Raw genomic sequence first — 71,074 nt, 5'->3', positions numbered from 1 at the left:
TAAGAGACCACGATGAACAGAAATCTCTGAAAAATTGGAGTAAATACTGGAACTATATTGGAATAAATGCTTAATGTGATTGGCGGGGTCAGAATAAATACTACCAGCGTGTGAATTTAGGTCTATAGATTAAAAATCAAATACGTAATGGAAGCAGATATTCGATACTTACCAAAAGGATGGAAGGAAGTCCAGGAGGCGGTTTCTGTGGGTGTTTTTTTTTTTTTATCTTTTACTGTTTTGTGAAATAGCCAGATTAATCTATCTTTGTATAGTTAGAGAGAGGAAAAAGTTGGCTTGTATATCTTGACTCTTTTTTTTGTTACAATTTTTTCTCTTGTATTTGGTTGTATGTTTGTTATGTGCATAACTTTAATAAAAATGTATTTGGGGAAAAAAAAAAAGAAAGAGTCTTTCTGTAAAAAAATGATTTAGATCAAATCTTACCAACTAGTGATTTAAATCAAGTCTTACTGACTAGTGATTTAAATCGATATGATTTACCGTATTTTTTGCTCTATAAGACTCACTTTTTCCCTCCTAAAAAGTAAAGGGAAATGTGTGTGCGTCTTATGGAGCGAATGCAGGCCACGCAGCTATCCCAGAAGCCAGAACAGCAAGAGGGATTGCTGCTTTCACTGCGCAGCGATCCCTCTTGCTGTTCTGGCTTCTGGGATTCAGAATATTTTTTTTCTTGTTTTCCTCGTCCAAAAACTAGGTGCGTCTTGTGGTCTGGTGTATCTTATAGAGCGAAAAATATGGTAAATAAAATCCACCCTGATCCTAACCCTATTTTCTTGGAAGGAGAACAAGTTTGGCTTTATCCCTTCCTTCTTTCCAGGCCAGTGGCTACTGGACGAGAGCGGCCACCTTCCGCCAGTGCGTCCGGCGGCAGAACGGCTTCATCGGATCCCGGAAATTCCTGAAAGCACCCCTTCTTTGGCCAAACAGTAAGGAACTCCCCCTGTCTGTTGCTAATTTTCTTGGGGAATTAGCAGGTGCACAGAAAGTTTTTTTTGTCGCTGGGGCAATGCCAAATGCGGCCCTTTGGGCCTCTCTCGGACTTTCCCTTTGCACCCTTCCTTGAGGTTTTTTTGTTCGGCTGGAAACGGGTCCTTAAATTTTGGGCCTGCCTCCTACCTGCCCGGATGGAGGACAGGGAGAGGAGAGTGCGTGAGTCTCTGTGGAAACTAGCATGCCGTGGAAAATTAAAAATTGGCATTTTCTGCTCTACCTGCTTTTGCCGCTCGTCCAAGCAACCGTGGGCAGGAAATGGGACCCCCTCCCCAAAATTAATTGATATTGTTATTATTTGGCTATTATTAGGGGACTTTTGGGGGGGGACTTGTTTGCACATTATTAATAATCAATATTGTCATAATTTGGCTGTTATTGGGGGGATTTGGGGAAAATAAAAGCTTATTTGTAAAATCATCATGATGATAATTGATATTGTTAGAGTTTGACTATTGGGGGAATTTTGGAAAAATAATAGAAACTTATTTGCAATATAATAATTGATATTGCTATAAGTTGGCCATTATTGGGGGAATTTTAGAAAAAAAATAAAAACTTATTTGCAAAAAAAAAAAAGGGAAATGTGACCCCCTGGGAGTATTGACATGTAGCACAGTTCGGCGCAGATCAGAGGGAGAGAGACAGGGCTACACCAGCTAGCTTTCAGTTAGTAGTTTTATTAAGGAGCCAGAACAGGAAACAGTTCACCAGGCGAACTTCCACAGACGGGGAGCCACTGCAGAGAAGGCCCCGTTCTCGTGTTGCCACCCTCCGAACCTCTCAAGGAGGCACACGAAGGAGGGCCTAAGAGGATGATCTCAGGGTTCAGGTAAATTCATATGGGAAGAGGCAGTACCTTGAGGTATTGTGGTCCTGAGCCGTTTAAGGCTTTATAGCTCAAAACCAGCACTTTGAATTTATGTCAGCAGTGGGCAGGGCATCCTCGCTCCCCGCCCCTCTGTTTCCGCCACCCTTTCACCGGCTGAACCCGGCTCATCCATTGTGCGTTAACCTGGTTTCTCCTCTTTTAAGGGCGCAGGCGGATGAGCGACGAGACCCCTCATCCAGGCTTAGCCATCCGTTCCAAGCTGACTTGCAGCTCTTTCCGCGTCTGGCTGACGCTCTACAGATGCCAGAGCAGAAACCTGGGGCCACAGCAAGCCGCCATGCATCAGGAGGCAGTAGGACAAGGCAGCAGACACGGGTGGAACCAGGAGACGAGGCCCGAAACGACCCCATCCGCGGTGGGCAGGAGGTGGCTTGGGTAAGGCTGTGAGCCGTCAAGTCTGTAATGTGCAAACAGGCAGTAGAGAGAGCCCCTCAGCTGGGTCGATGTAGCCTCGCATTTGAAATCTTGTCTGGTCGCCAGAGGCGATCAGGAATTTCTGTGCAGGCGAGTAAGGAGGCAGGGGGGGAGGAAGGGATTTTGCCGCTCCTCCCCCACCAGCTCCTTTGGTTTCCATCTGATCTGAAGAAGAATAATAATAATAATAATAATAATAATAATAATAATAATATTTATACCCTGCCCGTCTGGCTGGGTTTCCCCAGCCACTCTGGGCGGCTTCCAACAAAATAATAAAAATACAATAAAACATCAAACATTAAAAACTTCCCTAAATAGGGCTGCCTTCAGATGTCTTCTAAAAGTCAGGTAGGTGTTTATTTCCTTGACATCTGACGGGAGGGCGTTCCACAAGGTGGGTGCCACCACCGAGAAGGCCCTCTGCCTGGTTCCCTGTAACCTCACTTCTCGCAGGGAGGGAACCACCAGAAGGCCCTCAGAGCTGGACCTCAGTGAAGGATAGGGGTGGAAACGTACCTTCAGGTATACTGGGCCAAGGCCATTTTTGGGCTTTAAAGGTCAGCACCGATACTTTGAATTGTGCTCAGAAACGTACTGGGAGCCAATGTAGGTCTTTCAGGACTGGTGTTATGTGGTCTCGGCGGCCGCTCCCAGTCACCAGTCTAGCTGTAGTTACCTTCAAGGGTAGCCCCACGTAGAGCACTAGAAAGTGTGTCTGTTCCTCCACAGAAATGCTGGTGGGGAACAGAATGTCTCACCATGCCTCTGTCGCTACTTGGTAGAAGTCTAGTGGGGAAACATGCCTTCTACGAGGGTAATAGCTTTCGTTTCTGTGCTGGCCTCTGTCGAAAAAGAACTCTAGCAAAGCGGAAAATCACCTGCCTTTCATACCAAAGGTCACAGGTTTGATCGCTGGCATCTCCCAATCTGAAATTCTTAAGAGCTGCTGCCAATTGGTGTACACAATACTGGGCCAGATGGACCGGCCCTTGGTTCAGAACCATGAAGACTAGGATCATGGAAAGGCAGGCTGCTAGCCTCCCGCTGGTGAGAGGCTGAAGGAAATGGACATTTAAATCTGCAAGGCTGGGTTGATATATGAATTCTGGCACCCTGAAATTCATAGCATGTTGTACGCTGAAAGAAAATTATATGAAAATGATGTACCGGTGGTGTTTGACTCCTAGTAAGTTAGCAAAAATGTTTAGAAAAGGTACAAATACCTGCTGGAAATGTAAAGGAAAAGAAGGTACCTTTTAGCATATGTGGTGGACGTGTAAGGTAATAAAAGCTTTCTGGGAGATGATATATAATGAAATGAAAGCTTTCTGGGAGATGATATATAATGAAATGGGGGGGGGCATTTAAAATTACCTTTGTTAAAAAACCAGAAGCCTTTTTATTAGGAATTATAGGTCCCGACATCCCGCTTGGATGCTACTAGCCGAGAGATGGAAAGACAATAAAGTCCCTACCAGAGAGGAATGGCAAACTAAGAGGATGGACTACGGTGAGATGGCAAAACTGACTGGAAAACTCAGGAACCAAGAGGACAAAAACTTTTTAAAAAGAATGGGAAAAATGTATAAGTTATTTAGGAGACCCCTGCAAGCAGATGGAAACATTTGCAGGATTTTAATCTCACTTGTAATGTAACCATGGATAATACAGATTGATAGAAAATATAGGTTATGGAATAATATGCAGTTGTAAATGTTGAGAATAAGCTGTTTCCCTCTCTGCTGCAGGAGGAAGTATTTGACACGGTGGAGACACCACGTCCTCCTGCGCCGATTCCAGCACAGAAAGGAGAAGAAGTGCCTGGCGAGGGCATGGGTGGTTTGGAAGGATAGCTGCCAAACAGAGCTGGCAGTGCAAGCTTTGGTGAGTGTGTATGAGAAACTCGAGGCGGGATGAAGTGAATAACCTTGTCGCTTTTGTTCAACCTCCACTCTGTTCCTGGGAAGCGATCTGCAGTAAAAGCAACCTCAGTGGTGTGGTTTGTTTGTTTTTTTAAAAAACCCACTGTTTTAAAGTTTCTAGTCCATAAGGGATATAAGAAGCTTGATAAATCATGGGTGGTGCAGCTGTCAGGATAATGAGCTGGCGTGCTGTCTCCCAATCCAAATCTCTGCCCCCCCCCCCCGCCTTTCTCCAGGTTTCCATCTGTAGAATGGGCACAGGTAATACTGGTTTGCCTTTGTTGTCGTCAATGGGACGACGTTGCTGGGACGGTGCAGGTGAGGTGTTTATAAGCACCTGCAGCCTCTTTCTTACGGTGGAAAAGTAATTAGGACTATTATTTTTTTTTAGGCCCAGGGTTGTGTTCAGATGGGCTGATTATTCTTTTCGTGGGAAGGTCTGCTGTCTGCTGAGCAGTCATCGCAGCTTATGTTGTTAGGGAACTGCCATCGGCTCAGGGGCGAGAGGGGAAAAGCCAGATGGATTACAGAGAGCCCCCAAAGATCGTGGGAAGCAGCTCCTCCTCAGCGGAGGAGAGTAACCACACCTCCAGCGGAGAGGAGCTTCAGGGCTCGGAGGAGGCGAGGCAGTGCCAGGAGACCTTGCCTGGGCAAAGCGGGGAGGAGAGAGGTCCACTGTTACCCGCGCCCTCCCTGCGCAGTAGACTTCCGCGCAGAGAGGGGAAGCGCAGACTGGGCGTCAAGAAACTACTCTGCTGGGGAAGGTTTAAGGAATGCCCACTCTCAGATTCTGCCAGTGAATGAGCGAGCCATGGAATAGTGGCGCTCTGCATGATGGGTTTTTTTTTTTTGTTTTGTTTTTTTGCACCAATAACGAGGCTTTACAGCCGACCAGGAAGGCATTTGCCTGATTGCTCTCAAGTAACCCCCTGATATCCTAACATATGTGCTCGGAGTCTGCAACAGTGTTAGAAACTCAGATATATAAGCTAGGTGGGAAATGGCTCCTTGAACCAGCATTAGTCGCCAAAACCGAATGCCTAGTTGCCTTTTTTGAGCAGGCAGCTCAAAAGTTGTGTTTTTCAATACTTTTTGTTTGTTTGTTTGTTCCTGAAATTTGTTCGGATAAAATATCACAGATAGAATTCTACAGGATGTGTTGCTGGTGTGTGAAAACAGGCAAGATTCAGGGACCCCTGGGCATGCACCTCCAGATGGTGGCGACATCAGGCGCTATCCTGGCACTTGGGCACCTTCTCTCGATTGCAAAATGCCCCTGGCAAATCTCGATCACTGTTTACAGCCAGATTTAATATGTTTCCCTCGATGATAGTAAGAGGAAGATATTTAGCTCTCCCAGAATCAGAGCGTCTCTGCAAATGTAGTAAACAGGAACCTGATACTTTGGAGCAACTTTTCTTGTGATTTTGGTATTTATGCCAGAAGATAATTATTAGAGGCCTTACAACTCAACAGGCTCAATTCTATGCCACCAACGGTTCAGGACCTGCTCTCAGACAGGAATGATCAAATTACTTTAATAGTGGCTGAATTTTTGAGTGCTGTCCATGTAGAAAGACTGGGCCATTATAAAGAGATTTAGCGGACCAGATTATGGTTGGAATTTGGTCTCTGAAGAGTTGTATTTAATACGTAGTAAATTTCCAAATATTCCCCTGATTGTAATGGGAGACACCAATGCTTGAATTGGATCAGACAATACAGCTCTCTCTCTCTATATTTTTTTTAAAATAAATTTTTATTAAGTTTTCTAGCACATCACAACAAAAACAAAACAAACAGAACACAAAACAAAAACATATAAAACATGACTTCCCCTTACCTCCCTTTCCCTGCATCCATATTTCACAATTCTTTAGCAACCCTTTGATCAATTTCCTTCTTAATTCTCTTTAGATTTACTTAAAATTAATGTTTACAGCTGTAATTCTCTAATTCGTACCCCTTGACATCTTAACGATCCTCAATTTTACAAAAGTCTTTGAGATATATTTTAAATTTCTTCCAGTCCTCTTCCACTGTCTCTCTCCCCTGGTCGCGGATTCTGCCGGTCATCTCTGCCAATCCCATGAATTCTGTCACCTTTGTCTGCCATTCTTCCAGAGTAGGTAGTTCTTGCATCTTCCAATACTTTGCCAAAAGAATTCTTGCTGCTGTAGTTGCATACATAAAAAATGTCCTATCCTTCCTTGGCACCAACTGGCCAACCATGCCCAGGAGAAAAGCCTCCGGTTTCTTTGAAAAAGTCCACTTAAGGACTTTCTTAATTTCATTATAGATCATCAATACAGCTCTCTATAAACGCTATGGCTCAAATCTAGCTGAAGACGCCCCTCTTCCATTGAGAATAGGGAGGAATTCTAAGGACATCATTATTAATAAAGCGGGAGGAAAACTTCTACAATTGGTTTTAGAATTGAACCTCTCATTTTTGAATGGCTCAATGTGGCCGGATATTCCAGGAAATTTTACTTTTAGCTCCAAAAGGGGTAGGATCGTCATCGACTATTCTCTAGTTTCCGTTGAAATGTTAAATGAAATTGTCTCTTTTACAGTTGTACCTCGCTCAGAGAGTGACCATTTCCCAATAGTTTTAGAGATGTACAGGAATCCTAGAAATAATGATATTAGACCTCCTATTAGTATTGATAAGACTATTTATGCCAAAAGAATTTATATAAGTGATAAAAATAGGGAGGATCTATTAGCAGTATTTGAAAATAACCCAGTTCTCCCGGAACCTGTGGCTAACCAAAATTTGTTGCCCTTGGAGGATAATGATTGTTACTATAAGACTATCCAGGAATTATTTTCTTCTTTTTTAGGCTCTCAGTCCAGCAACAAACCTTTAAATAAGTATAACTGGTTTGATAAAGATTGTATTAACTATAAGAAAGAACTTAGAACTTGTCTAAAAGAAGCCTACATTACCAACTTTCAAGGTCTCTGGAAGACTTATTTTGAAATGAAAAATGCTTTTAAGAACATGCTCCTGGAAAAAAAATCTGAGTTTGCACTAGCCAAATGGTCTAAAATTGTTACTGCATTAGAAATTAAAGATACTAAAACTTTTTGGTCACTTCTCTCAATAAAAGATACCACTGAGTTCCCTAATATAAGCGATGAGGTTTGGATTTCACATTTTACTGCTGTTTTTTATGATCACCAAGTTTGTAAAAAGGAAAATTTTAAAGTTTCTTTGGCAAAACCCACACAATTTCAAATTACTGTTGAGGAGATGAAAAGGATAATCTTTTCGTTTAAGCAAGGGAAATCACCGGGTATGGATGGCATCCCAATAGACCTGTTGAGATTAGATATAGAATGGTGGGCCATTAAACTTGTGCCGCTTTTTAATTCTATCTATCAATCAGCCCTTGTACCTAAGTCGTGGAACAACTCAATAGTGGTACCGATTTTTAAAAAAGGTGATAGGAATTGCCAAGAGAATTACAGGCCTATAAGTTTGCTACCATGCATAAGCAAAATCTATGCCAAATCTCTGCTTATTAAATTGGAAGAATGGATGCTGACAAAAGGCCTACCTGGTAAAGAGCAGGCTGGTTTTAAGGCAGGCTCGTCAACTCTTGACCAGTGTCTAGTGTTAAGTCATCTTGTGGATAAATATGTCATGAGAAATAAACGGAAACTCTTTGTGGCATTTGTGGATTTAAAAAGTGCCTTTGATTCGGTTGACCGCAACAAACTATGGACTAAACTAGAACACCTTGGTATTGACCCATATTTACTTGCACTGATTCAAAGTTTACATTCTAATAACCAAATATATGTTAAAGTATCAAAAGATGGTAGACTTGCAGGTCCTATTCTGAATAATCGTGGAGTTAGGCAAGGCTGTATCTTGGCCCCTACCCTATTTAATCTTTTTTTATCTGACCTACCATTATTCCTTCAAAACGCAACCACTCATACTCCTTATTTAAACAATTGCCCACTCTCTCTACTACTTTATGCAGATGATGCTGTAATTATTTCACTCTCTGTTTTGGGTTTAAAAAAATTATTTAAGAGTTTCTCAAACTACTGCTCTCTTAATAATCTCAAAATTAATTATGATAAGACAAAGATTATGCAATTCAGAAAGAGAGGGAACCCAAAAGGGTGTATAATTAATGGACATCTAATACAGGAAGTTAAGCACTTCAATTATCTGGGAATAACATTCAAAAATAATATGAATTGGAATACACATATATGTGCTGCTATAGCTAAGGCCAAAGTGACAGCCCACCATATAAAATCCTATTTTTTTTCTCAAGTAGGAAACAGATTCATCCCAGCTGTATTGCAAGTGATTGATATGAAACTGTGTGCCCAACTTCTTTACGGCACACCAGTGTGGATCTCAGGCGACCTCAAGAGGTTGGATAAATTTCATGCTTCCCTTCTGAGGTCATTATTAGGACTTGCAAACTCAGTAAAATATGAAACAATATGTTGTGAGCTGGGAATATTGCCTTTATCAGTTAGAGCATGGCTGAGGACCTTGAAATATTGGATCTTCCTCCATTATAGAGCCCTATCCCCTAATTCTCTACTTTACGATCTTTTAAGTGATAGTGCAATCTACAATCTATCACTGATATGTAGGAGAAAACTGGATTCTATAGGGCTCATTCTAACTGACTTTGAAATCTCTGATCCCAAAGATACATGGGAAATTATTAGGAAGACTCTTACAGAAAAAAGTGCTCTCGCCATGCTTGAGGTTGCAAAGCACAGCACCTGCTCTCCCATTCATTTAAATCTCCCTTTGTGTAGAGATTTCCAAAAGGGATACATGACAAATCTGAAGAATCATGAATCGCGTAGGCTGTTTATGTTAGCCAGATTTAACATGTTTCCCTCGGTGGTAGTGAAAGGAAGATATCTAGCTATTCCAGATTCTGAGCGTCTCTGCAAATGCAGGAAAAAAGAACTCGATACTCTAGAGCATATATTCTTCTCCTGTGATTTTGGTAGTTATGCCAGAATACAATTATATGAGGCCCTAAAATTTAAAAAACAGATTTGTACTCAACCAACGGTCCAGGACATGTTGGCGGACAGCGATGATCAAATTACTTTGATAGTGGCCGAATTTTTGAGAGCTGTCCATGATGAAAGAATGGGCCATGATAGAGAGACGTTGCTGTGTTGTATTTTCATTTCATATTAAATTGTATTATATTATTCATGTACATTGATTAATTTCTGGGAGTTAAGAATAGGACTAGGATAAATTGTGTTTGCTGTACCCGTATTTTATACAGTTTGTATATGTTGTTTGTCAATGTGTGGTGTGCTATGCCTAATAAAGGATTTTGAATTGAATTGAAGTGAGTGCTGTCCATGTAGAAAGACTGGGCCATTATAAAGAGATTTAGCGGTTCTTAATTGATGTGGTAGTGTTGTCTTGTATTATTTATGCAAATTGATTATCTCTGGAGTTAAAGATCTGATTGGGACAAACCTTGTTATGCTGAGCTCGTATTTTGCACAATTTGTATACGGTGTCTGTTTGATAATGTGTGGTTTGCTATGCCTAATAAAGGATATTTGAGTTTTGAACACTGTTTACAGACTAACCTTTCCCAGCCTTGGGGCTACATTCACTCCCATGGGGCTGGGTGCCAGAACAATGAATATATAATTTTACCTCTGAACAGTAGGCTGTTTTCTGCCTTACACACCCCGCTAAGCTCCATCCAGGCAACTGAGGGGCATGATCCGAGTTTGAGGACACATTTGCAGTCAGGCAACACCACCTGAGGAGGGCGCAAAGGGGGTGGCTTTGGGGAAGGATGGACTAGAAGGCGAGTCCATCTTCCCACATCTGGCCTGCAGGACCAAGGTCCCCAAGCGTTAAGTATTGTTATAGATTTGGGGAGGATTCCCCCACTGCCACCAAACTCTATAAATTGATAAATGGTAGGGTTTTGATGAGGGACGCGAGTGGCACTGTGGGTTAAACCACTGGGCCTAGGACTTGCCGATCAGAAGGTTGGCGGTTCAAATCCCCACAACGGGGTGAGCTTCCGTTGCTCGGTCCCTACCAACCTAGCAGTTCGAAAGCACGTCAAAGTGCAAGTAGATAAATAGGTACCGCTCTGGCGGGAAGGTAAACGGCGTTTCCGTGCGCTGCTCTGGTTTGCGAGAAGCGGCTTAGTCATGCTGGCCACATGACCCGGAAGCTGTACGCCGGCTCCCTCAGCCAGTAAAGCGAGATGAGTGCCACGACCCCAGAGTCCGCCTAATGGTCAGGGGTCCCCTTTACCTTTACCTTTAGGATTTTGATTTAACTGGGATGTGGATGGTGAAAGAACAAACTGCAGAGCTGTGCTGGACAGGGAATCCCTAGGCTAGCTTAGGCAAAAAACCCTGGCTGGCCTAACAAAGAGCGAATCTTGTTAATACGACAAAAGGAGTTGATGGGGCCATCCAAGAGGAATCCTTTTGACAGATGCTGCCAAGGTGATGTTTGAGGTCGCAGGAGAAAAGGTTTTTTGAGCAAGAGGAGCTGGGAAGAAGAAAAATTGGGATCTATCTTGGGGAGGCCGGCTGCAAAATGTCTTGGACTCCAAGGCCCCATTGCTGTGGAGTCCAAGCCCCTTCTGAAATCTCCCCACAGGTGAGGCAGAGGCTGGCACAGTGGAGCTGGGCAGTCTGGAGGCGGCGCTGCCTGCAGAGCTGGGTGGCTGAGCGTTTCCTGGCGGGCGAAGAGAGGCAGCTTCTCGAGCAGGTAAGGGCGAGCGATTTCCCAAACTGGGCGCTGGGGGAGTGCTAGGGTTTCACCCAAAAACCGCCGGGGGAGTCCAGCAAGCAAAAGCTTCCCTCCCAGGCGCCTAAAGCACAACTTCCCTTAGAAGAGGTTGCCCGCTGTGTCTCTGCATGCTTCACGACGCTCCTCCAACATTGCATCCCGCTGTGGTTTTGGCTGATGCTCTTCCTGTCTCTGCCAAGGAGTCTTCCATTAGCTCCCAAAGCTATTCCCCCTGGAGGTTGGCTGTGCAACTCTGTAGTGAGTCACTGTTCTGGGCCCCAGACTCTTACCATTCGGTGACTTGGACAGAAGCACAGTTCTTTTTCAGCCTTGAAAAATACTGTATTTTTTGCTCTATAAGACGCAGGCTGCGCAGCTATCCCAGAAGCCAGAACAGTAAGAGGAATTGCTGCTTTCACTGTGCAGCGATCCCTCTTGCTGTTCTGGGTTCTGGGATTCAGAATATCCCCCCCCCCCTTGTTTTCCTCCTCCAAAAACTAGGTGGGTCTTATGGTCGGGTACATCTTATAGAGCGAAAAATACGGTACTTTGGAACTCCCTACATATTGACATCAGGCAAGCGCCTTCACACAACATTTTTGCTTAGGCAGGCCTACCCAGATATGCAGAATGTTGATGTGTGATTTAATCCGTTTAGCTCAGGGTATCCCAAAATTGTGTTTTCAGCTGTTGTTAGACTACCATTCCCATCATCCATGGCCACTGGTCCTGCTAGCTAGGGATGATGGGAGATGTAGTCCAAAAACAGCTGAAAACCAAAGTTTGGGAAACCCTGGTTTAGCTTATCGCCAATTTTATTTTTTGACCGTTGCAAAGAATTGTTTGAAAATTCCCTTGTTTTATTCTTTTTGTAAACTGCTTTGAGTCTTAAAATCCTGGCACCCTAGAGTTGGAAGGGACCCAGCCAACATGGGCAGGGTATAAATATTGTTAGTAATTACAGCTAAACAATCAGGCAGAATATAAATGTTATGAAATAAGTAAATCGGATGCAGAGAAAGACCCCAAGCTGGGGCAATTTTAGTGTTTCAATTTCTAGATACCAAAGCAGGGAGGTGTTAACAGAAATGTTAAGAAAAACTTATTCCACGAGGTCAGGCTATTTTGTCCCATCTAGCTGGCCAAGAGGAAAGAAAAGAATCATCTGTTTGTGTCTCAGGGGAACATATTTAACAATAGGGCTTGGAGTGGTGCACCTCCTGGGATAACAGTCAGCTGCTTCCCCCAAACTCTGCCGTGAGAGTACAGTGATACCTCGGGTTAAGAACTTAATTCGTTCTGGAGGTCTGTTCTTAACCTGAAGCTGTTCATAACTTGAAGCACCACTTTAGCTAATGGGGCCTCCTGCTGCCGTCACGCCACCACCGCACGATTTCTGTTCTCATCCTGAAGCAAAGTTCTTAACCTGAAGTAATATTTCTGGGTTAGCGGAGTCTGTAACCTGAAGCGTATGTAACCTGAAGCGTATGTAACCCAAGGTACCACTGTACCTGCTATCTCTGACCCTTTCCATCCTTTCTCTCCCTCAGGCTTTTGGAAGGTGGCGGCAGCTGACAGCCTCCCGTTCAGAGGGCAGAGGTGACTTCTAACAGGCCGAAACATGTTTTTTAAGATTTCCAGGGCAGCGAGTGAGTCTGCAGGCAAAAGGAAGCAGCAGCTTTCCACCCCCATTTTGCCTGCAAAAGCCTTGGCAACTGAACATTCTCCAGCCTATCAGATTACCACTTGGAAAAGCCCAGAACCTTTATAGGAAGCATGAGCTTCCCATCACAAATTTCTTCTCTCTCTGGTGGAACAAGCACTCGTCATTTTTTTTATTGCTCAATAAAACACTAGCAGCCTCAAAGTCTTTTTTTTTTCTTCTTCCTTCCTTGCAAAGGAGCAGTGCCAATCGGCTTGCCTTCAAATCACAGTTGGGCAACTGAGTCATAGGCTGCAATACACTAAAGCGCATTCCCCTCTCTCGATGGCTGAAATTCAATGCTGTTTGTGTCCCCTGCACTCCTGTGCCCATTTTATAGGTTGCAAACCAAGGACATGATGCCCAGAGGCACCCGGCCTTTGTAAATCCTTCATGAACTTTCACCTTTTCATACCATAAATAAGCATGCCAATCAAAAATATTGTCATGACCTTCTAAGTCTAGAATACAGTATGAGAATTCTCTAATGTCATCCATTCCTTCAACCAACGAAGACAGGATGCCTCATAGTATAGTCTCATATCCGGCAGGGAAAAACCTCTTTCTTTTGCATCTATTAATATTTTATTCTTGGCTTTTTCCCTTGCCAAATATATTTAGAAATACCTTTTTGCCATGTGTTGAAACAATCTGTCTAGCCAATCACTGGAATCAATTGAAACAGAATAACATTATTGGCAATACATTCATCTTTATAGTCAACACTCTACCTAGTAATGAAAGATCCATTCTGTTCCAAATTTGCTAATTTAATATCTTCCCGAAAAGACCCTGATGTTGGGAAAGATTGAGGGCACTAGGAGAAGGAGACGACAGAGGACGAGATGGTTGGACAGTGTTCTCAAAGCTACCAACATGAGTTTGACCAAACTACGGGAGGCAGTGGAAGACAGGAGTACCTGGCGTGCTCTGGTCCATGGGGTCACGAAGAGTTGGACACAACTAAACAACAACATCTTCCCAGGTTTTCAAATAATTATCTTTAAACAAATTTATATTGTTTGCTGTTGCCCATACACCTAAATACTTAACCCATGGCTGTGCATGCAGCCTACATTGAAAGCAGGTGGCTTCCCCCAGAGAATTCTGGGAATAGTAGTTTAAGGGTGTTAGGAATTATAGTTGCATGAGGGGTAAACTTCTGTTTCTGGGATTCTTTTGGGGTAGCTTTTGGGACTTTTTTGTTCAGAGAAAAAGTGAGGAAGAGAGGCCACATTGATAGAAGCTTATAAAACGATGCACAGTTCAGAGGAGAAAGAGAGAAGTTTTTCTTCTCTCACAACATCATGGTCATCCAGCAAAGCTGAATGTGGGAAGAGTCAGGGTAGAGATAAAGAAATGCTTTTTCACACTGCTGTGGAACCGTTAAGCTATGGAACTCACTGCCACAGGAGACAGTGACAGCCACCAACTTGGATGGCTTTAAAAGAGGACCGGACAGATACATGGAGGAGAAAGCTATCGATGACTTCACCACCATTCTGGCAATGCTTTGTCTCCACGGTCAAAGGCAGTTGTGCTTCTCAATGCCAGTCGCTGGGAACTACAGGAAGTGAAGGAATGGGTTTCTGTGCAGTCAGTTTGAAACAGGACCCAAAACCCCCCTTTTCTTCTTTCTCCAAGAGAGCATTTCTAAAATGCATTAACTTGAGCTGTTGAGCAAATGCATAACAAGAACACAGCTGTATAAACAAAGCTCTCTCCTTTATCAGTCACAGCAATGGATGACCTTGGCTGTTCCAGTGGAGTAGGGATGACATGTCTGGGTCTTATCTTACCACACTCTGATGCACAGACCTAGTCTGGGAACAGTGCCAGAGTGTGTTCTTGGAGTTGGTGACCTCTTGCTCCAAGATAAGAGTATAGGAACAGGAATACCCTTTTATGGTCAGAAGTACAGGAAGGAAAACCCTTTTATGGTTAAGAGTACCAGAGCAGGAACATCTGTGATGTCAACCTGCGTGTACAAGCAGACATGGCTGGATTCCTGGGGAAGGGGGAGAGGGTGCCTGGAGGATATATATACTGCGTGAAATCTCTCATTTCTTTGGACTTGCTGTGGACTGACCACGCAGGTGCCTTTCTGCTGCTCCAGAGAGCAGAAATAAAGAACCTTTTCTCTGAACCAATCCTCGGTGTCATTTGACTTCCTTCCTCCTGTCTGGGAGCAACGCAGAGCCCACCAATCGGTAAAGTCTAATAAGGCTACAGAAGGATATGCTCATGTGCCCTGGTCTTATTTGTGGTCTTAAGCAAGACAAAGGAGATGGTGTCGGACTTTCGGAGGAAGAGAGAACTAGCCCCGCTGTACATCAGGGAGGGCTGTATGGAGAGAGTCTCTTCCTTTAAATTCCTAGGAGTTTATCTCAGTGAAGACCTTACTTGGAAAATCAATACAACCCAGGTGGTTAAGAAGGCCCAACAGAGACTCCATCTCCTCAGAGTATTGCGAAAGAACGATGTCAATCGACATTTGATTGTCCTTTCATACTGCAACACGGTGTGGTATGCTGGTTTGCCATCAACTGATAGGAAGTGCCTACAGAGGGTGGTGAACACAGCACAAGATTTTATGGGCTGTCCCGTGAATCCGCTGGATGAAACTGTGGAAGAACGTTGCCTCAGGAGAGTGAGGAAAATTCTCAGGGATGATTCACACCCTGGCCGGCACTTTCGTGATCTCCTGCCCTCAGGCAGAAGATATAGAAGCAGGATTAGTCGCACCAACAGGGTAAAGAACAGCTTCTATCTGTAGGCTGTTAGGCTGCTGAATGAAAAGATAACAACAGGGCAACTCACTTTCGGGTTTGGTGGGGAATTAAGACTTAGAGAGCTAAGTGGGGGGTGCTTGTGTAATCTCACTGTATACAAGTTGTACAAGTGACAATAAAGTATTTCAATTATTTCATGCCCCAATGACCTGATCCATCAGGGCTGCTCTTAGGGTCTTATGCAGCCTTGGTAGGTATAAAAGGTAAAGGACCCCTGGGTGGTTAAGTCCAGTCAAAGGCGACTATGGGGTTGTGGCGCTCATCTCACTTTCAGGCTGAGGGAGCCGGCGCTTGTCCACAGACAGCTTTCCAGGTCATGTGGCAGCAGGACTAAACCACTTCCGGCACAATGGGATACCGCGACGGAAACCAGAGCGCGTGGAAATGCTGTTTACCTTCCCGCTGCAGCGGTACCTATTTATCTACTTGCACTGGTGTGCTTTCGAACTGCTAGGTTGGCAGGAGCTGGGACCGAGCAACAGGAGCTCACCCCGTCGCAGGGATTCACTTTTATTTCCCGTTTGCACATACTCTATTTTGGATTGTGAGAGCAATTGTTTGTTAAAGCTCCATCATAACTTGATGCATTTTTGCAAAACTGTGCAATTATTGACCGGAATCTTGTTTGTTTCCATTCCTGCACTTGCATTGTTTAAAGGTAAAGGGACCCCATTAGGTCCAGTCGTGGCCGACTCTGGGGTTGCAGCGCTCATCTCGCTTTATGGGCTGAGGGAGCCGGCATCCAGCTTCCGGGTCATGTGGCCAGCATGACTAAGCCGCTTCTGGTGAACCAGAGCAGAGCACAAACACCGTTTACCTTCCCACCGGAGCGGTACCTATTTATCTACTTGCACTTTGACGTGCTTTTGAACTGCTAGGTTGGCAGGAGCAGGGATCGAGGAACGGGAGTTCACTCCGTCGCAGGGATTCAAACCGCGACCTTCCGATCGGCAAGCCCAAGGGGCTCAGTGGTTTAGACCACAACACCAGCCGTGTCCCCACACAGCCTTGGAAAAGAACAAAACGAGACTTTATCTCTCTCACACATGCACCAACCTCCCGCTTAAGGCCTGCTTGCTGCTTTTCTGTATTTAGCAGAAAGCTGTCCCGGCCTGCAGCAAGCACAAAGGGAGATGGTGGGTGTATGTGTGTATTTTTTGCAGGGCCTCTCTCCCAGCTGGAAATCCTCACCCCCAACTCCCTTCTCTTTGTGACATCCATCACCTCTTCATTAAATGCTTGGATAGGCAGGCGACCTCTCCGCCTCCTCTTCCTCACACCCCTGGGTTCCTTTTTCCGCTGATTAGGCTGATGATGAAGGAGCCTGCTGGGAACAGCTGAGCCTCCCCCCCCCCCAGCACACCCCCAAAAAGTGAAGCTTCCTTCTACGTCTTCAGGGACATGCTTCTCGTCTCATTAGCTCCCGCCTGTAATCGATCGGGTTGGGATTAACTTGTGCCATCAGCCGTTTGCTCCCGGACTCTAGGGTTCGTGTGGGGGGAGATACTGAGCAGAAGGAAAAAGAAAAAGTACCAGATAAATTCATGCTCGCTCTATACCGGACCAGAAAGGTGGACAAGCACCTACAAATCCCAAGGGGCTTAAAAGAGGGGCCTGAGGGAGATTGCACCTGGAAGACAAAGGATTGTGCAAAATTTGGGTTAATACTCAAGAATGCAATGTAACAGGCATCACGTATTTTGAGGGCGCTGAGACTTTCGGCTTCCGTTCAGGTTGAAAGAAAAAGTTTACAGCCAAGCTAAGACGGGTGGTGCTGTGGTCTAAAGCACTGAGCCTCTTGGGCTTGCCGATTAGAAGGTTGTGGTTCAAATCCCCACGACGGGGTGAGCTCCTGTTGCTCGGTCCCTGCTCCTGCCAACCTAGCAGTTCGAAAGCACACCAAAAAGTGCAAGTAGATAAATAGGTACCGCTGCGGTGGTAAGGGAAACAGCGTTTCTGTGCGCTGCTCTGGTTACCCAGAAGCGGCTTAGTCATGCTGGCCACATGACCCGGAAAAAGTGTCTGCGGACAAACATTGGCTCCCTCAGCCAGTAAAGCGAGATGAGCGCCGCAACCCCAGAGTCGTCTGCGACTGGACTTAACTCTCACGGATTCTTTACCTTTTTTTATAAAAAAAGGTTAAAAAAGGAGATAAAATGGATTTAAAAAATGTAATTAGATGGGGGGGGGCAGAGTCCAAGGGATCTAAGTGATCCCAGAAGTGTAGAAATTGAAAATGATGTGAATGTATAATAATGTTTAAAAACTGAAAATAAAACATTAAAAGAAAGAAAAAGTTTATATCCCTTCTTATTTTATTTATATTTCATGAAGTTTATATACCCTAAGCCTCAAAATGGATTATTACAGACTAGCACAAAGTGCTTGGAATTTTTTTAAAAAACGAACAGAGATGTGTTTATAAACGGATAGCGTCATTTGTGAGTTGGACCAGCCGCATCAAAAACCAGGCAAAGTTGTGCCGAAGTCACGTTTCCATCTGGCATGTTGGTTCAAAAAGGCACCCAAACATTGATGTCGATCCTCAGGAACTCTTGTATTATCTCAAGATGCAGCTGAACCTGTGGCCCCCGAACAGGCCTAAGCCATGCAAAAGTGATTTTTCTGTCCACCATCTTGTTGCAAAATGGTGCCTGGCATTCCAACAGCTTAAAAAAGTGTGTCCCTACCCCCACCAGGAACCCCTAATGCAGAGTTTGGCAACAATATCACAAGAAACTATGCCCATAAATGGGCAGAGTCATGCCAGCATCATGCTTTGTTCCGCCATCTTGATTCAAAATGGCGTCCGGTACCCATATGTTTCTGCCCCACAAGTCCCAATGAACACCAGCCATGGGTGTTTAAGGGGGGAAAGGGACCACGTTACCATAACTCCCTGCATTCACCACGATGTGCCCAACCACACTGCCACAACGTGAGTCCCTTCTCTCTCTCGTTCAACACATTTTTTAAAAGGCAAGTCAACGTAGGCATCAACTACATTTTATTTCATTTCAATTTCACTTCTCTCCTTCCCTTTACAAGCATTTTAAATACTTCCCCCTCCCCTGCAAGAGAAAACGAGAAGACGCAGGAAGGAGACCACGATCCTGCGCCTTTATAATAAAATAAAAACAAAATAAATAGCCGGCCACACACTGCGGCTCCCCAGAGGGGGGCAGTTGTGTCGCAGGCGGTTGTGCTCATCCTGATTTTCTGCAACTCCCGTTCTGAACTAGAGGCTTGTAAAGCCGTCAGTCCCATCGATCAGAGGGTGTGCACTGAAGCAGCAGCTGAAAGCTTTCTTTTTTAGAGTGCAACCCAGAAACAAGGGGTGTGGGCCAGATTTGGGGTTGGGTGGGGATAAGGATTTCTAGCTGCCATTAGTATAAGGGGAAAAAGGGATTGTAACAACCCAAGAAGGGCTCAAAAACATCCTCAGAGTCTTTTGGATCAGAAGGGAGATCCGCCTGTCTTAACTGGCCTCCCGCTTTGAAGGCAATGGGGGGAAATTCAGCCAACGGCGCCCCCTAGAGGAGTGTCTGGGCCACTGTGGTTCCGACCTCGCATCCCTAAGGTTTTTGACTGTGCTGCCAGCCAAATCTGGGAGGCTGCGTGCCTTTTCTCCCGTTCACGGTTCCGCCGGACAGTTCAAGAGCGTGTGCATGTCTTCCAAGACCTGCCAGAGGCAGCTGTCCAGGGGGAACTCGTTGTCCACCAAGTTGACCAGGTAATAGTTGTCGTGCATGTACTGAAGGATCATGCGAGAGGGGGACTCCTCTTCGTACAGCTTGGCCCACTGCTCAATCCACAGGGCAAAGGCCTCATCCTGTCCGAGGGGGGCAGAGAGAGAGAGAAGTGGGTCACACTTAAAAACAACTCAGGGTGGGAGTGCAGGAGGAACTATGGGAAATGAATTGTTGTTATTATTAGAATTAGAATTAGAATTAGAATTAGAATTAGAATTAGAATTTATATACCGCCCTTTACCCGGGGATCTCAGAGCGGTTCACAGAATAAAATCAAGATACAGTGGTGCCTCGCAAGACGAAATTAATCCGTTCCATGAGGCTCTTCGTATAGCGGTTTTTTCGTCTTGTGAAGCAAGCCCATTGACAGCTTAGCGGATTAGCACTATTAGCGGTTTAGCGGCTTTTAGCGATCAGCTGTTAAGCGGCTTATCAGCGGATCAGCTGATAAGCGGCTTAGCGGCTTAGGAAAAGGGGGAAAAAAGGGGGGGGAACCCACAGGAACTCGCAAGACATTTCGTCTTGCGAAGCAAGCCCATAGGGAAATTCGTTTTGCGAAGCAGCTCCAAAACGGAAAACCCTTTCGTCTAGCGGATTTTCCGTCTTGCGAGGCGTTCGTCTTGCGGGGCACCACTGTATAAAACCACAAAATACATAATAAAAAAACCAAAACGTTTTAAAAGGGCATAGGATGCAAATCAGATCCAACCAAAGGCCTGCATTAAAATGGAACGTTTCTGCTTGGCACCTAAAGGTGTGTAATGAAGGCGCTAGGCGAACTTCCCTGGGGAGAGCATTCCACAGACGGGGAGCCACTGCAGAGAAGGCCCCGTTCTCGTGTTGCCACCCTCCGGACCTCTCAAGGAAGAGGCACACGAAGGACGGCCTCAGAGGATGATCTCAGGGAAGAGGCTGCATTATGCAGACTCAGACTTATCGGCGCAACTCGCTCAGTGTTGCCTGCTATAGCCAGCAGTGGCTCTCCAGGGTTTCAGGTTGGGTTCTCCCCCAGTTCTACCCGGAGATGCCAGAGACTGAACTCGGTGCATTCTGCGTGCAAAACAGATACCCTTGCACTGAGCTACAGGCAGAAGAAGCTGCCTTAGACAGAGCCAGACTATTTGGTCCGTCAAGCTCAGCACTGCCTCTACTAACTGGCAACGGCTCTCCGGTGTTGCATAAACGGGGACATTTCCCAGCTCTACCTGGAGGTGCTGAGAAATGAAACTGAGGCCCTCCTGCACCCAAAGCATATGCTCTACCCCTGAGCTATGGCCCTTAGTATTCAAAAAAGGACCTGCAGGCTTCCCTTGGAGGCACCTGGTTAGGCAATGTGACTAGATGTGACCATATGAACCCAGCCGGACCCTGAGATCATCCTAATTGGCCCTCCTTCCTGTGCCTCCTCCTCGAGAGGTCCGGAGGGTGGCAACACGAGAACGGGGCCTTCTCTGTGGTGGCTCCCCATCTGTGGAATGCTCTCCCCAGGGAAATTCGCCTGGTGCCTTCATTTGACATCTTTAAGCACCAGGCAAAAATGTTCCTTTTTAACCAGGCCTTTGGCTGATCTGTTTGACATCCTATACTGAGGTTACCAGATTTATTTCACTTTTCAATTTCAATAGGAATGATAGGATTTTGTCAGGGGACAGATTTGTAAATCCGGGGACTGTCCCCGGGAAACAGGGACGTCTAGTAACCTTATCCTATACCCTTTTAAAATGTGGCTCTTTTCTGAGTAGGGTGTTATTGGGTGGTTGTTTTTATTCTGATTATATTTGTCTGTGTACCGCCTTGAGAACTCCAGGTATAGGGCGGTATATAAACTGCATCAGTCAATCAAAATCATCATCATCGGGGGTCAGCAAACTTTTTCAGCAGGGGGCCGGTCTCCCTGAAACTTTGGGGGAGGCTGGACTATATTTGGGGGGGGGGAATGAACGAATTCCTATGCCCCACAAATAACCCAGAGATGCATTTTAAATAAAAGGACACATTCTACTCATGTAAAAACACACTGATTCCCAGACCGTTCATGGGCCGAATTTAGAAGGCAATTGGGCTGGATCTGGCCCCCGGGCCTTAGTTTGCCTACCCATCATCATCATCATCGATGGGCCACTGCTATGATCCAACAGGCTCTTATGTTCTTATGACTTGATACAGACCTATGAGATCCCTGAACTTGTGCAAGCGAAAGTGGGGGTTGTACCCCCAACTTATTATTATAGGAGCAGAAGTACCCCGGTACCACAAGTTCTAGGGGATAGTAACTGGCACCTTGTTCACATACATTTTCCATGGAAATTTACCAAAGCCGCAGATCTGTACCAACAGGCTAAGAGTTTCCTGGGTGTTTGGGGCAGGGCAGGGAACAATAACCCTCTTACCTTCCAGTACATGAAGCTAACCGGGTCTACAACTGTCGGCTGAATGATCTCTCTGCCGGGGAAGATGCCCCACGTTACGGCGTTGGGTTGCATTTCATGCGCATTGGTGATGTTCTCACCCTACCAACGGGAAACAGGAAGGTGTTTAGAAGGAAGAGAAAGAAATGGGGCGCATGCAGCCTGGAAACGGCTGCATCACGGTTTTGCATACACCTGTTAACTTGCTGCCAGGCCTGTACAGATCTCAAGATGCGGGTGTTGTTGTTGTCTAAACCACTGAGCCTCTTGGGCTCGACAGTTGGAATCCCCACCATGGGGTGAGCTCCCGTTGCTCTGTCCCAGCTCCTGCCAACCTAGCAGTTCGAAAGCACACCAGTGCAAGTAGATAAATAGGTACTGCTGCGGCAGGAAGGTAAACAGTGTTTCCTTGCGCTCTGTTTTCCGTCATGGTGTCCCGTTGCACCAGAAGCAGTTTAGTCCTGCTGGCCACATGACCCAGAAAGCTGTCTGCGGACAAATACTGGCTCCCTCGGCCTGAAAGCAAGATGAGCTCCGCAACCCCATAGTCACCTTTGACTGGACTTAACCGTCCAGGGGTCCTTTACTTTTTTTCTTTTTCTTTTTTACAGATCTCAGGCCCAACTGAACAGGCCTCGGTCCAGTATACCTGAAGGAGCATCTCCACCCCCATTGTTCTGCCCGGACACTGAGGTCCAGCGCTGAGGGCCTTCTGGCGGTTCCTCGCAATGAGAAGCCAAGTTACAGGGAACCAGGCAGAGGGCCTTCTTAGTAGTGGCACCTGCCCTGTGGAACACCCTCCCACCAGATGTCAAAGAGAAAAATAACTACCAAACTTTTAGAAGACATCTGAAGGCAGCCCTGTTTAGGGAAGCTTTTAATGTTTAATAGGTTATTGTATTTTAGTGTTTGTTGGAAGCCGCCAGGAGTGGCTGGGGAAACCCAGCCAGATGGGTGGGGTATAATTAATAAATTGTTGTTGTTGTTATTCCTTCCTGCATCCAGCCTGGTGAAGTAAACCCAGAAAACTCCTCCAGGGAATGATATGCTCGGCTGATCAGATTCTCTGGCTAAACAGGAGGCACTGAAACTGGGCCATAAGGAGGAGCCATGAACCCAAAGCCAATTGTCCTAGCAGAGGCTGAACAATTCTCAAAATATTCTCCAGAGATCACAAGCAGAGGGTTTGCTCCCCACATCCGCTCTCAGTTCAAGCACCCGAAGTTTCCACGGAAACGTTTTCCCTGCCAGCCTACCAGAGGAAGGACCAGTGTCGGATTAAACCCAGTGGAGTCTCCTAGGCAGTCAGAATCTCGGAGGCCCCCTCACAAATTATCTCCCAATTTTCTTTCAAGATCAAATCAATATTATTTTGATCCGTTGTTGAGGGGCCCCTAGGCTCATAGGCCAGTGCCCAGTCTGTCTATTTGGTAATCTGGCACTGAGGAAGGATGCACCTTGACGTTGACAATGTGGTAATTCACTCGCTGGCCGTAGTTCTTCAACACTGTTTGGAGGGCTCTGACGTTCTCGCTGGAGGTGAAGAACTCCAGGTAAGCCTGGAAGGAGTCGAGAGAGGAGGTGTTGACACCAGAGAATCCCGGCAATGGCACAATTTATATGTTTAAATTAACTTGGGGGGGGGGGGGAGCAGAGGTTTTTCTATTAGGAATTGTAGGTGCTGATATTCCAAGCGAGCAGAAAATACTTTTTATGTATGTGACGACAGCCACCCGGTTGTTACTGACCCAAAGATGAAAAGGAGACAAAGTCCCTAATAGGGAACCCAGAACAATGGCGCGCAAGGCCTTATATAGACATTTTAAATTCCCTGCCCTGTCACTCAAGACCAACCCTCCATACACCATACATACTTCACAGAAGGGGTGTAACCCAAGACCAGCCCCCACAAACATCATACCTACATCACAGAAAAGGTGGTCTACAACAGAAATTTGAATGCTGTTGTTTTTCCTGTCTGCCAGGTTATCTGTTAATGCCTTATCTAATTGCCTTCCTGGTAGTCTGGCCATTCCTTTGAGATGGTGATTTCCCAATTCCTGAGACATTGGGAAGGCTCCCTGCTTTCCCTCCTTGCAAAAAAAACACATTTGGTCAGTTTGGGAGTCAAAATGGTTTCAGGTCGGTCTTCCTGTGCTGATCTATGTACGTGCTTGGTTGGTACATTTATGAACATTTATTATATATATATGAGACCTTAAATTTTACTATTACAATAGTACTGCTTGGCTGTCCCTTTATTGGTCTGTGATTGTGTTAAATCGATTTTGCTCTACTTCAGTGTTTCTGCTACCATGTGGAGCGGAGCAGCTTAGAAACAGCAACGCCGGTTGCCTCTCTGAAGAAAAAGACCCTCCTTCCCACCCCACCCCCCAGTTCACATTGGGATTAGCTTTGGGGCACTGAGCAAAAGTCTCACTTGACCTTAATCTTATTTGGATTAAGAGAGAAGGGAGACGGTACCAAAAAATAATAACAACTGAAAAAGCTGATCCAAAACCTGGATCTTATCAGGAATGCTTTTTTTGTTTCAACGGAAAAGTAAACTAGATAGACTGGGTTTCTCATTGTGGTCAGAGTTTGAAAAAAGGGGGAAGGGGTGTGTGGCGAAGATCAAGAGGCTGCTTTTGAAAGCAAGACAAATAATACGAGCGCTCTGGTGGCTCACTTGGAGGGGAGCAATTTCGCAGCGGGGGTCCCCGTTTAATGGGGGCTGCCGACACAGCGCCCCATGGGCTCATAATGAGAGCTTTTGAAATCCGCAGCCCTGCAGCCTTTTGTCTCGCAAACGGCGGATCTGCTAGCCCCCTGCTAGCATTGCTTAATCACCCCACCGCTTGCTTTGTAGCCAGCTGGCGCTGAGGATCACAGCTCCCCCCACTATTTACTCGCTCATTGTAAGGGGCTTGACACACACACACACACACACACACACACACACACACACCGCCCTGTCCCCACACTTCAATATTTCTGAGGCGGGGAATCTTTATTTTCCTCCACTGCTTCTGACACCTGCCGGCACGGAGTGGCCAGAATTCTTTGATTTAGCCGGCTTTGGCTACGCCCTGCCGCTTGAGAACTGCTTGGGCCAAGTTACAGCTACAGATCAACCTTTCAAGCTAAGGGACGAGGAAAGGAGCCATAGCCCAGTGGCAGAACACCTGCCTGGCATGCAGAAGGCCTCGGGAACCAGGCTGAACCCTCAGCATTTCCAGGTCTGCCTGGGAGAGAGTCTGGTCTGAAACATCAGAGAGCTGCTACCAGTCCGTATAGATGAGACTGAGCTGGACAGAGCAATGGCTTGACTAAGCAGAACACAGTTTCCTATGTTCCTGTGTCTAAAGAGAAGGGTTGAAAGGACCTGTTGATGGCATTTTACCATTGCACTGTGGAGAGTGTATTATGGTCTGTGTGTGTGGTTTGGGAGCTGCACCGTCAGGGGAAAAACAATGCTGTCCAGGGTTGTAAAGACTGCAGAGAGAATAATTGGGTGCACTCTTCCCACCTTGGATCAAATCTATGCTTCCGGGTGCCATAAGAAAGCTGCAGAGATAGCGCAGGATAGTGCGCACCCCAGAAATGATCTCTTTCAGCTTCTGCCTTCTGGAAAAAGGTACAGGGTTATAAAGACTAGGACTAGCCACCTGAACACTTATTCCCAGGTTTTCGGCATTTGAGAACCAAGGTACCACTGTATATGACTTCATGTTAAAAGACAATTAACTTCCTGTGTTCCTATCCCTACTGAGCGATGTATACCATTTCCTGAAACCGGACCCTGAACAGCAGCCTATAAACATGTCAAACAAATCTATCTTCCTAATTTGCCATAGCACGCGACTTGGAATCGCAGAACTGTGGGGTGGAAGGGACCCCAGGGGTCATCCAGCCTGACCCCATGAAATGCCGTATTTTCTAAAGCTTTGTCACGAAAGGCAGCGTGGTTCTTCCTTTCACACAAAAATTGATCTATGCAAGAGGACAGAACTGCTTGGACTGGGAGATGGGAGGGAAGGAGAGAAGAGCATAATGTCCCCAGGCATGTTACCTTCTGGAAGACGTAGCCTCCGTCGGGACCCCAGCCCACAATCGGGTCGGTGGAGGGCTTGCCGTTGATATTTGGCTGGGAATTGATCGTCAGGATCCCTCTCCTGTTCACCTTGGCCAGCTCTTCTTTCATAAGGTTTGTCTCGGGCGCCAGAGGATCATCGTTCCAAGGTAAGCAGGTCACCTATTGGGTGGTGATGGGGAAAGAAAAACTATCAATATTTTGGAAAGGGGAGAGGGCAGGTTGTGTGTGCGAAAATGCACATCTTTCTCCCATGCTTCCAAATCCCCTTAAATTTCAAATTTGCCTTCCTCCTGTTATACCTCAAGCAGACACACACATTAACCACAACAATAATTTATTTGTACTCTGCCCATCTGAGTGGGTTGCCCCAGCCACTCTGAGCAGCTTCCAACATATATAAAAACATTATTATTATTTATTGAATTTATATACCGCCCCATACCCAGGGGTCTCAGGGCGATTCACAGAATAAAATCAAGATATAAAACCACAAAATAAAAAATAAAAACAACCACCCAATTGTCCTCCCCTCCAAAAAAAAAAAAAACACCCCACACCTTTTAAAAGGGAATAGGATGTAAATCAAATCAACCAAAGGCCTGGTTAAAAAGGAACTTTTTTGCCTGGCACCTAAAGGTGTGTAATGAAGGCGCCAGGCAAACTTCCCTGGGGAGAGCATTCCACAGATGGGGAGCCACTGCAGAGAAGGCTCCGTTCTCGTGTTGCCACCCTCTGGACCTCTCGAGGAGGCGGCACACAAAGGAGGGCAAAATAAAACATTAAAGAGCTTCCCTATACGGGGCTGCCTTCAGGTGTCTTCTAAAGGTTGTACAGTTACTCAGCTCCTTGACATCTGATTTTCCAAGTCCCTTCAAACACCTTTTACTGTGGGGCTGTAGAGTAGGGCTGCTCAGCATGCAGAAGGGCCCTGGGTTCAATCCCTGGCTGGGTAGGGCTGGGAACAGGAGAGCCATTGCTGCCAGTCAGTGTAGGCAATACTGAGGTAGATGGAACCAAAGTTCAGACTTTGTGTAAAGCAGCTGGTTCTGTTCCTACAATTCACAGCTGAGGAGCAGAAAGCAATGCCTGAAACAAGACCCTCCAAGTGTCCCTATTTTCCAGGGGCAGTTTTGGATCTACAGAAGCCGCCCTGGTTTCAGCTTTGATTCCAGAATGTCCCCCTTTTAGTGTGTCCCTATTTTCATCAGAAGAAGGCTGATCACCAAAGAATTGGTGCTTTTGAATTATGGTGCTGGAGGAGACAGTGGCGTAGCGTGGGGGATGCAGGGGGGGCCGGCCGCACCGGGCGCAACATCTGGGGGTTAGGGTTAGGGGGGCGCAAATCCATGGGTTAGGGGGTGCAAATTACTTGCCTTGCCCCGGGTGCTGACAACCCACGCTATGCCACTGGGAGGAGACTCTTCAGACTCCCATGGAATGCAAGACGTTCAAACCTCTCCATTCTTAAGGAACTCAGCCCTGAGTGCTCACTGGAAGGACAGATCCTGAAGCTGAGGCTCCAAGACTTTGGCCACCTCATGAGAAGAGAAGACTCCCTGGAAAAGACCCTGATGTTGGGAAAGATGGAGGGCACAAGGAGAAGGGGACGACAGAGGACGAGATGGTTGGACCGTGTTCTCGAAGCTACCAGCATGAGTTTGACCAAACTGCGGGAGGCAGTGGAAGACAGAAGTGCCTGGTGTGCTCTGGTCCATGGGGTCACGAAGAGTCAGACACAACTAAACAACAAAATTTTCATCAGAGAAACATTGGAGGGTATGGAATTATGCGACACCCTCCCCCAAGCCAAGGAGGTAAGTAACTACGCGACCTTTGGAAGACATCCGAAGGCAGCCCTGTAGAGGGAAGTTTTTTAAATATTTTATCAATTTAAGTTTAAAACTGATGGAATATGCACAGCTTGCGGGCCTAACATATAGAATAAGAGAATAAGAAAAACACACATGTCAGAGCTGCCTCTAGGTCCCAGCTCACAGAGGACCAACGCTAGGCTGTCTTAATGTACAAAAGTCTTTATTGAAGTTCAGTTTCCATTTCAAAGCCACAGCGTGCAGCCCTACGTCTTAAACCCTAGATCGGTGAAGTCCCGTCTGAGTCTCCTCCCCTCTGACACCAGTTTAAGATCCTAGCCCTGCTCCACCTTTTCCGCTGCTCTCTCCTCCTCTGGGTCCTCCTGCCCGCTGGGGCATTGCCCTTTCTGGACTCTTCCGATGCTGAGTCGCTTAGCTCCTCCCCCTGCCTCTGGCGGGCTTTAGGATCCGGTTCCCAATCCTCATTCTCTGCTGTCCCGCGCTCCTGTACATTTGAACTTGCCTCTCGCGCCAACCCAGTGACCTTTCTCCTAACCGTTACACTACTTCTGTCACTGCTTCCCTCTTCCGGGATACTGGCCGGATCTGACCTCCCCTCCGTTGTCCGACTCTCCGATGGAGGCGTGGTCAGCTCTGCCTCGTCTTCTCTCCCTGGTGGGGAATGCACTGGCCCCGATACTTGGGGCTCTTCCCCCCCACTCTGCTCTGGTGGGGAAGCTGGTCCTGATTTCCAACTACTGCTCTGGGAGTCCCTGCTGCCCCCTTGCTCCTGGGGCGTTCCCCTTGGGAACCCCCTACCCCTGGCCACTGGCGCCCCCTTCTGTGAATCTTCCGATTCGCTGGAGAGGCTCATGGAATCCCTCGGGCCACTGTCATCTCCTACGCTCCCCTCGGATTCCTCCCCCTCGCTCTCCATTTCCTCCCCCTCCTGTGCCTCTGCTCCTGAGCCCCTGACAACACATTTAAAGAAGATTGGAAAATGTTTATTGAATATATGGTGGGGGGCAGATTGTGTACACTTGAAAACGTTGACAGCATTAAGATAAATTCAACAGTGTAAATAAGTTTTGACGGATGTAATAATGGAATACTGAATGGTTTAGTTTTTGTAAAATATGCAGGGATTTATGTTATGCAAAATGAACCTCGGAAAGAGAAGAAGGAAAGCCATTGATGTTTTAAGGTTGTTTCAATGAATATTCTAAATTGTAAAGCAGAACTATACACACACACACACACATTTATATTGGAGGGAGTTTTTATTTATATTGGTGGCGCTGTGGGTTAAACCACAGAGCCTAGGACTTGCCAATCAGAAGGTCGGCGGCTCGGTCCCAGCTCCTGCTAACCTAGCAGTTTGAAAGCATGTCAAAGTGCAAGTAGATAAATAGGTACCACTCCAGCGGGAAGGTAAATGGTGTTTCTGTGCGCTGCTCTGGTTCGCCAGAAGCAGCTTAGTCATGCTGGCCACATGACCCAGAAGCTGTACGCTGGCTCCTTCGGCCAATAAAGCAAGATGAGCGCCGCAACCCCAGAGTCGGCCACGACTGGACCTAATGGTCAGGGGTCCCTTTACCTTTACCATTTATGTTGGAAGACGCCCAGAATGGCTGAGGCAACCCAGTTAGATAGGTGGGGTATAACAACAACAACAACAACAATAACAATAGCAACAATGGAATAGGACACCCCCATTTTCATTGGAGAAATATTGGATGGTATGCGAGACTTGTGTCAGGACTCCAGAGACCAGACGCCAACACTTGTTCACCCCCTATGTGGAGGTTCATGGGCCAGGGTCCTCCCTGAATGTCTCACCTTGTGTCCATCCTTGTTGGGTTCTCCGGCGATGTAGCACCTGAACACCTCGAAGACGCTTTCCTCGCTGGTCAGCTCCTCGCCCCACATCTTCAGCAGCTCGTCCCTGGGAGATTTGCTCTTCAGGTAGAAGAGGTAATAATCCTTCAGCTCCCCAAAGGCAGGGGAGGATGAGTTACCCCTGAGGTTTGCGGGAGAGAAGGCATGTTAGGACAGGGCAGGAACAAGCTCCCTTACGGGCAAGATGGCCTCCCCTCCCCCCAATTCACCCACTTGACTGCTTCGATCAGCAGAACTGTTGCAGAACTATTGCACATACCATATTTTTTGCTCTATAAGACTAACTTTTTCCCTCCTAAAAAGGAAGGGGAAATGTGTGGGCGTCTTATGGGGCGAATGCAGGCTGCGCAGCTATCCCAGCTGCCAAAACAGCAAGAGGGATTGCTGCTTTCACTGCGCAGCGATCCCTCTTGCTGTTCTGGCTTCTGAGATTCAGAATATTTTTTTTCTTGTTTTCCTCCTCCAAAAACTAGGTGCGTCTTATAGTCTGGTGCGCCTTATAGAGCGAAAAATACGGTAATCCCTGTTATAAGAAGTCCATCTTTTAGTGTGGCAATACCCAAACTGTGGAACTCCCTACCTATTGACATCAGACAGGTGGTACTCTGTGCTAGAAACATTCATGAAGCCCAGATGTTTAGAAAACTGATGCATATTTCCATCTGATTTTAGCCAGTTGTGAACTTGAGCTCTTGAAAGTCTTACATTATTGCTGTTACATTTTTCTTACTGATAAATGTTATCGTTTTGTCCTTTTCGTAAGCCGCTTTGAGGCTCGTTTGCTTTTTTTAATAGTTAAGTGGTGTGTCCATTTCATGAAATAATGAATTGAACAAGGGAACAAAACAAGGAAATCTGCCCAGAAAGTATAGGGTCTTTTCTGGACTTGGGAGGAGACAACCCTATGGGTTTCAGTCAACTAGGTTTTACACAGGGTAGCCCCGCTGAAATTAACAGGCCCAAGAGATAAGTCATTCCATTAACCTATCAGTTAGTCCAGTGTTTCCCAACCTTGTGCCTCCAGCTGTTTTTGAACTACAACTCCCATCATCCCTGACTAGCAAGACCAGTGGCAAGGGATGATGGGAATTGTAGTCCAAAAACAGCTGGAGGCACAAGGTTAATAAATAATAATAATAATAATAATAATAATAATAATAATAATAATAATAATAATATCTTTATTGTCACTGCCCCCTCTCGGGGACAACGAAATTACAAGGTTGGGAAACACTGAGTTAGTCTATTAGAGGGACATTCCCGGGTGTCAAAAAAGGCTATTTATGTAGGCTACTACTGCAGCCCATGTCTTGTTAGCCCAAAAATGGAAAACGAGCGAGGTCCCAACCAAAGAAGAATGGCAACTTAAACTGATGAAATGTGCGCAACTTGCAGATTTAACATAAGAGAAGAACAACAACATATGTTTAGAGAAGACTGGAAAATGTTTACTGAATATATAGGTGAAAATTGTGTTCGTTTAAAAACACTGACAGCATTAACATAAATTTAGCAGTGTAAATAAGTTTCGATGGATGTAACAATGGAGTACTGAATGGTTTAATTAATGCAAAATATGCAGGGATGTATGTGGCGCTGTGGGTTAAACCAGAGAGCCTAGGACTTGCCAATCAGAAGGTCAGCGGTTCGAATCCCCACGATGGGGTGAGCTCCCGTTGCTCGGTCCCTGCTCCTGCCAACCTAGCAGTTCGAAAGCACGTCAAAGGGCAAGTAGATAAATAGGTACCGCTCCAGCGGGATGGTAAACGGAGTTTCCGTGCGCTGCTCTGGTTTGCCAGAAGCGGCTTAGTCATGCTGGCCACACGGCCCGGAAGCTGTACACCGGCTCCTTGGCCAATAAAGCGAGATGAGCACTGCAACCCCAGAGTCGGCCACGACTGGACCTAATGGTCGGGGTCCCTTTACCTTTAACTTTATGGTATGCAAAATGAACCACAGAAAGAGGAGAAGGGATGTCACAGATTTAAGGTTGTTTAAAAGAATATTTTGAAATGTAAAATATAACAATATAACAAATGTAAAATATAACAGGTCTATAACCATTGCATCTTTCTGGCATCTACTGTTTTAATTCAGATACGCCTCCCATCGCTTCCCAGTTCAACCAGATCTTTCCAGAGGGATACTTCCACCTGCCACCCCCCTGCCACACTCACCAGCGGCCATTAGGAAACTCATCCCATTCCTGAGTTCGGTAGATGTAACTCTTCGGCCTGGAGGCCCAGAAAATGGGTCGGACATCTTCAACTCGCCGTTTGGGGTGAGCACTGACCGCCCAGGGCAGGGAACGCCTTGCAGGGGAGGGAGAGAAAATTAAAACATAAATTTGCACCTATACTTCCGTGCTGCATCTTTTTAAACACTTCCCGGTAGCTTACACATGTTTTGTTTTTTTTTTTTTTTAAATAATTTTTATTGGGTTTTTACATTTTATAACAACAGACACACACACAAAGACAAAGACAAACAAACACACAAATACAATTACATACCCTAAGTTTCTTTACCCACTTTCATTGACTTCCCCCCACCCCCTCCTCTTACATCCCAATTCCAAAATTAATTCAGCAAGTTCTTACCTAACCTCTTAAAGATATTCACATTGCTTTTAAAAATTAAAATCTTTTGTTTATCTGTATTCAACTATCCAATTCTCTTATAATCATTAACTTCTTTTTTTTTTTAAGGTCGATCTAACTTCCCCTTCACAAATTTTCCCTTTATTATATTAATTATAGGTCACATTGACCAAGTAAAACAAAACATAACATTTTATAATTCTATTCTCTCCCCCCCCTGCCCCGGTTTCTGTCCCTTCCTAGACAAATGTCCAGAAAACAAACAAAAAATATTTCTAGCCCGGATTCCTCACGTCCGAGGCGTCTGATTCTCTGTCAGTCCCTCTCTGCCAGCTATATTGGTAGTCCTCTTTGATGGTCCTGAGACCCCGAAGGAGTTCAGTCAGAGTCAGATCATATTTTCTTTCATTCAGAATGTTGAAGAGTGTTTGCTGCGAAAGACCATCTAGTTTTCCATACTCAAGAGAAAAGTCCCAATCATATTGCTTTGTTCTCTCTAGTTTTAATATTCCAAGTACTCCAGGGGCTTCTCTCTTCTTCTTTCTCATCTTTCGCAGGTCTGTAATCCAGAGGTCTTCTTGCTCATACTCTAACGCTGCAGATTTCTGGTTGATATTTTCCACTTGTAGTGTCTGAACTCCTTCTTTTTTCTCTGTCAATTCCAAAGGCATCTCTTCCTGCTCAGCTGCAGAATTTTTATCGTACATCTCCTTTGTGCATTCAGCAGAGTTGTTTGTTTCAGAATTCAAGGTCATAAAAACTTTACTCAGAGCCATACTCTGCTCCTGCAGGATTCCCACGAGAAAAAACATTTTTTCTATCTCCGCCAGTAATTTTCCCTCTGCAGCCATTGTAATGTCACTAATTCCCCCTAGGGGGCTTTCAGTTATTTAGTAGTCCTTTTCCAATAATCTGTTACTTTGTTATTATCAATACTTTGTTTCCAATCGCCTCAGTCCAAATGTATCAGCTTTAATTCCAAGAGTTATTAAATAGCAAAATTCTTTACTTTGTCCGCCCGTTTGACAGCTTCTTTGACAGCTGTCAAACTCCTTTCACTTCTTCCTCCGGGACCCAAATAGGACACTCCCGGGTTTTTTGGGGGGGATACACACAAAGTTCCAAATTCCCTTTCTCTCCAGCACAAAAATCTTGTTCTATCAAATTTGTGAGAAACTTTTAAATCATCAAAACAGTATTCATTCCGCCTTAATTCTCCGTTCCTTGCTTTGAAACGTCTATAAGTAGAGGGGGTGCGGACTTCCCTTTAACACATCCCCCGATCGTGCCGAATTCACAGGATAAAATTTTTAAAGTCCAAATTCCACTACTCACGGGTCCTTTGTTATCCAGTCCAAATTTTGGGAAGAAAGTCAGCGCTCTCCGGCCATGGCTTGCGGCTTCGCTCTACTGAGGTAGCGGTCTACTCTCAGCACCACGCCACTCTCCGTACCCTCTCCGCAGCCTTTAAAAAGGCTCTTCGTGGGTCGGGGAGGGCGCTTAAGGTGCCCACCGAGTCACCAAGTCCGCAGGCTTCCGCGCCTGCGGTTTCTGAGGGTCCCCGTGTCGCCGGCACGGCAAGACCCGTCCTCAGCAGAGCCGATTCCCTCCGGAGCTCGGAGGGAATCCGCCATTAGCCGTTCGCGCTAACCCGGAAGTCCTGCTTACACATGTTTTGTTCCCCCTGAATTAAAAACTGAAGGGAAGGCTTATTTTTATACCCAGCAAGTGAGTCAGTGTGGTTGTAGTGGTTGGACTGGGACGTGGTAGGCCCAGTTTCAAATCCCCACTTGAACCCTGAAGTTCATACGGGGACCTTGGGCTGGTCACTGTCTCTCAGCCTAGCCTACCTCACAAGATTGTTGTAGGGATTAAATGTGGGGGGGGGGGACTGTGTGCAAAAAGTGGGATATATACACAAGTGAATAAATGAGGTTTACTTTTACAGCATGTAAGTAAGGAAGAATTAATTGCAGCCTGATGTATGACTGCTGTTTTTTTTAAAATCATTTTTTTTTTATTTTCCAATAAAAGCAGCCAATCAACATATCCACATCATAATCTGATTAAAAACAATAAACTAAAATTTAAAAAGTCCAAATTGTAGTCCAAATTGTAATTATTAATTTTTCCAGGCTCCCCATAGTCTGGATCTCTGAAGCATATCTCCAAATCTTCGTTCCCGCCGCTTCTCATTGTTTTCATGTTTTCTGACTTCTGATCTTAACACTTTAAAGTTCTCCGTCTCTGGTGATGTATGACTGTTTTGAGCATGCCTCATAACTGGGAGAAGCTAAGCTCAGGGGAGAACAGTGGCAGGCACAGAGACAGAAGAATTAATCTCCCACCTGAGGAGATTGCCTGTTCTGTCTTTGTGTTGGGAGAGACTGAACGCTCCAGAGAATTACACATTCCTAGCACAGGCTGACTGGTCAAAGCAATCTCTCGCTGAGACAACTTGTATGCCTGGCCCCACTTGCAGGAGAGCTGTCCGTGGTTCTCAACCCAAACCTTAGACTGCTCTCCAAGGTGCTGTAGCCTGTTCAATCAGGAATTTCTAGCCTACCCTTGCTTGGGCCACCAAGCAACTGGTGGTAGAGAATCGCCCTCTGCTCCTCTTCTGCCAGTCTGCTGGCTAGAAGGCCAATTTTAAAAAAAGATATTTCTAGCCTTCACGTCCATGAAGGCTGCAGAGGATGGAGTTTCCCTTACCCCGCAGCCAGCATGGAAACAATACCCACAAGCTAGCAAAGAATGTGGCAAGATGGATTCCTTTGGGTTCAACGAGGGAAAAGAAGATAAACAGATTCTAGAAAGGATGGGCAATGTTTAAAGAGTTCTGGAAGGTCAGCCAGAGGGGGGTTAGATACATAGTCATTTGCTGTTGTTGTTTAGTCGTTTAGTCGTATCTGACTCTTCGTGACCCCATGGACCAGAGCACGCCAGGCACTCCTGTCTTCCACTGCCTCCCGCAGTTTGGTCAGACTCATGTTTGTGGCTTCGAGAACACTGTCCAACCATCTCGTCCTCTGTCGTCCCCTTCTCCTTGTGGCCTCCATCTTTCCCAACATCAGGGTCTTTTCCAGGGAGTCTCCTCTTCTCATGAGGTGGCCAAAGTCTTGGAGCCTCAGCTTCAGGATCAGTCCTTCCAGTGAGCACTCAGGGCTGATTTCCCGAAGAATGGAGAGGTTTGATCTTCTTGCAGTCCATGGGACTCTCAAGAGTCTCCTCCAGCACCATAATTCAAAAGCATCAGTTCTTCGGCAATCAGCCTTCTTGATGGTCCAGCTCTCACTTCCATACATCACTACTAGGAAAACCATAGCTTTCACTATACGGACCTTTGTTGGCAAGGTGATGTCTCTGCTTTTTAAGATGTTGTCTAAGTTAGTCATTACTTTTCTCCCAAGAAGCAGGCGTCTTTTAATTTCATGACTGCTGCCACCAGTCATACCTTGGGATAAATATGCCTCAGGGTAAGTATTTTTGGGTTGTGCTCCGTGGTGCCCCGGAAGTAACGGAGCGTGTTACTTCCGGGTTTCGCTGCTCGCGCATGCGCAGACGGTCAAAATGACATCACACGCATGTGCGGAAGCGGTGAAACGCGACCCACAGGTGCGTCTTACCTTCTGTTCAGGATGCGAACGGGGCTCCGGAACGGATCCCGTTCGCATCCCGAGGTACCACTCTAATCTTTTTGAAATTCTGTTGAAAGCATATGAATATTGTCCTTAAAGATCATAAATATATAAATAAAAAGGGTCCACCCACTAAATAGCTCAGTTGGTTAGATTGCGATGCTGATAATGCCAAGGTTGTAAGTTCGTTCCCCATATGGGACAGCTGCATACTCCTGCATTGCAGGGGTTTGGATGAGGCCCAATCGCCTTCTCAATCCGGCCCGCGGACGGTCTGGGAATCAGGATGTTTTTACATGAGTAGAACGTGTGCTTTTATTTAAAATGCACCGCAGGGTTATTTGTGGGGCAAAGGAATTCGTTCATCCCCCCCCAAAAAAAAATATAGTCCGGCCCCCCACATGGTCTGAGGGACAGTGGACCGGTCCATGGCTGAAAAAGGTTGCTGACCTGTGGACTAGATGATGCTCAGGGTCCCTTCGAACTGTACAATTCTCTGATTCCACACAATACCTTTCCTTATTACTTTGCTGGCTTCTTTCCTCGCCCCCCTTTTCTCCCTCCCTCCCTCCCTCCCTCTCCTTTACTTTGTTATTTCCTGTTTGCACATACTCTATTTCGGATTTTGACAGCAATTGTTTGTTAAACCTCCATCATAACTCGATGCATCTTTGCAAAACTGTGCAATTATTGACCGAAATCTTGTTTGTTTCCATTCTTGCACTTGTAAAGATGTTGCAAGCTACCGTATTTTTTGCTCTGTAAGATGCACTTTTTCCTTCCTAAAAAGTGTGTGCGTCTTATGGAGCGAACGCAGGCCTCGCAGCTATCCCAGACGCCAGAACAGCGAGAGAGATCGCTGCACAGCGCTCCCTCTCGCTGTTCTAGCTTCTGGCTTAGTCACGCTGTCCCTTCCCCCACCTCCTGGAAAAGCCCCCAAGAGCCACGCTCCCTTTAAAGAGCCATGTGGAGCTCTTGGGGGCTTTTCCCAGAGGAGGGAGAAGGGCAGCATGTCTCCCTCCTCAGGGAAAAGCCTGCAAGTGCTGCACATACGCTCTGTGGGGTTTTGCTGCTGAACCATCTGAGTCAGTTTCAGATTCAGAAATTTCATCAGTGGGTGTGGGGTTTTATTTATTTTTTTTATATATAATATTTTATTTGGATTTTTCAAACATAAATGCAAAAATAAAAAAACAATCTAACATATATCATAACATCTTTTCATAACATCTTTGGACTCCCTCGCGCCTCCCGCTCCCATTTACATCATTGCCAATTCTTGCCAGCAATTTATCATCTTGTTTACACTCTATATTTAAATGAATTTGACATAAATCTATAAATTCTCCAAAAGGTTTATAATTTTTTCTCAAATTTACTTATCATCTTAATTCTCACTAATTTAGTGGTGCACAATTATTTATGATCTAGCATCCTTTCTTAGCATTCAACCAAATTACAGTATTTTTTTAAATAAATCTTGAATTTCTTCCAATCTTCTTCAACCCTCTCCTCTCCCAGGTCTCGGATTCTGCCAGTCATCTCGGCTAGTTCCATATAGTCCATCAGTTGCATCTGCCACTCTTCCAGTGGGTGTGGGGTTTTAATGCTGTTTATCCTCAGTCTCTTCACACGCTCCACGCGGCTTGTCAAAGGGAGCGCTGAGCAGAGTCTGGGATGCATTCAGACTCTGCTCAGCGCTTCCTTTAAATAATTTTTTTTCTTGCATTCTCCCTCTAAAAACTAGATGCGTCTTATGGTCAGGTGCGTCTTATGGAGCGAAAAATACGGTAGTTAGCTTTTGTAACCTGCTTTATGAAGATTGGCCCTTTTAGGAATAGGAGAAAAAAAATGGACCTGCTCACCTAGGGTCCTCCTTCCAGAGACCCAGGTGCTTGAGGACTTCCATGGTGGCCACTTCCCGGTTCAGGGTGTAGAAATGCAGTCCGTGGACCAGGCCGCTGTCCAGCAGCTCCCGGCACATGGTGACGGCCAGCTCAATGCCGTAGTTCCGGATTGCCGCGTCGTTGTCCTTGATGGGCTCTATGACGTCCTTGATCTCCTGCGGCACCTCCAGCTTCGAAAGCTTCACAAGCTGGCGCAAGGAATGATAGCCCTACAGCAGAGAAGGGGGGGGGGAGAGAAATTATGGGTTGGATCGAATGCTAGCCCTGTTCAGAGTTGGGGCTGGACGATGCCTGGTATTCATTCATTCATTCATTCATTCATCCATTCATTCATTCTTTTCAAATGTATACATTTCACAAATTTTATACATTTCACTGATTTTACAATCATTTTGATATTTCAGAACTTGACTTCCTTCCCCCCCTTTCTGTGGCTCCTTAATTTTTTTTTAACATCTTCTGCATATCCAAATCGACTAAATTTGCTCATTTATTCATCTTCTTTAAATATATATTCTTTGTTTAAAATTTTTTCTTTTTTTAATAATTTTTTATTGTTAAAAATAATTCAACATTAATACACATACAAACATACAAACATACATTTCATACAACATACCTACATACATACAACATACCTACACTCAATCCCACAGATAATTCCCATCACCATCCACCACCCCTCACTCAATTGCAATTTTTTCTACTTCTATTACTTTCTTTCACACACCTTTAACCTAATTTCATATTTCTTTTTCTATTACACATTGCAAATATGGGGGAAATTAAATCTTTCCTTACTAGGGAAATAAAAAAATAAAAAATAAAAATATATATATTCTTATAAAACTGCAGGTTATTACAATAACCCTGCCAGTCTGTTTATAATTTATCTGTAAATATTCAATAAACCATTTCCATTCTTTTATTTTAAAAAAATGTTATCTTGATTTCCTATTCTTCTGGTAAGTTTCGCCATTTCTGCATATTCCATAAGGTTTTGTACCCATTCTTCCTTTGCTGGGACTTCCGCTTCTGACATGTGGTTTTCAACATCGCAATATATCCCCATCTGAACATCGCAATATACTGATATATCACAATGTCTGAAATAAGGATGGAACTATGTAGAGGCACTGGCCAGCTTCACGGTTTTTCTTGTGTTGCCATTTTTTTGCATAACACCCCCCCACACCGCATGATTCGCAACATATTGCCAGGTCAAAAATGATGAAACTGGTATCATGATACGGACTTGGAAACCTGTTTTGGACAACGTATTGGCTAGCCCTAACATGCATCATGATTCGCGATATATTGCCAGGTCAAAAGCTATGAAATTGATATCACAATATGCACTTCTTACTGGCTTTGGCTGATATGTTGATACAGTGATACCTCAGGTTAAGAACTTAATTCGTTCCAGAGGTCTGTTTTTAACCAGAAACGGTTCTTAACCTGAGGTGTGCTTTCGCTAAAGGGGCCTCCTGCTGCCGCTGGGCTGCTGGCATGCGATTTCCGTTCTTATCCTGGGGCAACCACTTCCTGGTTAGCGGAGTTTGTAACCCGAAGCATCTATAACCCAAGGTACCACTGTATATCGCCCAGCCCTACTCAGATCATCATGATCATCATGATGATCAAATTATTAATTATTGTTTCAAGTCTCAAGGCAGTTAAAAAAAAAAGCAAAAAGTTAAAAACACAAAAAACAGCAACATATATATACACACACACACACACACTTGTGCCTTGGTACTCGTATGTTTTGGTTTCTGAATGCCGAAAACCTGGAAGTGTTCTGGTTTTTGAACATTTTTCGGAAACCGAATGTCCAATGCGGCTTCTGCTTGAGTGCAGGAAGTTCCTGCAGCCAATCGGAAGCCGTGCCTTAGTTTTCTAATGGTTTTGGGAGTTGAACAGACTCTTGGAACGGATTAAGTTCGAGAACCAAGGTTCCACTGTATATATATACAGTGGTACCTCGGGTTAAGTACTTAATTCGTTCTGGAGGTCCGTTCTTAACCTGAAGCATCACTTTAGCTAATGAGGCCTCCTGTTGCTGCCATGCCGCCGGAGCACGATTTCTGTTCTCGTCTTAACCTGAAGCACTATTTCTGGGTTAGCAGAGTCTGTAACCTGAAGCGTCTGTAACCTGAAGCGTATGTAACCTGAGGTACCACTGTGTGTGTGTGTGTGTGTGTGTGTGTGTAGACTAAATATAAGGAGAGCCCTGCTGAATCAGGCCAATGGCCCGTCTAGTCCAGAATCCTGTTCTTAGAGGAGCCAACCAGCTGCCCTGATGGGAGAATCCCATAAGCAGAACCCAAACACAACTCACCTGTATAGGGAATATCCCGGGCACGACAGGGCAGGTGATGCCAATAGCCTGGCAGTCCTTCAAGAACTTGAGGAAAGTCTCCGACCTAAAGAACAGCTGCGTTATGACGAAGTCGGCTCCTGCGGACACTTTCTCCTTCAGGTGCCTCAAGTCTTCCTCGTAACTCTCTGCTTCCGGGTGACCCTTGGGGTAACCTTCAAGGCCAACGAGAAAGACAGGGGAATTCAGGGGTAGAGGTTGGGGTTTTTTTGTTTTTTTGTTTACCAAAGGTTACAAATTATTCAGATGCTACCCAGCTGTGCAGGCAGTGAGAGATTTTACTTTCTTGGGCTCCATGATCACTGCAGATGGTGACAGCAGCCACGAAATTAAAAGACGCCTGCTTCTTGGGAGAAAAGCAACAACAAACCTAGACAGCATCTTAAAAAGCAGAGATATCGCCTTGCCAACAAAGGTCCGTATAGTAAAAGCTATGGTTTTCCCAGTAGTGATGTATAGAAGTGAGAGCTGGACCATAAAGAAGGCTGATCGCCGAAGAACTGATGCTTTTGAATTATGGTGCTGGAGGAGACTCTTGAGAGTCCCATGGACTGCAAGAAGTTCAAACCTCTCCATTCTTAAGGAAATCAGCCTTGAGTGCTCACTGGAAGGACAGATCCTGAAGCTGAGGCTCCAATAATTTGTCCACCTCATGAGAAGAGAAGACTCCCTGGAAAAGACCCTGTTGTTGGGAAAGATGGAGGGCACAAGGAGAAGGGGACGACAGAGGACAAGATGGTTGGACAGTGTTCTCGAAGCTACCAGCATGAGTTTGACCAAACTGGGGGAGGCAGTGGAAGACAGAAGTGCCTGGCGTGCTCTGGTCCAGGGGGTCACGAAGAGTCGGACACGACTAAACAACAACACCACCCAGCTGTGCAAAGGTGTGGCTCGTGCATGAAAAGCAAATGCTGTTGCTCTTGTGTTCGAATCCTGCTTGGCCGTTTCCCCACAGCAATCTGAGAACAGGACTAGCTGGGCCTTTGGACTGATCCGGCAGGTTTTTCTTATGTACCCAGACCAGAGTTAAAGTTGGTTCACAGAGCGGATCTCTATCCAGCTCAGATTCTCACATTCCTTTAGTAATCTTTGCAGAACTGGCACAGACACCACCAGTCTCTCTCTCCCTCTGTCTCTCTTACCTGCCACACAGATGTCAAAGTAATCCTCAAACTCAGAGCGGATGTGCTTCACCAAGTCAACAGCGTAGTTGAAACCCTCGACCTCCTCTTGCCACTCTTCCCCAATGGGGTCTGTGGGGAGAGACAGGAAGTGCCCGGTCAACACTTTTGTAAATACACACACTCCCCACAGTACCAGCTTTTACTTCATTTTACCTTTCTTTCTCTCTCTCTCTCTCTCTCTCTCTTTCTCTCTCTCTCTCTCTCTTTCTCCTGGACAAGACTCACAGCCAGATTAAACCCTTTAGAAGCCCTGAGCACTTTTAAGGTTTTTTTGGGGGGTGTTCCATACACACACACACACACACACACACACACACACACACACAGTGGTACCTCGGGTTACAGACGTTTCAGGTTACAGACGCTTCAGGTTACAGACTCTGCTAACCCAGAAATAGTACCTCGGGTTAAGAACTTTGCTTCAGAATGAGAACAGAAATCGTGCTCTGGCGGCGCAGCGGCAGCAGGAGGCCGCATTAGCTAAAGTGGTGCTTCAGGTTAAGAACAGTTTCAGGTTAAGAATGGACCTCCAGAACGAATTAAGTTCTTAACCTGAGGTACCACTGTACATACTTACACACCCACACACCCACACACACACACCCCGTATTGGCCTGAATATGAGCTGAACCTTTAAAATTAAAGGGGGCGGGAAGACAATACCCAAATATAAGCCGTTCCCTTAAAATTCTGCAGGCACTCACACTTGTTCCGTTTTACCATATGTCTGCTTCAGAAAAAGGAAACAAACTTGCAAGACGTTTTCGTCTTGCGAAGCAAGCCCATAGGGAAATTCGTCTTGCAAAGCAGCTCAAAAAACGAAAAACTCTTTCGTCTTGCGAGTTTTTCGTCTTACGAGGCATTCGTCTTGCGGGACACCACTGTAAAGCAAATTAGGCTCCCAGGGCAGTATACGCAGATCCAACAAGAAGGCTGCTCCCAGATTTACAATCTAAAGAGAGACGCAACACAAAGAGGAACTGGGAGGAGGGGGACATATTCGTTCTCCGTTAAAATAATTATTACAATCTGAACCAAAGATGAAAGATGGGGGAGGGCGGAAAGTCAAATCAAGCACTTGTTCTTTGTTACGTCTAAAACAGACTTGACACAAAAGGAAGATGGATGAGGAGGGAAGAGGAAAAATAGAAAATGCGGGCATTCCTCCTCACTTGCGGAACGACCAGCAGAAAAGAGGTTGAAGAAAGGCAACTGAGAGACCCCACAACCCCATCTCTCTCAGGCCCGAGGGGACAGCAGCTGCTCCATTATTTAGCTACCATCTTTCCTCAATTTAACTCACCTCCACGCAGCGCCATGATGTTCTTGAGACCTAGCCGCTTGGCCTTCTGCAAGTGTGCCGTGATCATCTCCTTGGTCTGGTTGCAGCAGGTCATGTGGAGGACGGTGTCCAGGCCACAGTAGTTGAGCGCTGTGCTTGCCATCATCATGGAGGAGGTCTCCTTGTCGGAGCCTGGGTCGCCAGCCGGGTGCCAGGTCACGTCGATGAAGAGCGGGCCGCCCGCACCCATGCGGTCAAGCCTGCAGAATGCCACCCAACAGAAACAAATAAAAAAGTTTGTGGTGGACGTGAAAGATAACAAAAGCATTCCAGGAAATGATTTACAATGAGTCGGAAAAAAATGCTTAAAAATAACATTTTGGGGAAAACCAGAGGCTTTTCTACTAGGTATTAGTAGTAGCTAGTAGCAGTACCTATTTACCATATTTTTCGCTCCATAAGACGCACCTAGTTTTTAGAGGAGGAAAACAAGAAAAAAAATATTCTGAACGAAACAGTGGATGTATGATTTTTGTGGTTCATGCTGTGGCCACAGATATGATATGTGATTTGACGGTGAGTTTGGGGTAGCCCACTGCAAAAATCCTGAGAAGCTATGTGGATCCGTGCTTTGTAACCACGTTTTTGCGCCATTGCAGCCCACAAAACAGTAGATGTGTGGTTTTTTGGGTGTATGCTGTACCCATTGAAATGCTATGTGATCTGATGGTGAATTTGGGGTGATCCAATGCAAAACTCCTGAGGATCCATGGGCTTTTACTTCCCAGGCAGCCTCCCTTATCTCCCTCCTGATCGCTTGCCGATCAGCTGCTTCCTTTCAACACCCTCTTCCCTCTTGTTTGACAGTGTCTTTTCCTTAGCTGGATCAAATTTTTGCTCCTCCTTTTCTTCTAATTTCTCTCCTCATTGCTTGTTTTATTATTCCTGTCTCCTCTCCTTGCAAGTTCGCTGTCTTTACCTCCCCCCCTCCCCCGGCAGCCTCCTTTACCAGCAGCCTTATATCTCTCCCGATCGCTTGCGATCATCAGCTTCGTTTCAATAACCCCTCCCCTCTTTTTTTTTTTTTTTAAAAAAAAGCATGATCTGCTTTTTGCCCCTGGGCAATTCATCATGCGAAAGGCTGGGCTGGATGAATCCCTAGCTGGAATTAAGATTGCCGGAAGAAATATCAACAACCTCAGATATGCAGATGACACAACCTTGGTGGCAGAAAGTGAGGAGGAACTAAATAACCTTTTATTGAGGGTGAAAGAGGAGAGCGCAAAATATGGTCTGAAGCTCAACATCAAAAAAATGAAGATCATGGCCACTGGGCCCATCACCTGCTGGCAAATAGAAGGGGAAGAAATGGAGGCAGTGAGAGATTTTACTTTCTTGGGCTCCATGATCACTGCAGATGGTGACAGCAGCCACAAAATTAAAAGACGCCTGCTTCTTGGGAGAAAAGCAATGACAAACCTAGACTGCATCTTAAAAAGTAGAGACATCACCTTGCCAACAAAGGTCCGTATAGTTAAAGCTATGGTTTTCCCAGTAGTGATGTATGGAAGTGAAAGCTGGACCATAAAGAAGGCTGATCGCCGAAGAATTGATGCTTTTGAATTATGGTGCTGGAAGAGACTCTTGAGAGTCCCATGGACTGCAAGAATATCAAACCTCTCCATTCTGAAGGAAATCAGCCCTGAGTGCTCACTGGAAGGACAGATTGTGAAGCTGATGCTCCAGTACTTTGGCTACCTCGTGACAAGAGAAGACTCCCTGGAAAAGACCCTGATGTTGGGAAAGATGGAGGGCACAAGGAGAAGGGGACGACAGAGGACAAGATGGTTGGACAGTGTTCTCGAAGCTACCAGCATGAGTTTGACCAAACTGCAGGAGGCAGTGGAAGACAGGAGTGCCTGGCGTGCTCTGGTCCAGGGGGTCACAAAGAGTCGGACACGACCAAATGACTAAACAACCCACCATCCCTCTCCCACTTCTACAAAACGCTCGGATTTCAACAGCCTGCCCTGGAATAGACCCCTCACCTGGAGATCAGGTTGACGGCCCCGTTGGACGTCCTTGGAGGGAAGAACTCCAGGGAGAACCACTTGTCCCCAGACTCCTGCCGCCTCCGCATCTTTTCCCACAGGCGGTCGTGCCGCTCGGTGTCGAGGACAGGGGTGGAGCATCGTGAGCTTTCCTTGGAGCTGTCGCTGCCGCTGCTGGCGTCGGACCTCACGATGGCCGCCCCGTTGCCAAGGACAGCCACCCCGTTGCCGGCGCCGAAGGACTCGTTCACCATGGCGAGAGACCTGGGGGAAACAGGAAGTGGGGAGAAAGGTTAAGCAAACAGAAGGCCACTTGTGCTAGCCTGAGGTGCCCCCACTGGAAGCTGCTTATCAACAACTTCGGCTTTCTGATTGGAAGGTTGGTGGTTCGAATCCCCGCAACGGGGTGAGCTCCAGCTGCTCTGTCCCTGCTCCTGCCAACCTAGCAGTTCAAAAGCACACCAATGCAAGTAGATAAATAGGTACCACTGCGGCAGGAAGGTAAACGGCATTTCTGTTTGCTCTGGTTTCAGTCACGGTGTCCTGTTGCGCCAGAAGCAGTTTAGTCATGCTGGCCACATTATCTGGAAAGCTGTCTGTGGACAAAGCCACTTCCAACCTCAGGAGGAGGTGGTGTTGCGGGCTTCATGCTCCCCAATACATGCACAGAGACTGGCTTCCAGCCCCCGTGCGATCAGGGGAATCCTCGGGCCGCGTCATCGGCTGGCTCAGGATGTGTGGCTTGCCTCATTTAAGGCAAGCGCAGCCCCGGGATCTCCCACTTTGGTTCCGCTCAGCTTTTGAGGTTTCCCCACCCACCCGCTCTTTAAGGTTCCCCTTCTGACCTTGCTATGGACCTCGGTTGGTCGCCGTTAAGGGGCCTGGTAGGAATTTTTTCCACTTGGCAAATTGGCACCGGCCATTTGGTTGTTCGCCTACCTCGTAGCAAATCGTCACAACTCCTTTGGTTTTGGAGGTTAGCCATTGGTAGGGGTATTGTTATGTAGATGTGTTGGGGGGGAGGAGCGCCATCACCTCCCCCAAATATTCAAGGGTAGTCCGGTAAAGTATTCCGGGGGGTGTGGCCCCGTCCGAAGCCTATGGAGGCCAGGGCCCAAGACATGCCCCCGAGCGGTGACCCCCCCGGGGGAGTGCCTAGTTGATGTGCATCAGCAGAGCTCCCCCTGCTGGTGTTAACCTTCTGGGTCTTCAAGCAAACAGCCAGATAGTTGGATAGGACCAATGCCTAAGCCAATACCGCTCTTTACCTGTAACTAATAAAGTTGTGGCCAATTTTAGCCCATTAACCTAAAATACTGGTGCCATGTGTCTTTATTTCTACTGGTGGGAGGCGGGAACTTGCCACGCAAATGTCGGCACCCTCGGCCTGAAAAGCAAGGTGAATGCTGCAACCCCATAGTCACCTTTGACTGGACTTAACTGTCCAGGGGTCCTTTACCTTTTCACCTGTTTTTATCAACAACTCCCATCAGCTCCAGCCAGCATGGCCAATGGTCAGGGACAACAGGAGCAGTCAGCTCAGCAGCCATTCCATCAGGCAAAGGAAGAGAGTTGAAACTAGAGGGTTGCTCTATTAATATGGCTAAAAAGACCAGCAATTTTATGCTCCTCTCCCTCAGATTTTTTATTCAACCATTGACATTCTGGCTGCGGCAAATAACCAGTGCTTTTCTTCTAGGCTAGGAAAAAAGGTGTTGGTACTGCGTACCCTTGAATACCCCCCCCCCAAAAGCACTGACTGTAACTAAGAATTAGAGCCTGGACCTGCTTTTCACCTCCTCTTCCCTCCCACTCCCCTTTCCTTTTGTGTCATGTCTCATAGGCCACACCCACACCCATATATTTAAAAGCATGTTGCTTCCTTCAAAGGATGCTGGGAACTGTAGTTCATCCCTCACAGTTCTCAGCACCCTTAAACAAAGTTCCCAGGATCCTTTGGGGGAGGGAAATGGGATTTAAATCATGTCTGGTTTGGATGTGACCTTAGATTGCGAGGGAGGGGATTGTGTTCTCAGCGACATTTGTAAGCCTTTTTTGACGGATGAGTGGCATGAAAATGCCTAGTAATTGCTCAGCTGAGAGGAGAACCCACATCCAAGAGCTACACCAACACACGCCTAATTAACAGGTTTAATTGCAATTAACTATCTCGCACACATCCAGGAAAGAAAGAAAAACAGGGCACATATTTACAGTAGATAAGATGCAAGGCTGATAAAGTGCAATTGTTATTAAATGAGTAATTCCATGTGATCCTTTCCTCAGGGGAAGTTGTTCAGCTGTTAGCTAGACAAACATTATGAGCTGTGAAGATCCGTTGACATAAACAGACATGACCAATTTCAGTGGGTCTACTCTGAGTCAGACATAGTTGCAGACAACCTTACTTCTAATAAAAACATACATTGCAGAGCCACTTTGCCTCATTTTCCCCACAGGCATCAGCCAAGGAGTCCCCGAGACCAGGACCCCCATAGCTAGGTGCCCTAGGCTGACTCAGCCCATCAGTCCCAGGACTGTCAACACTGGCTGGCAGCAGCTCTCCAGGGCTTCAGGCACGAAACATTCCCAGCCCTACCAAGAGATGCCACTGAGGATCTGAACCCGGGACACAAAGCAAGATTTCCTCCACCACCAAACCCTTTCCATGGCCACCACAAACCACACACTAAACATTCAGGGGTTCTGCAAGGGAAGAAGGGTTAAGAAATCGCTTGCCTTTTCCAAGTGAGACTTTTTCAGGCTCCCACTCTGAGCAAAGGGAGTTGGAACAGGAGGTCATTTACAATAAAGGATATTTCCAAGGGGGAGATTGGGGCTGGGCAAGCAGCGGGGTGGGGAGAAGGGACAACAGCACAAACCTGCAAGACCCATCGCAACACTTGCCTGGTGGAGTGATCCTTCCATGCAATTGTCCACTGCAGCTTGGAGTGTTTCTCCAGCTGGACAGGCTTTTTGCTGCGCTCCAGGTTATTTCCTGCGGCTGTCCACGTGCAGACACAGTGAGATACACAGGCTCAGTGACCTTGCTTGGATCAAGTGCACAGCCTCTCTCCAAAATGGACTCCCGCCAACAACAACAGCAGCCTCTGAGCCTCCGCTCTACAGCTATGCAAACAGAGACGCCGCTTGGGCTCTCAGTAACTGCACATACAAAGCCAACTAAGGTGTGCATTCAAAGGCGCCCTCCTGCTCCAACCAGAGCCCAGCCCAGACCTGCAGATGCCAGACCTGGCTTGCCAATCGCAGGCCTCCCTCCAATCAGAGGGGCAGGGTTCTCTGCCCGCTGCTCCAATGGGCAGGGGAGATCCAGCCCTCTAGAGACACCCTTCTGTTTGTCAAGCATAAACACTCCCTTTGATTGTCTGGTCTGAATGCTCTGTTGTTTGTACAAGGGCGGTTGTGCACTGTACTCTCTTTTGCAAAACGTTTTCAGTTCCGAGAGCAGAGCCATATATTCCCTGCTGACCCCCTCAAAAGGAATCAAAATTAGGAGCCATCCTCCTTTTTACAGTAAAGACAACGCCACCAAAAAGGTACTTTTGTTATGCGTAAGAACCGCGCAGTGTCTCCCTTCTTTTCATACTTAAGAGAAGGGGAAAGGAAAGTTCTCCTGCCAGCCTGACAAACCCGACGGTGGAGAACCTATACGGACAGTTTTAAGACCATGTAAAACGACCTTTGCCTGGCACCTGCTTCATATAATATAGGCAAGTGGTCAGAAAACTATTTTATTTTCTCTGTTTTAATCAACACATTGTGGCTCTGGAACTGAAATTGCTACACTATGTATCACTTTGTGCTGTATTCTTGGGTTTTATTGAATTTGTATGTAGCCATTTTACGGTATTTTTAATAAAAAAGGAAGGGGAGGGAGCGAAGAAGGAAGGAAGGAAGGAAGGAAGGAAGGAGGGAAGGAAGGAAGGAAGGAAACAAACCATCACACAGCCACAAAACCGGCAAGGAACTTTGTGGCACCCAAAAGGCTAACTTGGGGTCGGCAACCTCAGGCTCCCAGAGAACAAATGTGGCCCCTGCACCTCTTCGCCTGGCCCTCTAACTCTCTGCAGACCATACCCATCACTGGCCTTGCTTCTCCACACACCTTTTTTTCCTTGACCTGGCTGGAATGTTTTCTTTGAACCCCAATACAGCGGTACCTCTAGTTACAAACTTAATTTGTTCCGGAGGTCCGTTCTTAACCTGAAACTTCTTAACTAGAGGCGTGCTTTCGCTAATGGGGCCTCTTGCCGCCGCTGCGCCACTGGCACAAAATTTCCGTTCTCACTCTGGGGCAAAGTTCTCAACTTGAGGTAACTCTTCCAGGTTAGCGGAGTTTGTAACCTGAGGCGTTTGTAACAACTGTAATGCGTTTTGCTTGTCTGGATGAAGGTGTGGGGGGGTGAGCATGCAAAAATCAGCCTACTCTAGTCCAGCATCCTGTTCTCACAGTGGCCACCCAGATGTCCCAATAGGAAGTCCACAAGCAGGACTTGAGTTCGAGAGCCCCCTCCCCTTCTAAAGTTTCCAGCAACTGGGATGCAGACGACTTACTGCCTCCAGTTGTGGAGGCAGAGCAAAGCGATTGTTGCTAGCAGCAAAGATAACATTTATATTGGCTCCCCCACCCACTTTTACCTCTGGCCCCACCCACCACGGGCATGTGGCCCTCAGAAGGTTGCCCTGATGGGAATAATGGCCCCCTTGGGCTAACACATCCCTGGGCTGCCTTATTTGTTATGGCATAAGCAGGGCCAGGCAGAGGCCTGGGCCAGATAGATAATGTACCCCCCCTTTTTTTTTTACCCTGGGGATAACTGAAGTCTTATAAATAAGTAAGCATATACATAATTTTCACAAAAGTTAGGCTGACAAATAATTTTATTTCAAGGCTTGAACCGTATCTGCATATAAAGACAAAATGGAAAATATAGATATACAAGAGTGCTTTTTAAAAATACATACGGAAAAGGATTATTTTAAGTACAGTGGTACCTCAAGTTAAGTACCGTATTTTTTGCACCATAACACTCACTTTTTTCCTCCTAGAAAGTAAGGGGAAATGTCTGTGCGCGTTATGGAGGGAATGCCTATGGGTGGCATGTCTACGGATTTTCCTCCTCTAAAAACTACGTGCATGTTATGGTTGGGTGCGTGTTATAGAGCGAAAAATACGGTACTTAATTTGTTCCAGAGGTCCGTTCTTAACCTGAAACTGTTCTTAACCTGAAGCACCACTTTAGCTAATGGGGCCTCCTGCTGCCGACACAACCAGAACACAATTTCTGTTCTCATCCTGAAGTAAAGTTCTTAACCCGAGATACTATTTCTGGATTAGCAGAGTCTGTAACCTGAAGCGTCTGTAACCTGAAGCGTATGTAACCCGGGGTACCACTGTATTTACATTTAAAAATGCTTTCCTAGCTTTCTTTTCTGCAAATTCTTGAATTACGAAGGGAAAATCAAGCAACTTTGCCTTCTCATGGTTTATATTTATCATTGCTAAACCACTTATGCGTTCTTGAGCCACTGTTGATTGAAAGAAAGACTTAATTCGTTTTAATATATTGAAACTCATCCCACCCGGTGCCCGCCCCGGACTCCTCTGTGGAGACGATCGCAGGCCCCGCCCGGGACGCTGGGGAAGCTTTTCTCTCTCACTGCAAGCCATGGCCCCAGGGAATCCGCCCACCGCCACACCACCTTTGCGCCTCCGCCTTCGCCCCAGTGCATCCCCTGCGATTGTGAATATGCTGACCGAGGCCCCCTTTGGAATCGGAGGCCCGGACCAAGTGGCCCATATGGCCCCCCTCTGTCTGGGCCTGGGCCTAAGCCTTCCAAAGGAGTTTACACAGGGTCAGTGGCGTAGCGTGGGGGGTCCAGGGGGGGGCAGCCGCACCGGGTGCAATATTTGGGGGGGGGCGCTCGCACTCGCAGCTCTCTGCCCCTACCTGGCTCACTCACTCTCTCTCACTGCAGTGCTGGCTGTGCGAATCCGATCTGAGCTGCCGGGTCGCCGCCCACTGTGGAGGGTGCCAGGCGTGCGTTGCGGTGCGCGGAGCGGAGAGAGAGCGAGGGAGGGACTATCTGGGGGAGGGACAGTGCAGCAGCCGCCCAGCGCAGCGCTGAGCGCGGGAGAGAACCACACCCGACCAGCCCAGGCAGCAGCAAGAAGAAGCTGGCAGCGGCGGCAGGTTAGGGGTTAGGGGCGCAAATTACTTGCCTTGTCCCAGGTTAGGGGACGCAAATTACTTGCCTTGCCCCGGGTTAGGCGGCGCAAATTACTTGCCTTGCCCCGGGTGCTGACAACCCACGCTACGCCGCTGCACAGGGTGCCTCTGGCCCAGCTGTGGTTGATGGGAGTTGCAGCCCAAGGCAGCAGATTAGCCTTCTCCAATCTAAAAAAAAAAAACATGAGCAGCAAAGATTCAAGGTCTTTCCAGCAATGCCCTGGCTGGCTGAGCTAACTGGTTCTTACTGCCAAGTACCTCCTCAACCCTCACACCTTCTTGCAAGCAAGAAAAGCCATCTAAGGTGAGCTTGGGGAAGGGGAATGTTTGCAAATTCTAACAAGTCAGTTCTGCAGAGGATTTAGCACAGGATGAAAATTTCCATGTTGCTGGTTGCTAGGGATGCTTTTTCCCACTCACCCCACATCTTAGGAACACAGCCAGCTGCTGCCCCCAGCAACCTTCAAGTCAGAATGCTGGCATTCATTTTAGAAGCAGGTAGATCTTGGAGGGCCAGGAACACTTCCAAATCAATAAAGGTAAAGGGACCCCTGACCATTAGGTCCAGTCTCACTTTATTGGCCGAGGGAGCCGGCGTACAGCTTCCGGGTCATGTGGCCAGCAGGACTAAGCCGCTTCTGGCGAACCAGAGCAGCGCATGGAAACACCGTTTACCTTCCCGCCGGAGCGGTACCTATTTATCTACTTGCACTTTGAGGTGCTTTCGAACTGCTAGGTTGGCAGGAGCAGGGACCGAGCAACGGGAGCTCACCCCGTTGCGGGGATTCGAACCGCTGACCTTCTGATCGGCAAGCCCTAGGCTCTGTGGTTTAACCCACAGCGCCACCAGCATCCCCTTCCAAATCAATATCCAACAGTAAAAGCAGCCGAGGTGACCCACGGCACATTTTATACTGGGTTTTCACTTGTCCTACCCAGGGATGTAGTCAGTGCCAGGGCTGGAGTCCTAAGAAGAGCCTGATGGATCAGGAGAACGATTGCCCTCTAAGGGCAGTATCCTGTTCTCACAGCGGCTAACTGACATGCTGCAGCGGGAAGGATGTAGTACGACCCATGCAACGTGTTGGCGACTAATATACACACAATAATTACCAAAATAATTACACTTTCTTTATCAGTCTTCGGAGAAAAATACAAAACCTTGTGCAAAGCCACAGAAACTTGAAATCTGACCAGTCTAAGATGAACTTACAATGTCTGATTTCAATAGTTTTTGCAAATGTTTAACTCAGTCTTTTGTTTTCTTTATCTTTTTAGGTAAGTTCATGAAGATGATATAATAATAATAATAATAATAATAATAATAATAATAATAATAATATTTATACCCCGCCCATCTGGCTATGTCTCCCCAGGCACCCTGGGTGGCTTCCAACTAAGTTTTAAAATACAGCGGTCTGTTAAACATTAAAAGCTTCCCTAAACAGGGCTGCCTTCAGATGTCTTCTAAAAGTCAGGTGTCTCTTTGACATCTGGTGGGAGGGCATTCCACAGGGCGGGTGCCACTACTGAGAAGGCCCTCTGCCTGGTTCCCTCTAACCTGGCTTCTCAAAGTGATACCAACAAAAGATGCCAACAAAAGGCAAGTCCAGTGTTGTTCACAATACCGAGAGATGCTAGTGAAGTTGTAATGGTAAAGGTAAAGGGACCCCTGACCATTAGGTCCAGTCGTGGCCGACTCTGGGGTTGCGGCGCTCATCTTGCTTTATTGGCTGAGGGAGCCGGCGTACAGCTTCCGGGTCATGTGGCCAGTATGACTAAGCCGCTTCTGGTGAACCAGAGCAGCACACGGAAACGCCTTTTACCTTCCTGCTGGAGCGGTACCTATTTATCTACTTGAACTTTGACATGTTTTCGAACTGCTAGGTTGGCAGGAGCAGGGACTGAGCAACGGGAGCTCACCCCGTCGCGGGGATTTGAACCGCCGACAAGTTGTAGATCGATGTTAAGTTGTAGACAGGGTGCCGGCGTTTTGCACCTGTTTCGCCCTGGCAGTCCCAGTAATCAAGAGGCCACTGTTCGCCCCCAATGAGGCCCTTTTACTGGGGCCTGCAGGTATCACACTCCAAAGGTAGTTTTCCGGGCTTCTTCAGTGGTCTAATCTCAAAGCCTTGATATGTATACAGTGGTGCCTCGCAAGACGAAATTAATTCGTTCCGCGAGTTTTTTCGTCTTGCGATTTTTTTGTCTTGCGAAGCACAGACTTTGGAAAAGTTTCAAAAATCACCAAAGTCTTCAAAAACCTCAAAAAAGGCTACCACACTGCATTCTATGGGTTGCTCCTCGAAGTGAATGCACGGTTTTAAGAAAAAGGAAACAAACTTGCAAGACAAAGGAAACAAATTTGCAAGACGTTTTCGTCTTGCGAAGCAAGCCCATAGGGAAATCCGTCTTGCAAAGCAACTCAAAAAACGAAAAACTCTTTCGTTTTGCGAGTTTTTCGTCTTACAAGGCATTCGTCTTGCGAGGTACCACTGTATTGATATTCAATTTCATAGAGAATACTATTTCTTGGCTTAAGCTTAAGAGACTGATTTGCTTAGCAGCGGGAAGGATAGCAAGCAGGTTCTGAGTCCAAACTGCACAAACGTCTTTGTCACAGACACACATTCACTGCTTTAGCCATCTTTTATTACCTGAGCTTCACCTCTGCTGTGTGGACGTGAGAGAGAGAGAGAGAGAGAGAGACAGAGAAACTCGCTTGCTCCAGTCACCTCAACTAACCTCTAGCAGCCTGACTGCATTCCTGCTGGAGTTATCACTGTGGGTATGGATCAAAGTTAGGGTTGTTGGTTTTTTTGATACGGATCAAAGTTTGCTAAGGAAGGGAGCCTGATCCTGGCTCCTTGACTGGGACTCTCTCCAGCTGGCAGCCACTCTGGAGAAAAAAATAGTACTGGTGCCAAGGAGAGCCAAGAGCAATTACAACCGGAGCAGAAACCAGCTCTGAAAGGGTTATGTGAGCAGCAGCTCTGCTGAGGAGACACCCAGATCCTGTTTCTCATTCCCAAAATGCGGATCTAATTTCAGGTGGTGGCATCATGACCCAAACTGCTTCTAAATGCATGGACTGCAATTGTAACAGAAGCAGCGAACAGGGCGAGGGGGTCAGCTTTAGTTCATTAGCATTGCTGAGCAGGATAGACCAAACGTCCATTTAGCAGGGCTTCATAAATGCTGCTGGAAAGCTGGCAAGAAGGATGTGGAAAGTGGACTATGCAGAATTAGATAAATTAACAGGAAGGATTCAAAATCTGCAGGATCAGAGATTCATAGAAGACTGGAGTAAATATTTGAACTATTTGAAATGCAATTGTAACAAACGGATTACGCTAGTAGGACTGCAAGAAGCTCTGTAAAGAGGACTATTTGAAATATTGCAAGAAAGACTATGATGAGAATTATTAGTTAAGGATAATTATAAGTAATAGAGAAATTAAGAAATGCAGAACAAGTAATAAAGAACGGGAAATCTTCAGAAGTCGTTGACCGAAGTCTAAAATATTGTATAAGATAAGAAGTTATGTTAAATGATTGTTGGAAATGATATGTTAAAAAACCCCAATAAAAATGTATAATAAAAGAGAGAGAAGGATGTGGAAAGAGAAGCCAGTTGCCGCTGCCCTTGTTCCCAACACTCAGACTTGGAGGGTATGCAAGACTTACCACACTTCCCCCCCAAGCAAAGCTGCAAATTGAACACCAAAGTTACTATAGTGGTACCTCAGAAGTCGGATGGAATCTGTTCCAGAAGTCCATTCAACTCCCAAAATGTTTGGAAACCAAGGCGGGCTTTTGATTGGCTGCAGGAAGCTCCTGCAGCCAATCAGAAGCCGTGGAGGACATTCAGGTTCCAAATAATGCTTGCAAACCGGAACATTCACTTCCGGGTTTGTGGTGTTTGGGAGCCAAACCGTTCGACTCGCAAGGCGGTCGGGATCCAAGGTACAACTGTAGCCTTTGAAATGGGCCTTAAAAACACTCTCTTCTTAAGGTTTCTTAATGGTGCTTTAAGAGTTTGAGCCATCTCAGTGCTAGGTCATAACAACTCTCCGGCCCCTTAAACTACAGCTCCCAGAATTCTTTGGGGGAAGTCATGTCTGTTTAAACTACTGTCATATTGTTTTAAATGCATGGTGGACCAAGTTTCTGCATTTACTAATGTTTTTACTGGTGTTGAAGTTTGGGGACAGCTAACATGCAATTCTCCAGGTAGAGTCCAGCTACTTCATCAAGCCCCAGCTTGCAAGACCAATGGCCAAGTAACTTTCAGATTTGTTGGCTGAGTTGCAGAACAAGCTTCTTCAGAAACAAGTCAGGTATGTAGCGATGGTTATCAAAGTTGCATTTGTTAACCTATTCTTCTGCTTTGTGTTTTTAATTTTTTTTTTTAATTAGGGGAGGGGGAATTATACATTGTATCTTAAGCTCTCTTTACTACGCCCGTAAGCTGTTTTGAGGTTTTCAACTACAGCCAGGAAGATGGGACTATAAATATATATATATATATATATATATATATATGCTTTCGTAGATTTTCACGGGTACAGGAATGCAGGTTTTGGTGTCCTCGGGTGTCTTCCCGTGTAAAAGTTGGGGTGTCTAGGCGACGTTTCGACGAGGTCTCACTCGTCATCTTCAGGCTGGTGCTTTCGGCTTCTTGTTACTGGAACAGAGCAGGATCTCAGTGTTTGAGTTCCTATAAATACTGTAGAGGGGGTGTGGTGTATAGCCTCCAATGTTCTGGGCAGAGAGGAAGTTCCCAGGCTAGTGTGCCTTTTCTTCTTTTGTTCCTTAATTACTTGAGAGATATCTTGAGTGATTTCTTGAGTGATATCCTGAGTACCACTTAGGTGGGTCATTAGGTGTGGATTAGTTGTTAAAGTCTTTGTGTCTTGACCTCTTGAACTTTGTGAAGAGTTTTCCTGAGAAGATGGCTGTACTGTACTTAGTTGTGCTCTGGCTTGGCTTCGTGTATAGGGGCGAGCTGTGGTTTTGTGGCTTGTGTCAGCCAGATCTGTGTAGGGATTGCAGGGGGGTGCAGCATCCGGAGGTGCCACCATGGGAAAGAAAAACTGGATAGCTTCCTCACACATCTCAACAACTTACACCCCAAAATACAATTCACTATGGAAATAGAAGCCAACAACCAACTTCCCTTCCTTGACGTCCTAATCTACAAAAAACCTGATGGCTCCCTAGGACACACTATCTACCGGAAAAAAACACACACCAACCGCTACTTACATGCACAATCACACCACCACCCTGCACAAATAAACTCCGTAGCCAAGACTCTCATCTCCAGAACCAAACGCCTGGCTGACAAAGACCACTTGACAACTGAGTTACAGAATCTCTCAAACATGTTAATTGCCAATGGATACCAGCAAAACAGGATTACGAAGCTAATCCAAAAGGAAACACCCCCCAAAAACCAAGACACAGAAGAAAACAATGGCATGGCCCTCCTTCCTTATATCAAGGGCACTACAGATAAAATTAGCAAAATCCTCCATAAACACAATATCAAAACAGCCTTTTGCACCAACCAAAAAATAGCCAATATCCTCAGAAACCCCAAGGATAAAATCCAGTTGGAAAACCAAGGGATCTATGAAATACCCTGCAATGTCTGCCCAGCCACGTACATTGGACAAACAAACAGACGAATAAATGCACGTATCGCAGAACACAAGAATGCCGTCAAAAAAGAAGAAAAAACTTCCTCTCTTTTCCAACACATGAAAGAAACAGGACACGAAATTAATTTTGCAGATTCCAAATTGCTCTTTAACACGGAACATCACCACAAGAGAATAATCATGGAAGCCATCGAGATAGAGAAACACCCTCACAACATGAACAAGCGTGACGACACATCCCGCTTGCCAGACATCTGGAAATTAGCCCTCCCCACAAAAACTGACACCAGATCCAGAGGCACACAGAACGCCAACACCAATCAACCACACCAGACCCAAACCCAGACCCTCTCCACAGATGAATTACAGACACCATCCAGTAGCCAATCCATGGTGGCACCTCCGGATGCTGCACCCCCCTGCAATCCCTACACAGATCTGGCTGACACAAGCCACAAAACCACAGCTCGCCCCTATACACGAAGCCAAGCCAGAGCACAACTAAGTACAGTACAGCCATCTTCTCAGGAAAACTCTTCACAAAGTTCAAGAGGTCAAGACACAAAGACTTTAACAACTAATCCACACCTAATGACCCACCTAAGTGGTACTCAGGATATCACTCAAGAAATCACTCAAGATATCTCTCAAGTAATTAAGGAACAAAAGAAGAAAAGGCACACTAGCCTGGGAACTTCCTCTCTGCCCAGAACATTGGAGGCTATACACCACACCCCCTCTACAGTATTTATAGGAACTCAAACACTGAGATCCTGCTCTGTTCCAGTAACAAGAAGCCGAAAGCACCAGCCTGAAGATGACGAGTGAGACCTCGTCGAAACGTCGCCTAGACACCCCAACTTTTACACGGGAAGACACCCGAGGACACCAAAACCTGCATTCCTGTACCCGTGAAAATCTACGAAAGCATATATATATATATATATATATATATATATATATATATATTAAAAAGTACTGTGTGGTCTTTCTTAGGTGCTGATTTCGTGCCAAGTTTCCTCAAAATAGGAAACACCAAGGACTATAATTATAATTCTCATATAGCTCCAGTATTTATTTCAGGGGAATTTCCCGCTGTAATCTCATGAAGGGTAAAGTCAGGATACACAAACTTTCTCCCTGCATCGCACAGGAACAAAATCAGGGTATGAGATGTCCACCCCATTTCAGCTACCATAAGATGATGTGCTCTTCCAATTAGAGAATGAAGGGGCTCCTCTTTCACACTGAAATGTCGGGGCAGCTTTTCCACTGTAGGAAGCACTGAGAACATTTATGGTTCTCTAGACTCAAGTTGCCCATCAACCCAAGCCAGCATGGCTAATGGTCAGGCAGTAAAAAAAAAAAAAAACACCCCATCTGGCAATCTGGAGAGCCACAGATTCTGCAGCCAAGTGACCAACATTTATCTTATGCACCATTGCTGAAAAGGTCTCATCCCACTCCCAAATAAAAAGAAGAGTTTTTGAGACGTTGGCAACTCTCCCTTTAATTGCATTAGGAAATGTCATAGTCAAAAGCCTGCTTCCATCTGTTTATTGTCACCTGGTTAACTTTTATAATTATATCCTGTCTCTATTGGTACTGCTGTCAGTGTATAATGCCTTAATGCTGCAGTTTTAAGTTGTTAATTGTTGTGTTTTTATATGAAGTTAGCCGTTCTGTTTCCATTCCATCTTTTTAAGAGCTTAGTGTCTGAGTTATTTTTTCCTCTTCCCTCCCTGTCCCCTTTCCCTTGCATGTTGTGTTGTTGTTTTTTAAGACTGTAAGCCTGAGAACAGGAACTGTCTTATTTCAACTGACTATGCAAGGCACCTTGGGAGCCTTTTTGGCTGAAGAGCGGGGTACAGATGTTCTCAATAATAGCAGTAAGTTGTTAGGCACTTTGGGCTCAACATGAGGTGCAAAATATAAGAAATGAATAATAATAATAATAATAATAATAATGGGATATTGCATTTAATTGTTGCAAGCCACTATGAACAATGCAAACAAAGTCAGGGCATACATCTCTTGAATAAATAAGATAGTTTCTCTTTCATGCATCACAGCAGGAGTCATTTGCCAGACTGAAAAACTGGAGTGTAAAATCACCTCCTTCCCTGCAGTTTTCTCATAATGGTGCTTTGCATCATTCTGACAGAATATGGCCCCCTACCCTCAAACTAGGAGGATCCAAGAGTCATATTTGTGTTCAGCTCCTTCCCCTCAACCCCAAAGATGCTGCCTGCCTGCCCTTCCACCTCTCAGCCCAGCCACATACGGGAATATATAAAAAATTATGAAGAAAATAATGAGGCAGAACAAGGGTTGTTGGAGACTCTATCTATTTAAAAGTCTCAAGCATTTTCAAGATTTTGTTGTTGTTTAGTCGTTTAGTCGTGTCCGACTCTTCGTGACCCCATGGACCAGGGAACGCCAGGCACTCCTGTCTTCCACTGCCTCCCGCAGTTTGGTCAGACTCATGCTGGTAACCTCGAAAACACTATCCAACCATCTCGTCCTCTGTCGCCCCCTTCTCCTTGTGCCCTCCATCTTTCCCAACATCAGGGTCTTCTCCAGAGAGTCTTCTCTTCTCATGAGGTGGCCAAAGTACTGGAGCCTCAGCTTCACAATCTGTCCTTCCAGTGAGCACTCAGGGCGGATTTCCTTTAGAATGGATAGGTGTGATCTTCTTGCAGTCCATGGGACTCTCAAGAGTCTCCTCCAGCACCATAATTCAAAAGCATCAATTCTTCGGCGATCAGCCTTCTTTATGGTCCAGCTCTCACTTCCATACATCACTACTGGGAAAACCATAGCTTTAACTATACGAACCTTTGTTGGCAAGGTGATGTCTCTACTTCTCAAGATGCTGTCTAGGCCTGTCATTGCCCTTCTCCCAAGAAGCAGGCGTCTTTTAATTTTGTGGCTGCTGTCACCATCTGCAGTGATCATGGAGCCGAAGAAAGTAAAATCTCTCACTGCCTCCATTTCTTCCCCTTCTATTTGCCAGGAGGTGATGGGACCAGTGGCCATGATCTTCGTTTTTTTGATGTTGAGCTTCAGACCATATTTTGCGCTCTCCTCTTTCACCCTCATTAAAACGTTCTTTAATTCCTCCTCACTTTCTGCCATCAAGGTTGTGTCATCTGCATATCTGAGGTTGTTGATATTTCTTCTGGCAATCTTAATTCCGGCTAGGGATTCATCCAGCCCAGCCTTTCGCATGATGAATTCTGCATATAAGTTAAATAAGCAGGGAGACAAAATGCAGCCTTGTCGTACTCCTTTCCCAATTTTGAACCAATCAGTTTTTCCATATCCAGTTCTAACTGTAGCTTCTTGTCCCACATAGAGATTTCTCAGGAGACAGATGAAGTGGTCAGGCACTCCCATTTCTTTAAGAACTTGCCATAGTTTGCCATGGTCGACACAGTCAAAGGCTTTTGCATAGTCAATGAAGCAGAAGTAAATGTCTTTCTGGAACTCTCTAGCTTTCTCCATAATCCAGCGCATGTTTGCAATTTGGTCTCTGGTTCCTCTGCCTCTTCTAAATCCAGCTTGCACTTCTGGGAGTTCTCGGTCCACATACTGCTTGAGCCTTCCTTGTAGAATTTTAAGCATAACCTTGCTAGCGTGCGAAATGAGTGCAATTGTGCGGTAGTTGGAGCATTCTTTGGCACTGCCCTTCTTTGGGATTGGGATGTAGACTGATCTTCTCCAATCTTCTGGCCACTGCTGAGTTTTCCAAACTTGCTGGCATATTGAGTGTAGCACTCAATATGAACTATGCCGAGCAGGGCACCCAAGATGAACAGGTCATAGTGGAGAGTTTTGACCAAACGTGATCCACCTGGAGGAGGAACCGGCAAGCCACTCCAGTATCCCTGCCAAGAAAACTCCATGGACAAAGACAACAGGCATCCCCTTCAGGGATCACTGCCTTGCCGTGGCGAAGGGGCTTGAAGAACTCAGAGAAGCTATGAACTATTTTCAAGATAAGAGGTTGTAACCAGCCAAGTTTACTCAGAACAGAACCCTTGAAATTTACACACAGAAGTTAATCGTGTCTGTCAGTTTCAGTGGGCTTCCTCTGAGTAGGTCTAATAAAGGATACTGCCCTGCATTTATACGTATGAGAGTTGCTCCTGCACAGCCCACAAGGAAAACTGAAACTGAGCTGCATATGTTGGATCAAAGTATATGTATAAAATAATAAACCAAAGGGGCAACAATTATGAGGGAAGATGCTTAAAACTTGTGGGATAGGGCTGATGGGGCAAAATATTTATTTAAAGTTGGCAAATTATAAAGGGTGTGTGTGAAGAAATATGGCAGAGGAGAATTAAGAGGGGAATATGGAGGTATTTCCTGAGGAGAAACAAATACAGTGGTGCCTCGCAAGACGAAATTAATCCGTTCCGTGAGGCTCTTCGTATAGCCGTTTTTTCGCCTTGCGAAGCAAGCCCATTGACAGCTTAGCGGATTAGCGCTATTAGCGGTTTAGCGGCTTTTAGCGGATCAGCTGATAAGCGGCTTAGCGGTTTAGGAAAAGGGGGAAAAAAGGAGGAAAAACCCGCAGGAACTCGCAAGACATTTCGTCTTGAGAAGCAAGCCCAGAGGGAAATTTGTTTTGCGAAGCGCCTCCAAAACGGAAAACCCTTTCGTCTAGCGGGTTTTCCATCTTGCGAGGCGTTCGTCTTGCGGGGCACCACTGTACTGTATAAATAGGGGTTTTTTTTGTTTTTTGTTTTTTTTTTGCTGAGCAGCCATGTAACATTTCCTAATAATTTGTGGGGTTTTTTAAAAAAGCCTTTTCAAAGAATCATAGGCACTCTGAGGGGTATCCAGTCCAACTCCTTGCAATGCAGGAATCTCAACTGAAGCATCCATGTCTGATGGCCATCCAACCTGTGCTTAAAAACCTCCAACAAAGTAGAGTCCACAACCCCCTGAGAGAGACCGTTCCAATGTCAAACAGCTCTTACAGTCAGAAAGTTCTTCCTGATGTTTAGTCAGAATCTCTTCCCTTGTCACTTGAAGCCACTGGTTTGAGTCCTACTCTCCGGAGCAGGAGAAAACAAGCTCCATCTTCCCTGTGACAGCTATGAAAAAGCCCTTTTGAAAGTGGCTATTGCTGTGGGTTAAACCACAGAGCCTAGGGCTTGCCGATCAGAAGGTTGGCTGTTCGAATTCCCGCAACTGGGTGAGCTCCCGTCGCTCGGTCCCTGCTCCTGCCAACCTAGCAGTTCGAAGGCATGTCAAAGTGCAAGTAGATAAATAGGTACCGCTCTGGCGGGAAGGTAAATGGCGTTTCCGTGCGCTGCTCTGGTTCACCAGAAGTGGCTTAGTCATGATGGCCACATGACCCGGAAGCTGGACGCCGGCTCCCTCGGCCAGTAAAGCGAAATGAGCGTCGCAACCCCACAGTCGGCCACAACTGGGGTCCCTTTACCTTTACCTATCATATCTCCCTCTCAGTCACCTTTCTTTCCTTTTTTCTTTTTTGCAGGCTAAATATACCCGACTCCCTCAACTGTTTCTCAAAAGTCTTGGTTTCCAGACCTTTAATCATCTTGGTCGCCGTCCTCTACACATGTTCCAGCTTATCAATATCTTTCCTTAAATTGTGGCAAGCCAGGCGTCCCCAGCGGCGTAGCGTGGGTTGTCAGCACCCGGGGCAAGGCAAGTAATTTGTACACCCTAACCCGGGGCAAGGCAAGTAATTTGCGCCCCTAACCCCTAACCTGCCGCCGCTGCCAGCTTCTTCTTGCTGCTGCCTGGGCTGGGGTATTTACGCGCGCACAGCTCGTCGGTTCTGCGAGACATGGGGCTCTGCTACAGCCTGCGCCCGAGGCCCGAGCGCACCCCCCCAGATGTTGCGGCCGGCCCCCCCTGCACCCCCCACACTACGCCACTGGGCGCCCCTTATCTTAGGGCAGCCAGTTCTTCCTACCTACAGTGGTGCCCCGCAAGACGAATGCCTCGCAAGACGGAAAACTCGCTAGACGAAAGAGTTTTCCGTTTTGGAGGCGCTTCGCAAAACGAATTTCCTATGGGCTTGCTTTGCAAGACGAAAATGTCTTGCGAGTTCCTGCGGGTTTTTTCCCCTCCCCCCCTTTTTCTAAGCCGCTAAAAGCCGCTAGTAGCGCTAATCCGCTAAGCTGTCAATGGGCTTGCTTCGCAAGACGAAAAAAACGCTAGACGAAGAGACTCGCGGAACGGATTCTTTTCGTCTTGCAAGGCACCACTGTAAGTGGTTGTCCCTACTGAAATTCTTTTTGTTGGTTTTGGCCCAGTTCTCCAATCTGTTAATACCAAATCCTGATTCTGTCTTCTGAGGCATTAGCTAGCCCTCCCAGTTTGGTGCAATCTCCAAACTGGAAGAGCATCCCCTCAATTCCTGCATCCAACTAGTTTATGAATACGTTGAATGAAAATGGGCCCAGGACAGAATCCAGTGGCATCCAACTTGGTCACTTTTTTCCAAGATGAAGTACTCTTTGGGTTTGGTCTGCCAACTAGCTACAAAACCACCTCATCCAGCCCACAATTTACCAACGTCTCTACAATAATATCGAGGGAGGGTGGACTCTGTCAAAAGCCTTAGTGAAATCAAGATACACTATGCACACAGCATCCCCCTGATCCACCAAGCTTGCAACTCTTTCAAAAAACAGGAGAAGATATGAGATTTGTCTGGCATGACTTGTTTTGATAAGCCCACGCTGGTTCTCAGTCATCGCAGCATCCTTTTATAAACGCTCACCATTTAGTTTAGCTGTACCTGGGTTTATAAAAAGTTATGTGGAGATATAACAGGCATGGCCAAACGTGGCCCTCCAGCTGTTTTTGGACTACAATTCCCATCATCCCTGACCACTGGTCCTGTTAGCTAGGGATGATGGGAGTTGTAGTCCCAAAACAGCTGGCAGCAGGCCAACTTTGGCCATGAGGTCCGCTTATTTTTGGCTTGCAGAAAAAGCTACGACGGATTTACAAGAGGAAGAAAGTCTGTCTTCCCTCCTTACTTTGCAATATTTTAATTAGTACATAAAATAATCATATAATTATTGCATTATAATTATTATATCTCATATTGTGGTGCTTATGTGTTGCTATTTTAATATTTTTAAATATATTAAATATTATAAGAGTGGGGGGAGAGGAAACGAGGGTTTAGGCTCCTCGCTCCCCCCTTTTTTACTTTAAAAAATGGTCTCTTCCATTAATTAAAAACCGCTATGAGAAAAGGGGACTCCTGGTCGAGAGCCGCCCCCCCCCCGGTCTTCCTGAAAGTTGGACCCTTCCACACACGCACGCGCGCGTCCCCCGCGCTCGCTCCCTTTCCTTCACTCACCTTTTCTGCGGCGTCTCCCCCTGTGGGGTGGGGGAGGGGAGGGCTGTCTGGGTCTCGATCCGAGGCGCCGGGCGAGGAGGAAACAGTTGCTCTCGCGCCCACGCGTGCACGCACACAGGCACGATTTCGGTCCCTCGCTCCTCCCTCCTCCTTGAAAATTTATGAAGCCACGCCCTCCTTTAAATGCTACTTTGTGCCCGATTCCAAGATGGCGGCCAATAAAGGGCTGCTCCGCCCCGCCCGCCTTCACGCCTCAACAAAGATGGAAGCCGTTATCTCGTTGCCTGGATACCGTCCCAAACGCCTCGCTTTTCTCTCAGCTGCCCCATTTCCTCACAATCACATAAACAAACAATAATAATCAATGGCAGGAACATTTCCCTTTAACTTGGTCAGCAGGGTCTAATTTCTCTCCTGTCATCATTATTATTTTATTAAATTTACTATTCTTATTATTATTATTATTATTATTATTATTATACAAAAGTAACTCCAAGCCACACGTAGATTAAAAACAACAAAACCAGAAAAAAGTCTAACGTTCATATTTTTAAAAGGCAGGACTAACATCCTACTCATTGAAAGAGGCCGCAGAAAAATTAAAAGCCAAAGGCCTGACAGGAGAAAAAAGAAAGTTTTTTGCCTAGTGCCTGCTTGTTTATTTACAATCCCACACACACATATGCATATATACATATCCATACATACATATATACATACACACACTTATTATTTCTGCAAAGTTTTTGTCTTCCTTGCAGACTTAAGACACACGAACACCAACAGTCTACTTTAATGATACTGCTTCTTGTTTTTAAGTTGCATACCATTTACAGACTTTTAAAACATTAGTGCTTAATATTTCAAATATCTCTTAAGTGCGCAAAACTTAAAAACGGTATATATGCTTTTAAATAGTTGCTTTTAAGAGTCATGCTTTTAAATAAAGTGGCAAGCTCACTATAATCTGGCCAAAGGGTGCCTCAGGCGGCTGTTTTCTGAGCGTCAGAAAAGGGCCACAAATGAATAGATACTGAAGGGTTGTAACTTTCCTACGTTCCAGAAGAGAAATATCTGGGATTTCTTGACTGCCAAATAGCTTGGCCAGCCTAGGCTATGGTATTCTTCTTTTTATTATTTTCCGTTTATTCCCTGCCCTTCACCATAAACTCCCTGAGTGAGTTACAACAATAAAAAAAATATATAGGTTCAAAAATTGCAGCCACGAGAATAAACACTGCCAGGGCGAGCTAAAAATAGTGGATTTAAAATAGCTCCCTTTGTCTAAAAGTGGCACTAAAATAGTTGCTTCTGCCTGCGGTGAAACATAAGCCCGTTTATCTGCCTGAACCATAGGTCATCACAAGCCTGTTAAATACATGGTGGTTACTTATTAACAAGACTTGTTGAACTCAGACGCCAAACCCTAATCGTTGCAACATTTGTATTCTGTTATTGTGTCTGCAAGGAAGCAAAACAAACCACTTGGAACTTTCTGTCTATTTTCTGATTATTTCCCCATGCCGAGACCGCATTAAATAACTATTTTTTTTATATAATATGCTGCTTGATTGTAAAAACAAACAAAAAACTCAAGCAATTTACAAAAAGAATGAAACAATGAAATTATCAGTAAAACACAGTGAAAAACAGCCATATAAAATCTTCGAAAGATATCAACCATAAGCTAAAAAAACAGATTAAAACACGTGTCAACATCCTACAGGTCTGGATAGGTTTGCCCAAACAAAAATGTTTTTAGCAGGTGCTGGGAACAGTGAAGTTTTGGTCTAATGTCAATAGGAAGGGAGTTGCAAAGTGTATGTGCTGCCACACTAAAATACTGATTTATTGCAAATGCAGAGTAGAATGAGTATTCTTTATGTAGGACCTTTAATGCTGCCAGTTGCTCAGATTGGAGCAGTTGTGTAGGCGTATGTGGTCTAAGGCAATCTCACAAGTAAAACTGGCTTGCATGTTATTAATTCATATTATGAGACTGGGCTTGTTCACATGTTGCACTGGTATGAAGTGTCTCTGCACACGTACAAGGGTTTGTGTGAAACTGTGTGCCCTTGATTTGCACACTCGGCTGTGTACCCCCATACTGTTGGGTACACAGACTATACATTCATATTAAGTCTTTACATTTAAATAACTGCATGAGTATACAGCTCAACTATTTCTATACACAGGTACACAGATTTTGCACTAATCGAAAGTAACACGTGGATGCCTCTATCTTGTGCTCCAAAGGGGTTCTGGATTACATTAATGGGATCATCTATCTTCTTGGAAAGTCTGTGGTTGCAGTTTCCAAACGACTACTTTCCTGGTTGGCTTTGGACATTTGGTGAGTAGGAATCGCCTTCTAAACGACCACAACAAGAAAGATTTTGCATGAGAGGTGATACAGAGTGGGTGGGTTTGTGTGACCACACAAACTAGCTTAAGGTAAAGGTAAAGGGACCCCTGACCATTAGGTCCAGTCGTGGCCGACTCTGGGGTTGCGGCGCTCATCTCACTTTATTGGCCAAAGGAACCGGCGTACAGCTTCCGGGTCATGTGGCCAGCATGACTAAACCGCTTCTGGCGAACCAGAGCAGCGCACAGAAACGCCATTTACCTTCCCACCGGAGTGGTACCTATTTATCTACTTGCACTTTGACGTACTTTCGAACTACTAGGTTGGCAGGAGCAGGGACCGAGCAACGGGAGCTCACCCCGTCGCGGGGATTTGAACCGCCGACCTTCTGATTGGCAAGTCCTAGGCTCTGTGGTTTAACCCACAGCACCACCCGCATCCCTTACAAACTAGCTTAGGCAGTATTTAAAAGGGGTCAAACAAATCCATGGAGGATAGCCTAATCACGTAGCTAGGGTGGTATAAATGGAACCGTCATGTTCAGAAGCAGTCTACCTCTCTGCTGTTGGAGATAAATAGGCAAGAGAGGGATGCTGTCTTTTCAAACCTTGTTTGTGGGCTACTGGGAGAGATGGATCTTCAGTGGGTTCTAGCAGGGAGTTCTTGCTAGGGAGTTCTTGCTACTTACCAGTTAAAAACGTGCCCTAGTAGCATTTGTAGATGTATTTGTAAGACATCTCACCCTCTGGTCTCTCTCTCTCTCTCTCTCTCTCTCTCTCTCTCTGTGTGTGTGTGTGTGTGTGACACATACACATACACATGCATGAATTTAATGCACTAGTGGGCACAGAACCTAGAGATTGCCACTCTGGTGCTGAAAGGCATTTCTTCCACTCTGAACATGTATAGATTTCCCTGGGGCCCCTTCTGCCAGTTGAAAGCCTCCATCCTTTTAATAAAAGGGAGGGAGGCTGAAATTACAGTGACCTCCCCTACAGGGTTACTGTGACAATTGCATGAGCAGTGGTGGCTATCTGGCAGGCGGGTGGAGGGGCCGAGGGGGAGGAAACCAGGTCACTGTGGAAAAGGTGAGGCAGTATCAAAACCCCTAACAGCAATTTCTAGGGATTTCCAAGAATGCTGCAAGATCTTGTTTGGCTGGCTTTCAAGGGCTGGTGTTACGAGCAGCTGTGCATTATTTTTAGAACTGCGAATCTCTGGCTTGGTTCTGCAGGTGCAAAACTAGCCTTTATTTCACCCGAGTCAAAGACCCAGTTTGGCACACACCCCACATATATTTGCGTACACACACACACACAGAGGCTGGGAGCCTCAATGGCACCCCTCTGGAGGTTTTGCCAGGGGCAAAAATTTGGCTCGCCACCACCACCATGACTCTGTGTTTTGGTTGGATTTTGAGAGAGAGGAAGAGGTATTCAAGGAACCCATGAAATTTTCTTACATATTTTGTGCAAATGTGGAAGAAATTGAGATGTCTCTGATTTTATCCAGCATCTTGCCTTCAAGCTCTGCCTTAGAAGCTGCACACTGACCATTTCTTAGAATATGGACATAGGAATTGGAGCCTCTGATCTCTCTTTAACTGGAGGCAACCTCTTCGGTGGGTGGTATCAAGCATTTGAACTTGCAGTCATCCTGTCCTGCAAATTGTCTCTCTTTTGGGACAATGACAAAGGTTTGCAACCAAACCTCTGCCTGCTCAGAGTAGACCCATTGAAGTTGACTAGCATAGGTCCAATAATTTCAGCGGATTTTCTCTGAGTAGGACTTAGGGCAGGACGTTGAGAGCTGTTGTGTGAATAGGAGTTCACTTTTTGAATAAGAAGAATTATATGGGGGTGGGGATCAGGATTTTAGAGATGCTTAGGTGGGGCTGTGGGTTAAACAGAGCCTAGGGCTTGCCAATCAGATGGTCGGCGGTTCGAATCCCCGCGACGGGGTGAGCTCCCGTTGCTCAGTCCCTGCTCCTGACAACCTAGCAGTTCGAAGGCACGTCAAAGTGCAAGTAGATAAATAGGTACCGCTCCGGCGGGAAGGTAAACTGCGTTTCCGTGCACTGCTCTGGTTCGCCAGAAGCGGCTTAGCCATGCTGGCCACATGACTCAGAAGCTGTACGCCGGCTCCCTCGGCCAATAAAGCGAGATGAGCACCGCAACCCCAGAGTCGGTCACGACTGGACCTAATGGTCAGGGGTCCCTTTACGTTTACCTTTAGGTGGGGCATGGCCAAAAAAGGTTGGGAACCACTCCTCTAGTTGAAGGGAGACTTGAGAACAATGCAATAGCCTTGCACCCTGCCAGCCTTGCACTGCTTTTCTGTGTCTCGCAAAGTGGGTGCGGCACGGCCCCATTTAGCTCCAATGGGCGGGGGTCACTCTGGCAGCGCTCCCCACCCCCGTGACATGCCTGCCTTGGGCGCCATCAAGAAACACTCCGACACTAGCCTAAGCTACCTTACAGAGTTGTTGCAGAACTCTCCAAACTTTTCATGTTGGTGACACACTTTTGAGACAAGCATCATTTCGTGACACAGTAAATCAGTTTTCCTAGCAAACTGGAGGTTAAACTAACCCCTTTCCAGTCCTGGAAGGAGCATTGAGATACAGTTTGGAAAGCTCTGCTCCAATGATAGGTGGGATATAAATGTAATAACCAATAACAGCAATTTCTATAGGAATTGAGTCTTCTTCATTCTGTGTGTCATACAGTCACCAGTGTCACCTGAGTGAAGGTTAACTCTCTTGACTTCTGTCACATAGAAGTCTTGTCCATCAAGTTTTCCAGGGCAGTTTTCGCCCAGTAGAGACTTTGGAGGCCCTTAATAGAACTGAAAATAATTAGGAATGCCTAAGAGAATGCAGGGACGTGGGTGGCGCTGTAGGTAAAACCTCAGCGCCTAGGGCTTGCTGATTGCATGGTCGGCGGTTCGAATCCCTGCGGCGGGGTGAGCTCCCGTCTTTCGGTCCCAGCTCCTGCCCACCTAGCAGTTCGAAAGCACCCCTAAGTGCAAGTAGATAAATAGGTACCGCTTTATAGCGGGAAGGTAAACGGCGTTTCCGTGTGCTGCGCTGGTGCTGGCTCGCCAGAGCAGCTTCATCACGCTGGCCACGTGACCTGGAGGTGTCTCCGGACAGCGCTGGCCCCCGGCCTCTTAAGTGAGATGGGCGCACAACCCTAGAGTCGGACACGACTGGCCCGTACAGGCAGGGGTACCTTTACCTTAAGAGAATGCAAGGATATCAGTCATTTGGATCTGCAACAGGTAATCTCACATATCTCCCCTGCCCCCTGCCCTACTCCAGCTCCTGTAAATTTTTTCCCACGGTTGGAAGTGGCTTGAAAATATTAGGTGCACCTCCTCCAGTGTTTTTTTTTTCTATACAAAAAGAGACAACCACACAAGATGACTAAGAGAAGGTGATGCTTTTAAACATGTGTGTAAGGATTTATGCAAGATCCACTGGCAATTTGGGGGTTTTCTTGTATACGTTATCATAATGGTATACTTGGTAATTAAATATTTATTAATCTGTGGGAAGGTTTGGGTTAATGTTCTTGCATATGTCCCTGATTTGAATGGAAGATAAAATTGTACCATGCTAACAAATAAACATCAAATCATTTTAGCTTTGCCTGTAGCTAATTTAAGCTGGTATGGGTTTTTGGTTTTTTGGTTTTTTGGTCATAGCAATTTTCAATATGTATTTTCAGGCCTCCCATAGGCGGTTTCTCCCCCCACCTCACTATTATTTATTCCATTTATTCATCAGTTTTTACAAAAAGATGTCTCAAAGCATCTAACAAATCCATACCCCCCCCAAAAAACACACAAAAAACAAAAGCTACTCCACCCTACAAAATTGGGGACTGGGAATTTTATGACTCAGAGGGCTAGATCTTTATTTCCTGACACTCTGCAAACCACCTTGGACAGGTGGGCAGGATTGTTACTCTAAAGACTCCCACCGGCTACAGTTCATCTCTTACCTCTTTTGCAAATTTCCTTTCTCTCTTATTGGAGCCTGCCCCCTTGTGGCGAAGCAGATGTACAACCACAAATTATTCTTATTTTTTAATGTAATTACTGTAAGGTTACAGATAGGTAGCCGTGTTGGTCTGCCATAGTCAAAACAAAATAAATTTTTTTTCCCTTCCAGTAGCACCTTAAAGACCAACTAAGTTAGTTCTTGATATGAGCTTTCGTGTGCATGCACACTTCTTCAGATACACTGAAGATACACTGAAGACTGATACCCAGAGAGAACTTGCTGCAAGACAGACCCAAAAAAGAAAATAACAGAACACCTCTAGTCATCACATACAGCTCCCAAGTTAAAACAGTACAACGCATCATCAGAGATCTACAACCTCTCCTGGACAATGACAGTTCTCTTTCTCAAGCTCTGGGAGGAAGACCTTTCATTGCCTACAGACAGCCACCCAATCTTAAACAACTCCTAACCCACAATAATACTACAACCAGACTTAACCAGACACTGGCACCAGAGCCTGCAATAAACCCAGATGCCAACTTTGCTGCCACATACACCCGGACAACACCATTACTGGCCCCAACAACATCACACATACCATCTCGGGACTATTTAATTGCTCATCGTCTAACATTGTGTATGCCATCAAATGCCAACAGTGTCCTTCAGCTCTCTATATTGGACAAACAGGCCAAACCTTACGCCAAAGAATAAACGGACATAAATCTGACATCAGGAACCACAAGACAGAGAAACCAGTAGGAGAACACTTCAATCTCCCAGGACATTCTATACAAGATCTCAAAGTAGCTGTTCTATTACAAAGGAATTTCAGAAATAGACTGGAAAGAGAAGCTGCTGAATTGCAACTTATTACCAAACTTAA

General features: G+C 45.9%; 2 protein-coding genes and 1 long non-coding RNA gene across 4 annotated transcripts in view; 2 read left to right on the top strand and 1 right to left on the bottom strand.

Annotated features, from left to right (window-relative positions):
* Nucleotides 1-12,896, top strand: part of LOC309346735 (uncharacterized protein) — a 43,234-nt gene extending 30,338 nt beyond the window's left edge. The window contains exons 12-16 of the mRNA XM_081870810.1: nucleotides 842-950; nucleotides 2,050-2,281; nucleotides 4,072-4,207; nucleotides 10,898-11,008; nucleotides 12,580-12,896. Coding sequence (XP_081726936.1) covers nucleotides 842-950; nucleotides 2,050-2,281; nucleotides 4,072-4,207; nucleotides 10,898-11,008; nucleotides 12,580-12,639 — 648 coding nt within the window. The 3' untranslated portion in view covers nucleotides 12,640-12,896. The remainder of the gene's footprint in view (nucleotides 1-841; nucleotides 951-2,049; nucleotides 2,282-4,071; nucleotides 4,208-10,897; nucleotides 11,009-12,579) is intronic.
* Nucleotides 12,897-18,513: 5,617 nt separating this feature from the next.
* MTHFR (methylenetetrahydrofolate reductase) lies at nucleotides 18,514-63,940 on the bottom strand. Of its 2 annotated transcripts, none has more exons than XM_081871005.1 (12): nucleotides 63,812-63,940; nucleotides 44,529-44,795; nucleotides 42,502-42,740; nucleotides 41,157-41,267; nucleotides 39,976-40,169; nucleotides 37,593-37,843; nucleotides 31,667-31,801; nucleotides 29,430-29,610; nucleotides 25,756-25,938; nucleotides 23,141-23,242; nucleotides 21,666-21,785; nucleotides 18,514-19,355 (listed from the first exon to the last, which is right to left on the bottom strand). In XM_081871005.1, exons 2-12 carry the CDS (start codon nucleotides 44,783-44,785, stop codon nucleotides 19,158-19,160), a joined length of 1,971 nt encoding a protein of 656 aa, XP_081727131.1. In that variant the 5' UTR covers nucleotides 44,786-44,795; nucleotides 63,812-63,940; the 3' UTR covers nucleotides 18,514-19,157. The 2 variants fall into 2 exon arrangements, with proteins under 2 accessions (XP_081727131.1, XP_081727130.1); XM_081871004.1 differs by lacking the exon at nucleotides 63,812-63,940 and adding an exon at nucleotides 47,439-47,771.
* A 178-nt stretch (nucleotides 63,941-64,118) lies between these two features.
* On the top strand, nucleotides 64,119-68,935 carry LOC309347105. The gene is made up of 3 exons (XR_014158855.1): nucleotides 64,119-64,202; nucleotides 66,007-66,164; nucleotides 68,905-68,935. It is a non-coding gene; the product is annotated as an uncharacterized lncRNA (long non-coding RNA).
* The last annotated feature ends 2,139 nt before the right edge of the window (nucleotides 68,936-71,074 follow it).

Source organism: Podarcis erhardii, assembly GCF_964252035.2.
Source record: "Podarcis erhardii genome assembly, chromosome: 7".
NCBI lineage: Eukaryota > Metazoa > Chordata > Lepidosauria > Squamata > Lacertidae > Podarcis > Podarcis erhardii.
This window is presented reverse-complemented; position numbering and strand designations above follow the sequence as displayed.

Bases quoted from the DNA above. Each gene is read 5' to 3' on its own strand.
- MTHFR (XM_081871005.1), bottom strand. From the start codon at position 44,785: ATGGTGAACGAGTCCTTCGGCGCCGGCAACGGGGTGGCTGTCCTTGGC. The intron at 29,611-31,666 runs GTGAGTGTGGCA...CGCAAACCTCAG, and splicing joins GAGTTTCCTAATGGCCGCTG to GGGTAACTCATCCTCCCCTG. The intron at 25,939-29,429 runs GTGAGACATTCA...ACCACCCAATAG, and splicing joins CCAACAAGGATGGACACAAG to GTGACCTGCTTACCTTGGAA.